At 43.3% G+C, this 72,089-nt stretch overlaps 2 protein-coding genes across 2 annotated transcripts; one reads left to right on the forward strand and one right to left on the reverse strand.

Annotated features, from left to right (window-relative positions):
• The first annotated feature begins 7,890 nt into the window (after positions 1–7,890).
• mbtd1 (mbt domain containing 1) lies at positions 7,891–40,043 on the forward strand. Its single transcript, XM_084323559.1, has 17 exons — positions 7,891–8,007; positions 12,219–12,429; positions 13,485–13,618; positions 15,206–15,320; positions 16,005–16,087; positions 16,803–16,920; positions 19,209–19,343; positions 21,377–21,465; positions 24,289–24,523; positions 27,502–27,557; positions 27,822–27,926; positions 30,099–30,246; positions 33,756–33,838; positions 34,271–34,505; positions 35,239–35,310; positions 36,297–36,452; positions 39,910–40,043. Exons 1-17 carry the CDS (start codon positions 7,987–7,989, stop codon positions 40,026–40,028), a joined length of 2,115 nt encoding a protein of 704 aa, XP_084179685.1. The 5' UTR covers positions 7,891–7,986; the 3' UTR covers positions 40,029–40,043.
• A 9,225-nt stretch (positions 40,044–49,268) lies between these two features.
• On the reverse strand, positions 49,269–60,142 carry nme2a (NME/NM23 nucleoside diphosphate kinase 2a). The gene is made up of 5 exons (XM_084323558.1): positions 60,050–60,142; positions 57,937–58,066; positions 52,751–52,852; positions 52,295–52,407; positions 49,269–49,707 (listed from the first exon to the last, which is right to left on the reverse strand). Exons 2-5 carry the CDS (start codon positions 58,060–58,062, stop codon positions 49,590–49,592), a joined length of 459 nt encoding a protein of 152 aa, XP_084179684.1. The 5' UTR covers positions 58,063–58,066; positions 60,050–60,142; the 3' UTR covers positions 49,269–49,589.
• Between the last annotated feature and the right edge of the window lie 11,947 nt (positions 60,143–72,089).

Below are 72,089 nucleotides of genomic sequence, written 5' to 3' on the forward strand. Positions count from 1 at the left end.
TGATTGAATTGATTGATTGATTGATTGATTGAAAAGTTTATTAACAGATTGCAGAATGGGTACAGTACAGTACAGCTCAATACATACAATTGTTAAGGGGATGCAGACCAGAGAAAGACTTTCGTCTTGTTTACATCAGGGTCCCCCATTTTCAATTCATCATAACATATATGACATACAGATAGACAGTACTGCTACATCTATACATTTATGACATATCAGATTTGCAAATACAGTACTGTTTGTGATACAAAAGTGTCCAGGAAAAGAGTGTATATACATTTGGCGTAGAAACTGTACATTGGAGGAGGTTGGGTGGGTGGGGTGGGGTTGGGTCGGTTGGGTTGGGTGAGGGCTGTACATTGGAGGTGGGGGGGGGGGGGGGGGGTTGGGTAGGGGACACACACACATTTTACACTGTACATTGGAATACTGACAAAGCCTTACTTGGTCATTTACTGTACAACTAGGTTAGGACATTTGTAGGGGCCAGTTTCGAATTGCAGTCTCACGTAGGTGTTTTTTGAGAGTGTTTTTGAAAGTGGGTAGTGAGACACGTCTTATTTAAACAAGTCAAGAAGAAAAAAAAGAAAAAATACATAGTAACACAGTAAGTCAAGAAAAAACAAGAATACCATAAGCTCAAAATAAATGCATGCATGCAACACTCCCAGACATACCCCACGCGAAGGTAAGGAAAAACTCACTAAAACCTAACCATAGGAAAAAATGCTCCACAGGCAATGTGGAGGAGAGAAACCTTAGAAGGGCCAATTCAAGGGGGGATCTCCCTTCTTAGATGTCGGTGATATTAGTGTTGCATGTTGCATTAAAAAGAGGCGAACAGCTGGTAAGCATGCACCCATGTGTGTAGTGAAACACGGATGAGTGCATGCGATAGCAACTGAACATTTTGAAAAATGTAATATAGAGCTGATAGTGATAACAACTGAACATTTGATAAGATTAAAGATAGAGCTGATAGCGGCTCCAGTCGAGGCAGCAGGGGTGCATCCTCCCGGGACGTTCCACACTCCGGCCACCACTCCGAGACAGCTGAAGGTGGCCGCATCCCCCCGGCCATCACGGGACGTCGAACACTCTGGCCACCACCACGAGACAGCCGGAGACAGGGGGGCACGCAGGGGTCGCATCCTGGGTGGGCGTCATCACGGGACGTCCAGCACTCAAGTCATCACTCCGGCCGGCGATAGGGAGACGGGGGCACGCAGAGGGGGATCGCATCCTGGGTGGGTGTGGGTGGGTGTCACTCCAGGACAGCCACCCACAGGGAGACGGGAAAGGCGTTAGACTGCATGCGTGATTGTGATGGTGATGGGCAAACATAGCAATAGATACATGTGGTAGCATTATATGAATTAAGCATATTTTGTGAATACAATAGAACAGTCAGTTTTGAGGAGTTGCCTCCTTGTAGGTGAGTGACACTGCTGGCCCGATGAGACTGACGGTGCAGCATGTCGGGGACAGAGAGTACAGATATGAGAGCCCTTCTGTATGTTTTGAGGGGGTTGCTAACAGTGCTGACAGTGCTGGCTTGGAAAAACCCGCCCGCTCAGCATGTCAACAAATTAAACTTTTTTTTTTTTTTTTTTTTACTTGGGATTTTAAAATCAGCTAAAAGCAGACCATCTGGGCCTCTCTCTCTCACAGACCATCTGGGCCTCTCTCTCTCACGGACCATCTGGGCCTCTCTCTCTCACGGACCATCTGGGCCTCTCTCTCTCACGGACCATCTGGGCCTCTCTCTCTCACGGACCATCTGGGCCTCTCTCTCACGGACCATCTGGGCCTCTCTCTCTCACGGACCATCTGGGCCTCTCTCTCTCACGGACCATCTGGGCCTCTCTCTCTCACGGACCATCTGGGCCTCTCTCTCACGGACCATCTGGGCCTCTCTCTCTCACGGACCATCTGGGCCTCTCTCTCTCACGGACCATCTGGGCCTCTCTCTCTCACGGACCATCTGGGCCTCTCTCTCTCACGGACCATCTGGGCCTCTCTCTCTCACGGACCATCTGGGCCTCTCTCTCTCACGGACCATCTGGGCCTCTCTCTCTCACGGACCATCTGGGCCTCTCTCTCTCACGGACCATCTGGGCCTCTCTCTCTCACGGACCATCTGGGCCTCTCTCTCTCACGGACCATCTGGGCCTCTCTCTCTCACGGACCATCTGGGCCTCTCTCACGGACCATCTGGGCCTCATGTCAAAGTCACAGAAACAAATTTAAAAATAATTTAATTGGGATTTTAAAATCAGCTAAAAGCAAGAGTATAAAAATATGTCTTGAGCTGTGCTTTAAAGCTATCCACAGAGGCTGCCTGTTTTATATGTAGTGGGAGATTATTCCATGCCGTCGGCCCATAGAAACAAAAAGCTGCTTCGCCATATTTTTTATATTTCATTGTAGGCACTTCCAGCAGGTCCGCACTAGAGGACCTGAGGGGGCGGTTTGGAACATATCTATGGAAGCAGTCGCAGAGATAAGATGGTGCCAGACCATTAACACTTTGACGACTGCCTTGGACCTCTGGTCCACAACGCATGGCACCGAAACCCGTATTTATACGTGGCCGGTCCTCAAAGTGTTAAGAGCTTTAAAAACAAGCAAAATTATTTTAAAATCAATCCTAAAGACAACCGGGTGCCAATGCAGTGAAGCTAAAACTGGAGTAATATGTTCCCTCATCTTAGTTCTAGTTAAAATTCTGGCTGCCGAATTTTGGCCAAGTTGTAATCTGTCAGTTGTTTTCTTTGGAAGGCCAGAATAAAGTGCATTACAATAATCAAGCCGAGAGAAAACAAAAGCGTGGATTAGCGTTTTTGCATCATCCAGGGACACATAGGCTCTAATTCGTGCAATATTTCTAAGATGAAAGAAGGCAATCTTCGTGCGTTCAGGTTACCCAGTCTACTTTTTATCAGTTCTCTCTGCTCACTAGACCCCACTATGAGAACTTCTGTCTCATCCTCATTTAGCTTGAGAAAATTCTCACTCATCCAGCCTTTTATGCTGGACAAACGGGTCAACAGCGGGTCTAGAGCACAGGGCTCGTCTGGAGCTACGGAGAGGTAAAGCTGGGTCAAAGGTCAATAGTTTCACAATTAACTCAATTACTTCTTTAATAATTACCATGTCAATGGAGTTTATATCAGTTGATGTTTTGTTTTTGAATTTACTTACAATATCAATTATATCAAGTGCATTTACCCCACAGGAACATTGAACTGATATTACCATTAATAAGATTATTAAATATATCTTTTTTATCCTCGGGCACAACAATCTTGCTGGCCAAAGTAGTTCCAACACCCACAAAGTAGTCATTGAAATCTTCAACGATGCTTTTTACATTGTCCACTTTAGCATCTGAGCTATTTAGAAAATAGCTTGGAAATTCAGATTTATGTACAACTGTACAAGCAAAACTGTACATTGGAATATTGACAACCATACTAGGTAATTTACTGTACATTGGAGGGGGTTGGGTTAGGACATTTACAGGGGCCAGTTTTGAATTGCAGTCTCCCGTAGGTGTTCTTTGAGAGTGGTTTTGAAAGTGGGTAGTGATTCACATTCCTTTACAGCTGTGGGTAGGGCGTTCCACATTGATGTGGCATAATTGCGAAACGTGTTTAGTCCCTTGTTTGAGCCGAATCTGGGTCAATATTTTGACATGTACATGGGTACCTTGGTCGTATAGTGTATCTTGTAGACCAGGCCCATTGCAAGTTGCTGTACTCTGTCGTCTACTCTAAGCCATCCTAGGTTGTCAAAGTGGGCAGGGGTGAGGTGGGTGTCTTTGCCCATGTCCGGGTCTAACAGCCTGCAAACTACCTAACGCCTAGTTTATCACTGGTTAAGCTTAGGCGACTCTTTCGAAGTTGGTTAAGGTTAGAGTTTTGAACCAGGGCTGGCGTTCTATCGCCCTGCTCTAAGAAAAACTCTAACCTTAACCAACTTCGAAAGAGTGCCTAAGCTTAACCAGTGTAGAAACAGGCGTCACACGATTGGGCGCACATGTCACATGAAGTGGCCAATCGGAGAGCGTCTCCGCAAAATGCGGCTACGGAAAAAAATAACGCGCCCCTGCTAGCCCCTCCCCCCCCCCGCCGCCACTGCCTATACGGTTCCCTATGGACAGCTGTACCTTTCCCTGGTTATCTCTGGGCCAGTGTTGGATTGGCCACCGACCACATACGCCTGTGGAGCAGAGCATAAGAAGGGGATTGATTGATTGATTGATTGAAAACTTTATTAACAGATTGCAGAATGGGTACAGTACAGTACAGCTCAATACACACAATTGTTAAGGGGATGCAGACCAGAGAAAGACGTTCGTCTTGTTTACATCAGGGTCCCCCATTTTCAATTCATCAGGACATATATGACATACATGACATACAGATAGACAGTACTGCTACATCTATACATTTATGACATACCAGATTTGCAAATACAGTACTGTTTGTGATACAAAAAGAGTCTAGAAAAGAGTATATACATTTGACGTAAAAACTGTACATTGGGGGAGGTTGGGTGGGTGGGGGGGGCTGTACATTGGAGGTGGTTCGGTGGGGTGGGTGGGGAACACTGTAGAACTGTGCAAGCAAAACTGTACATTTGAATATTGACAAAACCATACTTGGTAATTTACTGTACATTGGAGGTGGTGGGGGTTTTGGGCATTTACGGTGGCCAGTTTCTAATTGCAGCCTCCCGTAGGTGCTCTTTAAGAGCGGTTTTGAATGTGGGCAGGGATTCACATTCCTTTACAGCTTTGGGTATAGCATTCCACATTGTTGTGGCATAATTGCGAAACGTGTTTAGTCCCTTGTTTGAGCCAAATCTGGGTTTAACATGATTTGTTGAGCTTCCTCTGGTGTAGTGGTTGTGGTATTCACTGACCTTTGGGAAGTATTTTGACATGTACATGGGCACCCCGGTCGTATAGTGTATCTTGTAGACCAGGCCCATTGCAAGTTGCTGTACTCTGTCGTCTACTCTAAGCCATCCTAGGTTGTCAAAGTGGGCAGGGGTGAGGTGGGTTCTGGGGTTCAGGTCAAGTAGTAGTCTGACCAGTTTGTTTTGTGATGTTTGTAATTTTGTTTTAAGCGCCTTTGAGGTGCTTTGGTACCATGAGGTGCACGCATAGTCATAGTACCCTTGAATGAGTGCTCCTGCCAGAGTCTTCAGGGTATTCTTGTTTACCAGAGAGGAGATCCGGTACAAGAATCTAGTTCGTTGGTTGACTTTTTTTTATTACATTGGATGCCATTTTGTCACAGGAAAGATTTGCCTCTAGGATGGAACCCAGGTAGGTAATTTCGTCTTTCCTTGTGACAATATTGTCACCCACTGTAACTGAGAAGCCGTCGGTCTTGCTGAGTTTGTTATTTGAACCGAAGAGAATGGACTCTGTTTTGCCCATGTGTAATGATAGTTTGTTATCAGCGAGCCATATGCAGATTTTGCCTAGTTCCGAGCTGAGGGTTTTTTCAACCTGCAACTTGTTCTTGTCAGAGACCAGCAGGGCTGAGTCGTCCGCAAACAGGAACAAGTTGCAGTCACAGGCTGACGACATGTCATTTGCATAAATTAGGAAGAGTAGCGGTCCTAGTATGCTTCCTTGTGGAACACCACAGCTCACTGTGAGGGGGGGGGGGGGGGGGGGATAGGGTACCGTTTACCTCTACCATCTGTTCTCTCCCCTCCAGGTAGGATTGCATCCAGCTCACTGATAAGCTATCAAAACCAATTGCTTTTAGCTTGTCCATCAGAATGGAGTGATTGACAGTGTCGAAGGCCTTTTGTAGGTCCAGCATGACCATGCCGCAGTATTTGTAAGAATAGTAGTAGTAGTAGTATAGTAAGAATAGTAAGAATGAATGCCGGTGGCAGGAAGTGCCACTATATATCGTTCGGGGGGGAACTACTATTCCCAACAACAGTTCTGTGTGAATTATGTACAATCATCAGCTACATCGGGCCTACTCCTACCTGGATGAGCCGGGGAGTTATGTGAGGATTATGTTTTTTGATTTTTCGAGCGCTTTTAATACTATTCAACCTCCCATACTAAAAGATAAGCTCAGGAAGATGGGGGTGGATCCCTCCTTCACTTCCTGGATCACAGATTACCTGACAGATCGACCACAGTTTGTCAGAATGGGCAACTGTGTCTCGGAGACAGTGGTCAGCAGCACTGGGGCCCCACAGGGGACTGTTCTCGCTCCGTTCTTGTTCACCCTCTACACGGCAGACTTCAATTACAACTCTGAGTCTTGCCACGTCCAAAAATATTCGGACGACACAGCGATTGTGGCGTGTGTGAGGAAGGGACAGGAGGGAGAGTACAGGGACCAGGTGGGAGCCTTCAGCGACTGGAGCGAACGGAACGGCCTTCTTCTGAACGCAAAAAAGACCAAGGAGATGGTACTGGACTTCCGCAGGTCGAAACCACCTCTGCAACCAGTCAGCATACGGGGAAACAACATTGAGACGGTGCAGACATACAAATATTTAGGAGTGCACCTAGATGATAAGCTGGCCTGGGCTGCTAATGCGGAAGCACTTTACAAGAAAGGACAGAGCAGGCTGTTCTTCCTTAGGAGGCTCAGGTCTTTTAATGTGTGTCTTTTAATGTGTGTGGGGAAATGTTGTACATGTTTTATCAGGCAGTGGTGTCAAGTGTGCTCCTCTACGCCGCTGTCTGTTGGGGTGGTAATACCACGGCCAGGGATACCAGACGGCTGGATAAGCTGGTCAAGAAGGCTGGCTCAGTGGTAGGGAGGAGACTGGACCCACTGGGGACCGTGGTGGAGAGCCGCACTCAGAGCAAGCTGCTGGCCATCATGGGCAATACCAACCACCCTCTCCACCACACCCTGGTGGGGCAGAGAAGCAGTCGCAGCGGACGGCTCATCTCCCTGCACTCACGGACTGAGCGGCACAGGAGGTCCTTTGTCCCCACAGCCATCAGACTGTACAACAGCGTATTATAGTTACACCTGTTTTTACACCTGTTTTTACACCTGTTTTTACATCTGTTTTTACACCTGTTTTTATACACCTGCTTTTATCTAATCACGCTCCTATTTTAATTTTAATTTTAATATTGATGGGTATGATTTGATTGAATTTTATCATGTACTTATTTTAATTCATGATACAGACATAATGTGTAACTACTGTTTGGGAATGGTCAAATGTCTGTATGCTATGTGAGCTGCGAGATACCCTGAATTTCCCCAAGGGGATTAATAAAGTATCTATCTATCTATCTCTATCTATCACTACAGTATATACATTTGACGTAGAAACTGTACATTGGAGGAGTTTGGGTAGGTGGGGTGGGGGTGGGTGGGGGGGGGGGGGCTGTACATTGGAGGTTGAGGGGGGGGGGGGGTGGGTGGGGGACACTGTACATTGGAATACTGACAAAGCCATTTGTAGGGGCCAGTTTCGAATTGCAGTCTCCCGTAGGTGTTCTTTGAGAGTGTTTTTGAAAGTGGGTAGTGATTCACAGATTAAGGGGATGCAGACCAGAGAAAGACTTTCGTCTTGTTTACATCACGGTCCCCCAATTTGCAATTCATCATAAGTGTGTCCGATCAAAGGTTTATATTTAGAACAATTACACTATTGATCTTTTTATGAGAAGCAAATCCGTCTGCCTGTCAGTCAGTCAGAGAGAGCATTTAAAAAGGCCAGCCCAGTGTTTTGTTTTGCACCAACTACAGTCGACGATGACCCGCCCCCCCACGTCTCACCGACCAATCGTACGAAAGTAGGTTACGCTGGCACATGCGCAGAAGCGACGGAGTAACTGTTGATATCCTGTTGGTGGTTTTCATTTTTGTACACTTTGGTGATTTTGAAGCCCTGCTTCGGGGCCATAATTCATATCTAATTCACATCAGCCAGCCCAGTTCGACACACAGTCCTCTACATGAAGGGTTGATGGAGGACACACGGGACCTGGTGAGTAGAATAGAAAGAGATAAAGGCCGTGAGAAGCAGCTTTAGCTGCGGCGAGCCTTCCTCCTTTGTTGTTGTGTTTGACAGTAGCTAACGAGCTAACTAGCTTAAATAAAACATGTTATATTTAATAATAACCTCCCGGAGCTTCCAGTAAAAAGTGCTTGTTATTATCCTGTAACGTGTGGAACAAGTGTCGGCTGAGATGGTGGAGAATGTCTTGCTTTGTTAGTTTTACATCACTTGGAAACAGGAAACACAGGTTTCCGCTGTTAGCTAAGCTGCTAGCCGGGGGAGCTAACAACAAGGCCTCCCAGCTGCCTGTCTGTCTGTCCGGTGACTCTGATCGATATTAGTGATTATTGTAAGTGACTAGCTGGCTATAACCAACTCCTATCTGGTACTGATGCTTCCAGTGTTTAGTGTCTTCTTGGACGAGCTGAATATAGACTAGACTGCCTCTGGTTGTCTGTATCCAGGCTGCTCTCTGACTGACTGACTGACTGACAGACTGTATGCTTCTCATCATGAAAGAGATCAATTGTGTAATTGTTCTGAAATATAATACACCTTTGATCATCTGACACACTTATGATGACTTGAAAATGTGGGACCCTGATGTAAACAAGACGAAAGTCTTTCTCTGGTCTGCATCCCCTTAACAAGTTTGTGTGTTGAGCCGTACTGTATTATTGTACCCATTCTGCAATCTGTTAATAACATTTTCAATCAATTCAATTAACACTTTGGTGAATGCAAGAATCAAAACGCTGTCCTAATTCCAGACGGCAATCTCTGACATGCAAATATATACTGCAAATATATACTGTGTGCAGGGGGGGGGGGGGGGGGGCTCAAAGATTATTATCCCCTCTTTTAATAATTCATAAAAATACATTCATGGTATTTTATTATATTGCAATGTTTTACAAGATTATTATCCCCTCTTTTAATAATTCATAAAAATACATTCATGGTATTTTATTATATTGCAATGTTTTACAAAATAATGGGGGACCCTGATGTAAACAAGATGAAGTCTTTCTCTGGTCTGCATCCCCTTAACACATTGTTGAGCCGTACTGTATTGTACCCATTCTGCAATCTGTTAAATAAAGTTTTCAATCAATCAATCAAAGCTGTTCCTGTGAGCTCCACACAGGAGGATATAAGAGCCTCGGGGTTCAGTAAATCAATAGTAACGGTGATGATGGCGATTATTTTCTGTCATTGTTCCTCTTCCCATTAACCAGATGTGCTCTGCTCTTTTAATTAGCAGCGGGCGTTGACTGCTCTCTTATTATGCAGCTTATGCCATTGCTTTTTATTGGTACATTTATTGGTCATTTATATGGTACTACTACATTGGTACATTTATCTCGGTTACCATGATTACAATGATGAATTGAAAACGGGGGACCCTGATGTAAACAAGACGAAAGTCTTTCTCTGGTCTGCATCCCCTTAAGAATTGTGTGTATTGAGCTGTACTGTGTATTGTACCCATTCTGCAATCTGTTAATAACATTTTCAATCAATCGAGCATAGAACCATATTGGACGCCTTCACAGCTACAGTACACACGCACATACCATTTTAAGCCAAACCGTTCTACACTAGGCTATTTTCTTATAAAGACCTCTAAATTGCATACTTTTATTTCTATCATCCTCCCTGCTCTGTGCTTAATTCAATACCTAATGCTTCTATGTTTGCATATCAGTCTAATTAATTATGTTAGTTTTAGTTTACATTTGCACATCTGCTCTGACGATAATGCTCTTGTTTTATGCACATCCCTGTGTAGATTATTGGACATGTATATTTATTGTTACATAATACTGTTTACTGTCATTAGCTTGCTCAATTATATGTACACCATATGTCGCTAGAACGTTGGTAGAGGTTGTCTGTACATATCTGTCTGCTACTTATGCTCTCTCACATGTTGCTCAGTTAATTTTAGTAGCAACATGTCCTGTGTACACTATATTAGATACGTCATGTACTACGTATACTGCATTATTTTTGTATCCACTTTTTCTCCCATTTTCTATTTTTCTCCCATCCCAATTTTCATATCGTCCAATTCAACCTTCCCTGTCTCAAACGCTGTTTCTTGCCTCCCACAAGCCGGCTGCAATGTGGACTAAGTCATACATAGCACGAGTCCCCTCTGATACTCGAGGTAGCAGCCGTCGCATCTTTTCACCTGCGCAGCGCGATCTTTCAGCGTCAGGGGTCTGCGCTTTGGAGGGGCGCCGCCCTCATCGCTTCCTGATTGTACTGCGCAGGCGCACCAATCGACCTGTAGGAGTCGCTGTCCACAACGCCCGATCCCCACCCATCAGTTTCCCACCCCCTAATACTGCCAATTAGGGCTGGGCGATATAACGATAACGATAAATATCGCGATATATTTTAATAATCGATATCGAATATCGAAAAAAAAAAAAAATCGAAAAATCGTTTTTTTTTTTTTTTTTTTTTTATTTATTTTTACCTGCAACAGGGCAGTTTTAAAACAGTGGACAGACTTGTCTTTCTTGCCTGCAACTTAAAGTAATGGCTTTGCTTGTCCAAATGACAATACTGACCAAATTCAGATTTCTAAATTCAGATTTTTTAAAATACATTTTGAAACCGTCTGTACACAGTAGGCTATGTGTGCTAGCAGAACTAGACTCCAGTCACGAGTCACAGTGCACATGTGCGGTGGTTTGTCCGCCAAAAAAGCGCCAAAAGATCGAAAATAAACTAGCAGAGCCAGAACTGTTCAACTCCTCTGGAGCCACAGCCAGCAGAGAAGCCGGTTTACTTTAGCTTTTAAACCAGCTGCAGCCTGAGAACTGGAGTGTGAGGGGATGTAACACTAAAGATGGCGGCAATGACAAAGAATTGCTGCAAAATAAGCATACATCTGTTGTTAAAAAAAAAATGTTTTTTTTTTTTTTTTTTTTTTTTTTTTTATACTTATAACAATTCGATAATTATCGATATCGAGAAATAAAATAAAATTATCATATCGTTATCGCGATATGATTTCTTTCCATATCGCCCAGCCCTACTGCCAATGTGTATTAGTATGAACGACCAGCTAAACTGAAAGCAATGTGGAGCGCTGGGCTCGAACTGACGAACCCAGCGTCTCCAGCATTCGTGGTGAGCGCCTTGCCTACTGCACCACGTAGCCCCCCGCCGTATACTGCATTTTAAACCTAGTGTATAATTCTGTGCTTTTATTTCTTAACCCTTTCACTGCCACACAACAGCCGGTTAACCCTTTCACTGCAACACTACAGAAGGTTAACCCTTTACTACCGTCGGTAGTGTGATAGTAAATGGTTAACCTTCTGTGTAGTGTGGCAGTGAAAGGGTTAATCATTTATTCATTATTCGCTGTCCTTTTTAGTAGTGATGCACCGATGTGAAAATTGTGGCTGTTAACAGATATTAATATTGCTGTTCTGGCCGATACCGATATTTACCGATGTCGATATCTCTGTATAGAAAACACATTTTTATGATAATCAAATAAAGAGCTATTTTCCAAAACGCATTTAAAAAAAAAACGTTTGTAACTTATTTTCAGAAATGACTGATATGTTTTAAAGGGGAACTATCTTATAAATGGCCTCTTTCAGTGTTTAGCATTGTTTCCTAGCTATGTGGACTTATATTAATATGATCTATGTTTCTAATTCTCATATTGGCGCATTCTTCCAATTCTCCTCTCAGAATATTCACCCTCACTGAACTGAGTCATCTGAAAATGTGCTGATTTGTGATGTCAGAGAGACTCGGCTGCATGATAATGTGGCCCCATGTGGCTGCTGAGACTCACACTCCACACAGTTCCCAAAACGGCTTAAGATCTTGAGGTAGAAAAATGCTGTTTTTGAGGACTTGATTAGAAATACAAAACAATGAATTAAAAAAAATTAAAAATTACAGAGGTGTTCCATAGACTCACAGGAATTGTGTAAAAGTGCCCAAATAGTGAAAGAAATAGTCAAATAGTTCCCCATTTAACTATTTAAGGCCAAAACATGTAATTTTTTTTTATTTATTTTTTATATATCAGCCCATATCGGCCCTATCTTGATATCGGACCGACCGATGTGTAAAAAAAACTGCCATATCGTCCGATATATCGTGCATCACTACTTTTTAGTTTTGTTTTCTCATCCCCCTTTTCCTGTCTGCGTGTGTAGGCTGAACGCACCACCCCACGTTCAGAGCGCAAGCGGCGGGACTCGTTCGGGATGTTCGATGGCTACGACAGCTGCAGCGAGGAGTCCACCAGCAGCTCCAGCTCCGAGGACAGTGAGGACGAGGTGGTGCCCTCCTCCGTGCCCGCCAGCCTGCCCATCATCAAGAACAATGGACAGGTCTACACCTACCCAGACGGAAAGGCCGGGATGGGTCAGTAGTACACGGAACGTGTTTGGAATAGTGGTTGATTTGATTTGATATTTTTTATTTTCGTGTCTTACATACAGGTGTATGCCCAGCCCATATGGGCTTACAAGACACATAAATAAGTATATAATAATAATATACTTGACAAATGACATATAGACCAAGATGGCCACAAGAAAAAGAAAATACAATACAACGTAATATAACACAGGCTGTACGCAATGTATGTAAACAAAGAAACAAGAGGAATTCATGTACAATTGTCTCAAGTGCCATGCTTTCTCCAAAAATCCTGCAAAACTGAAGATGTCCTCCCAAAAAAAAAAAAAACTCAACATACAACTCTCAGACTGCCAAAACAAATCCGGATTTACAATTTGAATTTTCTTTATATTTTCTATAAAGATGGTGTTGCAAAGTTTCATGTAAAACTAATTGATATGAAATGTAGAATTAATTGCGTCATTTTTATTTTTTTGCAATAAGCACGAATGAATCAAAGCTTTAGGCTGTGTTGCATGTTGTTGTGGCCTTGTGTTCTAATGGATCCTCTGTGTGTCCTGGCTTCTGTCTTGCAGCCACCTGTGAGATGTGTGGGATGTTGTTGTGGCCTTGTGTTCTAATGGATCCTCTGTGTGTCCTGGCTTCTGTCCTGCAGCCACCTGTGAGATGTGTGGGATGTTGTTGTGGCCTTGTGTTCTAATGGATCCTCTGTGTGTCCTGGCTTCTGTCTCGCAGCCACCTGTGAGATGTGTGGGATGTTGTTGTGGCCTTGTGTTCTAATAGATCCTCTGTGTGTCCTGGCTTCTGTCCTGCAGCCACCTGTGAGATGTGTGGGATGTTGTTGTGGCCTTGTGTTCTAATAGATCCTCTGTGTGTCCTGGCTTCTGTCCTGCAGCCACCTGTGAGATGTGTGGGATGTTGTTGTGGCCTTGTGTTCTAATGGATCCTCTGTGTGTCCTGGCTTCTGTCCTGCAGCCACCTGTGAGATGTGTGGGATGTTGTTGTGGCCTTGTGTTCTAATGGATCCTCTGTGTGTCCTGGCTTCTGTCCTGCAGCCACCTGTGAGATGTGTGGGATGGTCGGAGTACGGGATGCTTTTTACTCTAAAACCAAGCGCTTCTGCAGCGTCTCCTGCTCCCGGAGCTACTCTTCAAACTCCAAGAAGGCCAGCATCCTGGCGAGACTCCAGGTAACACGGATCTGTTCTTTCTGTTTGTAATGACATTGTGTCGGCTCTCTTCATCGCGACGTCTAAAAGAAAAAGAAAACACTTGATCCTATTGCTTCAGTTTGTCCGAGGGAAGCGACAGTTGTGATTGGGGGGGGATCAAGAAAATACGGGGGGCGGGGTTTGAGATAGATCAGTTAGTTGGAGATTAGGGCTGAACGATTAATCGATTTGTGAATCGAAATCGCGATTTGGAATGATGCAAATCGCAAAAGAAAATCACTAAATACTTTTTTTTATTTTTTATATTTAATCAGGAAGTTTGGGAGAGGGAGGTAAGGGGTTTTAGATTGTGTGTTGTGAAGTTTAGACTTCAGAGAGGGAGAGTAAAGTACAGAAAAAAAGGTACCGGTGTCGATTCCCAGGTAAAAAGAAACATTTTCAGGCTCTGTGTCCCGAACAGACCCACCGCGTAGGCCAGATGCAAGCCGCATTTTACAATAAACCTCTGTGGGGCTGCTTAAATTTATTTTGTATTATAATCGCAAATTTTATCGCAAACGCAATATCTGTCACAAAAATCGCAATTAGATTATTTCCCAAAATCGTGCAGCCCTATTGGAGATGGATCAGTTGGGTACGTTGTCAGTTCATGTTGGAGCTAGAGAAAGAAACATCATGAGGGGAAAAAAATTATATATATATATATGTTGTAATAAATATAAACATTTATATTTTGTGTATCTGTAATATATGCTCGCATACAAATGTGAAATAAAAAAATAAACAAGAACAGAAGATGACAGGAGAGATGGGGAGGTTGTAAGCTGGCATATAGTTACAGTTCTTCCATAGTCCACAGTATAAATACTCATGGCACAGCGGGGTGTATTGTCTGTCAGAATGGATGAAAGCACGTACTGTGTCCCCCCCGGTGTTCCTGCATGGCCCCTGTACTGTGTCCCCCCCGGTGTTCCTGCATGGCCCCTGTGATTCAGTCAAGACGCAGGCTCGCCGCTCACTCCACTGGATCTTAGGGCTGTTTCCCCGATGCCTGTTTTTGGGGTTCCAACTTCGTCAGGGTTTTTCGAACGGACGTTCGAACCTTCTTTTTTTAAATAAAAAAATACAATTTAAAATTTAATTTTTTTAATAAATCTTATTTTTATAACACTTAAATCAAATCAAATCAAATTTATTTGTAAGGCCCGACAACACACGTTAATGTCCCCATGGGCCGGACACGTCTTCTTTAAACAAGTCAAGAAGAAACATCACAATAAGTCAAGAAACAAAACAAGAACACCATGAAGTCCAACAAATTTAGAATAAATGCAAAATAAATGAATGAATGCGAACACTCCCAGACGTACCCCACGCGAAGGTAAGGAAAAACTCACTAAAACCTAGCAATAGGAAAAAATGTGCATATGGTGTTCCGTCAGCGTTATTCCTCCGCATGACCTCAGTATCTCAAGAGTGCGTCTCATATGATTGCGTCACGTCGTAGAGGATTTACATTATGAATCGACGTGACTTGACCTTTGACTGACGACACGGATGTAAGTAACTACTATATTAACCGATGTCTGCTTTTCCTCTTGGCAGGGTAAACCCCCGACGAAAAAGGCAAAGGTTTTACAGAAACAGCCTCTCATGGCCAAGTTGGCGGCGTATGCCCAGTATCAAGCGAGTCAGCAGAACCAGGCCAAATTAAAAGCAGGTATGTTAGACACTTTATTTTTACACCTTACTTGCACCATTTTTTTTTTATTTATTTTTTTTTTTCGTTCATGTTTTTTTTATTTTATTGTTTTACATAATAGTTTTAGTTTTTTTGTTTTGCATATATATATATATATATATATATTTTTTTTATGTTTTTAAATAGTACTCATTTGAGTAGTGGAAAAGGGGTAGGATTAAATAAGTGTATACTTCTTCCTACTCCTTTTCGAACATGTAGATTGAGTTGTGTTTTGCTTTTGTTATTGTTTGTTTGTATTCATTGCATGTTCGAAATAAATATTTCAAATAAAAAAAAAATTAAGATTTAAAATCAAATCAATATTTGATCCAATTTTAGCATTTAAAAAAAGTTAGCATTTTGTACTTAATTTAGTACCTTAGTTTGTACTTTAGTTTGTATATTTTGTACAGTGTGTTTGGTCTTTATTCTTTTTACTATTTTTTTTTTTACTATATGAAGCATTCTCAGGGGGCTCATACAGAACCAAGCGTTTCACAGTGTAATGTACATGTACTCTATACGTGACGAATAAAAGTGGAACTTGAACATTATTCAGTGATGTTTTGTGAACACAGTGGTATTTAGATTTTTGAAAGCGACTTAAAAAATGTGACTTAAATTACAATGCGATTTTTTTTCGTTTGTCTCCTCACTCAGTGGTGCCGGTTGAAACCTTCGACTGGGGTCGATACATCTGTAGAAACAACACAGTCGGCGCTCCGGTCAGCTGCTTCAAGCACGTGAGTGAGAAACGCTGGCTGGGGTCAGACCAGGTCTGTCTGCCTCTCTGGTGGTCAGATGCTGTCCATCCATTATGCCAGGGGTTCCCAAACTTTTCAGGCCGGGACCCAGAAAATAAGGCGTCAGAGTGCCGCGGCCCAATGCACATCGTCAGGCTTTTTTTTTCTCCTTTTTTTTTGCCAGGCGACCGATTTTTTTAAGCCAAATATCACTTCAATCCTATTAAGTTAGTTCAAGTTAGTTATTCATTTATATGTGCTATTTATGAGAGGGCTAACTTGTTGCAAAATAATAATGATAATAATAATAGCCTCATTAAAATACTATTGTTGCTTCGGTTGTTTTCAGCGTTTTATGTGCATAATCTGTTATTTAGTTTGAAATGTTCGTTGAAATAAGTAGATTTTTCGTTTTTGTTTATTTATTAAGTTAATATAAAACCATATAGTCACATTTTAGAATACAATAGAATAGAATTTTAGAATACAACTAGAAACACTGTCCTGGCCTGCTTCTATGTTCAGTGGCCTGACAAAAAAAAAGAAAATTGGATTTATTTTTATTTTTTGGAAATCATCTCGCAGCCCTCCCGTGGCTGCTCGCGCCCCACCTTTGGGTCGCGACCCCGACTTTGGGAACCACTGCATTATGCCATTGACGGCTGAACTAGACCTTTACAGTTGACCTTTTGGGCCCCTTGTTGCCGTCCTCCAGGCCCCGATGGGGACGTGCTGGGGAGACATCGAGGAGGGGGTCCGCGTCGAGGTCCTCAACTCGGACACCAACATCTCCACCAAGGTCTACTGGATAGCGGCGATCATGAAGATAGCAGGTACAGACGCAAATATCTGTCCGTCTTGATTCCTGTCATTTGGACGTCTTCTTAGAGTGTAGATTCTATATCTGTACACATCCCTTAGATTAGATTAGATTAAAATGTATTGTCATTATACAGCACAAGTACCGTTCCAACGAGAAGAAGTTTAGCATCCAATCGGAGTGCAAATGTAGCAGTAAAGTGCAATAGTAATATACTGGTGATTATTAACTGGGTATAAAATATACAAGTTGGTACTACTGAGTGTAGTGCTAATCAGATGTATACAGAGTTGTAGTATAATATGTACAGTGATACAGGTATAAAGATAGTATGGTAGTAAACTAGCGTAACTAGTAAGAGTAGGATATGTACAGATATAGATGAAGTATCTACAGATTATGTAAAAGGACATTGGTATCAAAACTACAAGGATTACATTCCTACACAGGCCATAAAATCATTCATTCACAAATTACATTATACAAAGTTACAACCATAATCAAATAAACAACAAGGCATACCTCTCCAAGGAATGTAAACCGAGAAGGTCCTTTCTTCCGTTTAAAACACACAATCAATACATGAGGATACAAAAGGATAAAAAGTCGCGACGCACAGGAATACAAAGGCGATACAAAAAGATGCACCAAACGTTCCTGCTGCCGACTACATCACTTGACAGGCGCTTCCAACTGTACTGATTAACGGTGCGCCACTAGGGACAGATTTATGTAGGCCTACGGGTATCGAACTCGGGTAAAATCCCACACGTCATTTCAAGGCATGCTGAATATTATTTAGTAAACGGCAAAGGATATTGTCTAGACAGGTTTAATCTCAAGTGGTCCGTTACAGCACTATTACTCAGTAGTACTAATTTATATATTTTATACCCAGTTTAGTCACCTGTACATTGTATATTACTATTGCACTTTACTGCAACATTTGCACTCTGGTTGGATGCTAAACCTTAACCGATTCGCGGCCAACCACGTATTTATATACGGGTTGAGCTTGTTTTTTGTTTTTATTCCATTCTAATATCCCGGATGTTGTCACAGAGCTGTGTGTTGGCTGAAAAAGGCATATCGGGACTCCGAAAGTGCAGTACCGGCCAGATCCTGGTATCGGCGCTGTCTCGATAATGCAGTTTCCCCCTGTTGCAGACCGGGTGTCACTTTTGGTTAGCTTTTCTGTTAGCCTAAAGCTATGGCTTTACCAGATCGCCTGGAATACTTTTTGCGACGCCGAATTCGGTATGCAGTAAAGGAATATAGCATCAGCCAATGGACATATCGATCTACCAGATGGCGATCAAATAACTGGGAAATTCTTTTTGGAATCCAACCGGCCACAGGTAAGAGCGATTCGATGTAAATTTCAGTCTGATCGGGCCTTGTTCTCATAGCCATCCACCCGGTCAGCGTATGATGTTGCAATAACGAATGCCGTTATTGGTAATCAATAATCAGAAACGACTTCCCCCCCCCCCCCCCCCCCCCCCCCTTTCATGCATTCATGGTGGAACATGATACTGATCATATGCATTTAGATTTTTAACTCTAGCTTGTGTAGGGCCGAAACGCCATTGATTTAACGTTATTACCTTAGCGCCCTGTAACTAGCTTTGCAGGAATTACCCCAGATCATTGACAATGACAATGGAGACATGGCAATAATATAAAATATAGATTTAGCTCTACAAACAACCTCACGCACAGTGAAAACTTGTAATGAAAAGCTGGCCTCATAGAGTGGGATTAGACGGGCCCCAATGGCCCCGAATGTGTTAAGAAAAAAAGGAAAAAAACATAACTGGATGTTTTTGTATACGGTAGTATAGTTAGGATAGCAGTGTGACATAGGGCAGAACTGTATATTGTATAGAAAGTGTACATAGGACTCATTGCCTTTTGTATTTGATCTTAGTATTTTTATCACGTCTATTTTATTTCTATTCTATTTTATTCTTTTCTATTATTATTATTTGTATTTTTTGCACGAACGAAGCGGGCATGGCCACCTTCATTTCACTATAATGTCTTGTGTATGTATGTGATGAATAAACCTCTTGAATCTTGAAAGCCTCTTCCTGTTGTACTGTACCCAGGCTGTATAATGTCAATAAATTAGAATCTAATCCAAGGGATATGTACAGATGATAGATATATTATCTAAACTCGAAGAAGACCTCCAACAATATACATGCATATTATACACAATGAATTAGAATAGAATCTGAATCTTATCTAGTACACGTTGTCGTGTGTGTGATTGAACGCTCTGTGTTCGCTCCGCAGGGTTCAAGGCTCTCTTGCGGTACGAGGGCTTCGACAGCGACAGCAGCAAGGACTTCTGGTGTAACCTGTGTGTCCCGGAGGTCCACCCCGTGGGCTGGTGTGCCACCAGCGGGAAGCCTCTGGTGCCTCCAAGAAGTGAGGAGCGCTCTTAGGGCTTGTGTCCATAGCGGACGTTTTTTTTCAAGGCGGACCGCTTTGAAAAAAAGGGGAAAAAAAGCTCAGAGCGTTTTCCTGGGTCTCGCGACTGCCGCGGCTCCGCCCCTTCCTCGATGTTGATTACCTTGATGAGCGCGCTCCTTTCCAAAAGTTGAACTCGTTTTTAAACTTTATGTGCTGGGAGCGCTCCGCCCAAAAACGCTGCCGCCGAGAGCTCATAAACGCGAGGCGCGGCGCTGGGAAGAGGAGCGCGCCTGTCGCGCCTGTAGCATAGAAATGAATGACGGGAAGGAGCTGACGACTCATAAAACGTCCGCTATGGACACAAGCCCTTAATCAACCAGTAACATGGAGGGGGAGTGATGTATATCCTGGTTATTATGGTGTAAATCCTCCAACCGCTGCACAATACGCTTTGATTGATTGAACAGATTGCAGAATGGGTACAATAATACAGGACGGCTCAATACACACAATTGTTAAGGGGATGCAGACCAGAGAAAGACTTTCGTCTTGTTTACATCAGGGTCCCCCATTTTCAATTCATCATAACATTTATGACACACACGACATGCAAATATACAGTACTGTTTATTTACAGACAGAGTTTCAAAAAGAGAATATATACATTTGAGGGGGAGGAAACTGTACATTGGGGGGGGGGGGGGGGGGTTTGGACATTTACCGGGGCCAGTTTCGAATTGCGGCCTCCCGTAGGTGCTTTTTTAGAGCCGTTTTGAAGGAGGGTAGGGAATCACATTATTATTTTACGGCTGTGGGTAGGGCGTTCCACATTGATGTGGCATAATTGCAAAACGTGTTTTAGTCCCTTGTTTGAGCCGAATCTGGGCGGTAACGATGTAACTGGAGCGTATTCCCGCTCCTCCCAGGCAGCATGTCCAAAGTGTCCTTGAGCAAGACACTTAACCCCTAGCTGCTCCCGATGAGCAGGTCGGCACCTTGCGTGGTCGCCTCCGCCGTCGGTGTGTGAGTGTGTGAGTGAACGGGTCAAATGTGAGGAACAAATTGTAAAGCGCTTTGGATAAAAGCTGCTATATAAATGCACCATTTGCCACTTCTTTTTACCATTTACAATAACCATGATATTGCATGACTTTGAGCATGTTATTGCTTTTATACAAGATTGTTGACGTTTTGTGGGTTTTGATCATTCTATTTTGTAGCTAGCTAACAAAAAAAAGTGCAGCAGTTACAATTAGGTTTAGGTACCGTTCACATTTGAACCAATACCGGTACCAGTTCCTCGGATTCGGTATCGGTACCCAACGGTACCTTTTCTTCCGGTACATAAAAAATAAAGGCCATACCTCATCTGACCATCCTCTGTAAATATGATCAAACTCCTCTGACTTCGTCTGGTCTTTACAAGAGACGGGACAGTAATATATATATATATTTGTGGAAAAGGCTCCCTCTTGTCTAGTATACTGGGGCGACAGTGGCTCGGGAGGTAGAGCAGTCGTCTGGCAATCCGGAGGTTCCCGATTCGATTCCCGCTCCTCCCGGGCAGCGTGTCGATGTGTCCTTGAGCAAGACACTTAACCCCCTAACTGCTCCCGATGAGCAGGTCGGCACCTTGCGTGGTCGCCTCCGCCGTCGCTGTGTGAATGTGTGAGTGAATGGGTAAGATGTGAGGAACAAATTGTAAAGCGCTTTGGATAGATTTACCATTTAGTATATTACACTCTTATACTAAACATGTTGATCTACTGTGAATTGGTACTCTGTAGTACTGATGTAATTCAATCTGTACCCTTAAAAGTACAGAGTTTGGTACCCAACCCTAGTTACAATTCAACAGATGGTCTAGTGAACGAATGGGATGCTAACAAGTCCGGTCACATGTTCCTGTATCATGGTTTTAAGCACTGGTGAAATAATGGCCATTGTCCACAGCATACAACAGGCCTTAAGAAGCCATGGAGTGTGAAGCACTGAGCTGTGGCAGTAAAGGGCTAATTGCAGCGGTGGTTCTGTGTTCTCCCTTCTAGCGATACAACACAAGTACTCTAACTGGAAAGCCTTTCTCGTGAAGCGCCTCACTGGAGCTAAAACACTGCCACCTGACTTCACTACCAAGGTGAGATCATTTGATAATTTCCCTATTTTGATGTTTACCTTTTGTCTTTTTTTAAAAAAGTATTTGGGTTTTAATTTCCTTAACTTGCCTACTATGGTAGAACATTCATGTTTTTAACAGACATTAGCTCTCTGTGTGTTTTGGTGACACAATGCTGTCTCAGGTCGCTTTCAGTTTGGTGGACTCGTGCGATTTGGGGGGTGAAGTTGCAACATTGTTGCATTCTTCATTTGGTTCGGTTTGCTTTCACACGTCAATTTGTCAAGTGCACCAAACGTTCTGAACAATGTCACGCGGTCGAAAAGGGCGCTCGTCTAGTGGATATATAGAATCCCCAAAACGGGCTTCGGGGACAGCTCTACAGCGCGCACACACACACACCACATTATTCTGCGAAGCAGCCCAGCGCACACACACACACACACCACATTATTCTGCGAAGCAGCCCAGCGCACACACACACCACATTATTCTGCGAAGCAGCCCAGCACACACACACACACACCACATTATTCTGCGAAGCAGCCCAGCCCAGCACACACACACACACCACATTATTTTGCGAAGCAGCCCAGCCCAGCACACACACACACACCACATTATTCTGCGAAGCAGCCCAGCCCAGCACACACACACACACACCACATTATTCTGCGAAGCAGCCCAGCCCAGCACACACACACACACACCACATTATTCTGCGAAGCAGCCCAGCCCAGCACACACACACACCACATTATTCTGCGAAGCAGCCCAGCCCAGCGCACACACACACACACACACACCACATTATTCTGCGAAGCAGCCCAGCCCAGCGCACACACACACACACCACATTATTCCCCAGAGCAGCCCAGCCCAGCGCACACACATTATTCTCATATATTGCTGAAATGCTGACGCAGTTTTTTTTTACTTTGATGTGACATTGGTCGATTGTTCGATTGAAGCTCATTGCCATCATTCTCTCGCTAAACAACTTGTACACCTTGTTGTGTTTGTGAGTGGCCACAAGCAGCTGTTTAATGAGCTCGTCTGACCATATCTCTATCGGGGCTTTTACCTCCTCATTCACCCACGTCTGTCCACGACACATGTTCCACGCGTGCTTGTTTTGCAGTGCGCGCTGCGGTGTTTGTTTTGTTTCCTTCTACTCAAGATGCACAGTTTATCGGGTCACTTCCTAATATTTGGTCTTGCGTTTGGTCCGATGAGCATTCACACCACAAAAGGACGCACCAGGGTTCACTTGGAAGCGAACCGAGACCTACGTTTTCAGGCGGACCAGAGTTTGCTTTTTTGGTCCGCACCAGAGTTTGAATGAGCTTTCACACCACCCCCAAACCAAGCGGACTATCCGAGGAAACGAACTCTGATGCGTTTTTTAAAGCAGACCAAACGGCTCTGGTGTGAATGCGACCTCGGATATCCATTGCGATGTGACACGCTAGCTTCCTGTTTATATCTAGCAGACTGTAAATAAAATGGTTACACATGTTCTCTCAAAATCAACTACTTATCAGAAGGATATCACTTACATTAGCTCAGTTATACACTCTTGACGGCCCAGCACTAGTACGATCAACCTCCATAGTTTGCAGGGAAGGACAGATCTACGCAGAGATATTTAATCTCCAGCCTGCCATTCTGGATAAAAGCTGTTTGGAATCTGGCTTTCGAGCGCATCCACGTTGAATTCAAAGGGGTTGAGTTTTCGCCAGGGCTGTCTTAAATACTTAGAAGCTTCGTTCGATGGGCATGGGATTGGAATATGAAAATAAAATTTGAATATATATATAAATACATTTATTATTTATTTTGTGTGTGTGCAAAATCAACTCTGCGTCTCTTTGTTAACTACAACAAGCAATGCCGTTTGTTATTTAAGACGAGGTCGGACTCGGCACCGACAGATTTGTGTTCATTGTGCTGCTTTTATAAATAAAGCCTCAAATGACGGCTTACAATATTTCATGAAAGCAAAGTGTTTAGTTTGTCTAAGATTTAAAAAGGTTTAAACTTTACAGCACTGACAAAGTTGAACAAAGTGCTGTACAAGTCCCACAACATACCGGTAATTAAAAAAAAAAAAAATTATAATAATAATAATTTATTATTATTTTTTATCTCTAAGCTTCGAATTAAAACCGAATCTCGGCCCCCGAAGCTTCGAATTTCAAAAAAAAATCGAAGGTCAGCCCTAGTTTACGCGCATGGAGTCCTCAGACCCCTGGCGGCTTGGGAGCAGCAGGTCTCTGTAGGGCCGCTGTCCCCCAGTAGAGAGAGGGTACAGAACCCAACCTTAAAGCCACGTCCTCCTCCCTGTTCCAGGGTCTCTGTAGGGGCCGCTGTCCCCCAGTAGAGAGAGGGTACAGAACCCAACCTTAAGGCCACGTCCTCCTCCCTGTTCCAGGGTCTCTGTAGGGGCCGCTGTCCCCCAGTAGAGAGAGGGTACAGAACCCAACCTTAAAGCCACGTCCTCCTCCCTGTTCCAGGGTCTCTGTAGGGGCCGCTGTCCCCCAGTAGAGAGAGGGTACAGAACCCAACCTTAAGGCCACGTCCTCCTCCCTGTTCCAGGGTCTCTGTAGGGGCCGCTGTCCCCCAGTAGAGAGAGGGTACAGAACCCAACCTTAAAGCCACGTCCTCCTCCCTGTTCCAGGGTCTCTGTAGGGGCCGCTGTCCCCCAGTAGAGAGAGGGTACAGAACCCAACCTTAAGGCCACGTCCTCCTCCCTGTTCCAGGGTCTCTGTAGGGGCCGCTGTCCCCCAGTAGAGAGAGGGTACAGAACCCAACCTTAAAGGCCATGGTCCTCCCTGTTCCCAGGTGACCGAGAACCTGCAGTTTCCCTTTAAGAAGCTGATGCGCGTGGAGGTGGTGGACAAGAACCACCTGTGCCGGACGCGGGTGGCCCTGGTGGAGCTGGTGACGGGCGGGCGCCTCCGGCTGGTCTACGAGGAGAGCCAGGACGGCTCGGACGACTTCTGGTGCCACATGTACAGCCCGCTCATCCACAACATCGGCTGGTCCCGCAGCATCGGACACCGCTTCAAGAGATCCGGTAGGTGGTCCCGGGCCGGCCGGCGCCGTGGCGTGGCGTGGGGGAACGAGGTGGTGTTTTGGTGATCGCCGCCGCGTTTCATCTGCTGCAGCTCTGATGGTGACGTTTCTTTTGTGTGTTTATTACTGTGATTCACGAGGACGGTTGTTGGGAATGTTTTTAAACCTAAACGTCTGCATCGTCCCGCGAGTTCGTCTCCTGGGCCACTTGAAAGTATATGCAAATAATTAACATTATATTATTCAGTGAGGTAGTCTTGTATTTAGCGTAACATTTCCACATTCTTGACATGCGACGGCTTCAGATTTTATTTGCCATATTATGCAACGAGTCCAATGGGATTCCTACACTCCGTTTGCTCCACGGCATAAAGTAATAAAAAGCTACAATTAACAGAATAAAAAACAATCTGTTTATATTAGGGATGTCAAAATGAATGCTTTAACTTTGGAGATTAATTTAAATTATTTAAAGCGTTAAAATAAATGTATCTAGATTAATCTATGGAGTGAAAAATCTTCAACGTTGTGAACTTTCAGCAGTATATTTGCTTGTTCTTTTTTTCCATCGACTCATGCACCTTTTTGAAAATCATCTGACATGACGATGGAACACATTTTTGTTGTTAATATGATTTATATTACTATTAAAATAGTATTTGAATCTAAATATACTTTCTTTGTGTTGATTTTATATTAATTCCATGATTTTACTCAAGTAAATATCTGTTACAAGCTTTGGTCTTAAGTCGAAAAATGCAATTTTTTATCTAGATTAATTACAGAAAATTGTGAGATTAATTAGTTACTTTTTTTTAATCTATTGACGGCACTAATTTATATACAATATAAATCTGCGGTATGTGCAATAACACAAGTACAAGTAAATAAAAATAAGTACACATTAGACAAGTTAACAACTAAATAAAATAAATAAGTAAAATGCACAGAAGAACATACAATTATTGATGCAGTAAAAATATAAAAACAAATCCAGTTTAACCCAACGAGTCATTGTCATCCTATAAAAACATGAACCAAAAGCAAACTCTCTATAAGCGTCCAATCAACACAACTAAACAAACAAAGAAAATGAAACAACCTAGTCATCAAACTTAATAACTGCATCTTCAGTCTCTTGTTGAACAATATTTCCTTTTTTTCTTTGCGGATATCAAGAGGTAAATGATTCCAAACAACGGCTCTATAAAGCACTGTTCTTTAACACTTTGAGTGCCGACGACGTGTTATGTCGGTATTTCATGCCCTCCGTTGAGTGCAGACGACGCAATTTTTTTTTTTCTTTTTTTTCTTAGCGATCTGAATTCATATTTCATCAACCGAGTCTCCCGTTGGTACAGCAGCCCCTCTAGGAGCTCCGATGGGAAAATACCGCCCCCTATCGTCTATCCCTGTGTAACGGCAGGCCATTCGATTATACTGGTGGATGTGTGGTGGATGTGTGGGGGGGGGAGCCTACTGGTTCCACTATGCTGGCGAGCCGTCTGATCAAGAGGGAAGTGATCGCGAGATGGAAATATATATGGAATATATATTTACAGCAGCCAATAATCAATCAATAAACGTGATCGATATTTGGAATGGCGATCAGGAATTGGAATAATCTTTTTGGAGAACATCTGATCTAAGGTAAGGAATCTATGTTACCAGTCTTGGGGTAATCGGAGCTGTTTTGACCTATATCTCAGTGTGTCCCGTATGTGTGTGTGTGTGATGTTGAGGAAATGAGGTCATCGATTTCTCAGCTCGCTTCTATAGCGTGCATAAGTACACATATACTATCGATAATCTAGCGTTTATTTGAAAACGATTCATAAATAGGCCGACAAATGACAACGTGTCTAGTGTATTCGAGAATATTCCAATAAATGCCGTTTATGAGGGAATCTTTATATTTTCCGGAAATTTGAGAAAACGATAGCTTTTCGAAATGCTATAAAAAGGATATGAACCGATTTAAAAAATAAAATAAAAATCCGTTTCGACAATGTTGACTACAAACAAGTAATTGATAAGCGACGGGCAGATTAGACACATAGCCATAAATTATGCGTTTTTAACGCTAACATTGAAGTGGATGGCGGCATTCAAGGGGGTAAAAAGGAAAACACGGCCGGCATTGAAAGTGTTAAAGCTGGTTAGCCGTAAGAGTCTCGGGTATCAAATTAGTCCCCAAATAATTGTGCCGCTGCTACTGAGCATGGCATTAGCTACGGATAACTCTATTACTCCCCAATAATGTCCCCTCAGAGCGCACTTGGGTAATCCCCGGAGCGAACACAATCCTGTAAGAGCCTGTTGTGAGCTCGGCGTGTTGTCTGAGGTGGCTTCATTACCCCGGCCCTCTCGTTTGGACGCAGGCGTTTAAGCAACAATTTTGCTCTGTGCTGGTCCAGGGTAATTCAGATATAAATTCACTGAGCTGAATTCTCCTAGGAATACAGTTGTAATGCAGAAAGCTTTGTTAGCATTCGCTTCAGACTCTTTAAGAGTACCGGAGAATAAGTCTGGTGATTTCTCTCTATTGTTATAGTTTGATAGACTGTTAGATTAGATTAAAATGTATCGTCATTCATTATACAGCACAAGTACAGTACAACGGAAATAAGTTTGGCATCCAACCAGAGTGCAAATGTAGCAGGAAAGTGCAACCGCAATATACAATGGTACAGGTGGTTAAACTGGGTATAACATATACAAATTAGTATAATGTTACTTATTAAGTCCTCACAATCCTTTGTGTTGTGTTCACTTCAGCACCATGCAACGATGCAGATGTCTCATAAGGCTTGCTCGTGTCATCGGGCTGTAATACACCATTTGACGTTGAAAAGAGTACATGGGGCAAGATACCAGCAAATGTGTCACTGTTTGAATACTCATGAAGCGGACTTTTATTATATGTATGTATTGTTGAAAATCCTGGACCATCAGCATGAAAAAATTATGGTTTTTCAGATGTGTCAAAGAAAATCGATGGTCAAGTTGATGCCCCCGCACAACTGTTCCAGAAGGTGATACTATATATATACACACACACACACACACACACACACTTATTATTGTCATTGATCATTATCTTTTACATTTGCAAATGTCTTTCCTTCCTCGTCATCAATTATAAATAAGTCTCACTCTCTCCTCCTCTCCTTTTATATAACGTCACTAACCAACTCTTATTGTCAAAATGAAATGTTGTTCTCCTCGCGTTGGCCTTCTTCTCCCAGCCCGGTGGTGTAACGCGTTGCCTTCACTGTGTGCTGTGTGTCGGTGTGCAGGTGAGGGACGTGGACCAGAGCGGCGACTGGTTCAAGGATGGGATGAAGATGGAGGCCATTGACCCTCTCAACCTCTCCGCTATATGTATAGGCACTGTAAGAAAGGTGAGCCTGGTTCTTCTTTCTTAACTTTCTCAAGTTCCCCCGGCTGTTTTGAGAGAGCTAGTTTCTGCTCTGTACCTGGTGCTAACTGAAGCTAGTTTCTGCTCTGTGTACCTGGTACTAACTAACTGAAGCTAGTTTCTGCTCTGTGTACCTGGTGCTAACTGAAGCTAGTTTCTGCTCTGTGTACCTAGTACTAACTGAAGCTAGTTTCTGCTCTGTGTAGGTACTAACTGAAGCTAGTTTCTGCTCTGTGTACCTGGTACTAACTGAAGCTAGTTTCTGCTCTGTGTACCTGCCTGGTGCTAACTGAAGCTAGTTTCTGCTCTGTGTACCTGGTACTAACTGAAGCTAGTTCCTGCTCTGTGTACCTGGTACTAACTGAAGCTAGTTTCTGCTCTGTGTACCTGGTACTAACTGAAGCTAGTTCCTGCTCTGTGTACCTGGTACTAACTGAAGCTAGTTTCGGCTCTGTGTACCTGGTGCTAACTGAAGCTCGTTTCTGCTCTGTGTACCTGGTACTAACTGAAGCTAGTTTCTGCTCTGTGTACCTGGTGCTAACTGAAGCTAGTTTCTGCTCTGTGTAGGTGCTAACTGAAGCTAGTTTCTGCTCTGTGTAGGTACTAACTGAAGCTAGTTTCTGCTCTGTGTACCTGGTGCTAACTGAAGCTAGTTTCTGCTCTGTGTAGGTACTAACTGAAGCTAGTTTCTGCTCTGTGTACCTGGTGCTAACTGAAGCTAGTTTCTGCTCTGTGTACCTGGTACTAACTAAAGCTAGTTTCTGCTCTGTGTACCTGGTACTAACTGAAGCTAGTTTCTGCTCTGTAGAGGTACTAACTGAAGCTAGTTTCTGCTCTGTGTACCTGGTACTAACTAAAGCTAGTTTCTGCTCTGTGTACCTGGTACTAACTGAAGCTAGTTTCTGCTCTGTGTAGGTACTAACTGAAGCTAGTTTCTGCTCTGTGTACCTGGTGCTAACTGAAGCTAGTTTCTGCTCTGTGTACCTGGTACTAACTGAAGCTAGTTTCTGCTCTGTAGAGGTACTAACTGAAGCTAGTTTCTGCTCTGTGTACCTGGTACTAACTGAAGCTAGTTTCTGCTCTGTAGAGGTACTAACTGAAGCTAGTTTCTGCTCTGTGTACCTGGTACTAACTGAAGCTAGTTTCTGCTCTGTGTACCTGGTGCTAACTGAAGCTAGTTTCTGCTCTGTGTACCTGGTGCTAACTGAAGCTAGTTTCTGCTCTGTGTACCTGGTACTAACTGAAGCTAGTTTCTGCTCTGTAGAGGTGCTAACTGAAGCTAGTTTCTGCTCTGTGTACCTGGTACTAACTGAAGCTAGTTTCTGCTCTGTGTACCTGGTACTAACTGAAGCTAGTTTCTGCTCTGTGTACCTGGTGCTAACTGAAGCTAGTTTCTGCTCTTTAGAGGTACTAACTGAAGCTAGTTTCTGCTCTGTGTACCTGGTGCTAACTGAAGCTAGTTTCTGCTCTGTGTACCTGGTGCTAACTGAAGCTAGTTCCTGCTCTGTGTAGGTACTAACTGAAGCTAGTTCCTGCTCTGTGTACCTGGTGCTAACTGAAGCTAGTTTCTGCTCTGTGTACCTGGTGCTAACTGAAGCTAGTTTCTGCTCTGTGTACCTGGTGCTAACTGAAGCTAGTTTCTGCTCTGTGTACCTGGTGCTAACTGAAGCTAGTTTCTGCTCTGTGTACCTGTAACTAACTGAAGCTAGTTTCTGCTCTGTGTACCTGGTGCTAACTGAAGCTAGTTTCTGCTCTGTGTACCTGGTACTAACTGAAGCTAGTTTCTGCTCTGTGTACCTGGTGCTAACTGAAGCTAGTTTCTGCTCTGTGTACCTGCCTGGTGCTAACTGAAGCTAGTTTCTGCTCTGTGTACCTGGTACTAACTGAAGCTAGTTTCTGCTCTGTGTAGGTACTAACTGAAGCTAGTTTCTGCTCTGTGTACCTGGTGCTAACTGAAGCTAGTTTCTGCTCTGTGTACCTGGTGCTAAGTACTGAAGCTAGTTTCTGCTCTGTGTACCTGGTACTAACTGAAGCTAGTTTCTGCTCTGTGTACCTGGTACTAACTGAAGCTAGTTTCTGCTCTGTGTAGGTACTAACTGAAGCTAGTTTCTGCTCTGTGTAGGTACTAACTGAAGCTAGTTTCTGCTCTGTGTAGGTGTTGGCAGACGGGTACCTCATGATCGGGATCGATGGTTCGGAGGCGGTGGACGGCTCAGACTGGTTCTGTTACCACAGCACTTCCCCCTCCATCTTCCCCGCTGGCTTCTGTGAAATCAACGAAATTGAACTAACGCCCCCCAGAGGTACGAACAAGTTGTCTCACACACACACACACACACACACACACACACACACACACACACACACACACACACACACACACACACACACACACACACACACACACACACACACACTTATCTGCGCCAATTTTCAACTGGAACAACTTGATGCCTCTTTACCAGGGATGCTCGGGGGAAGGGTCAAAGGCCAAAGCATAACATGGGTGGAGGGGTGAAGAATATGTCTGGAATTTTACAAATTAAAAAAGTCTCATGTGTTTGGACCTTTTTAATAATCAAATGATCTAAAAGAAATCAAGCCTGAAATAGAAATAAATTGCACCAAATGGACTTGACCCTACTCTGGACGCCATGTGAGCGGTGGGCCTGCGACGGGCCGCCCTGCTGCTCTGTAACCACTGGGGTTCTTCTCAAACCTGTCCTCCGCCAGCGGAGCCGTCTGCTCCAACCTTTGGGGAGTTTTTTTTTTTTTTTTTTTTTTTTTTTTTATAAATCTTTTTCCCCCTCTTTCCGATTTTTCTCCCATCCCACCCTTCCTGGTTGTTGCGCACCCCTCCCTACTGTTGGTCCGGGAGACCGGAGACTGTCGCATGCTTTCCTCCGACGCATGTGCAGCCTGGGGCAGGCCAGCCTGGCCGCGCAGATTCTCACCGGAGAGAGTGTAGCGTGTGGGAGGCCGCACTACCTCTCCCTTAGATCCTACCCTCGCTGAGCAGGCACCCCGACCGGACTGTAGGGGTCGCTGTCGTCCACAACGCCCAGGACCCACCCACCCGCCAGCTTTCCCACCCTCTAATACTGCCAATTGTATTAGTGTGAGCGGCCAGCCAAGCTGGTGACAACCCCGGAGCTGTGAGCTGGATTCGAACAGGCGAATCCACCGTCTCCGGCGTTGGTGACGAACGCAATCTCCGCTACGCCACTTGACCGCCCCGGGGAGGAGGTTTTAACACTATGATCGCCGGGGACGAGTTTAGACGTCATTCCTAGCCATGCTCATTCTGCCGAAGACGCCGTAACTCGTCTTTGATGTCAATATTTCAAAAATCTGTCATCGAAATCATATTTCCTTTCCCGAGCCCTGAGATGTACTGGTGAGCTCCACTCAACTGTCTAACGGTTCGAGAGCGCCATCTGGTGGCCGATCGGCCAAGAGGGAGGGGCGCGCCAAACAGGAAGTGCCCATCCATATGTGCTCCGGGCACTCGCGATCGGTAGCCGGACTCCATCTCAACACACTGGATGATCAATCGCTCGCCCTAACTCAATAAACAACGTTATTTGGACGTATATAGTATTATACAACCTGGAAATGGTTCATCAGGATCAACATCCCATAATCGAAAACGGTCTACTCCACGCTGATCGTCCAACGGCGCGAGGAACATACGGTAAGATTCAGCGTTATTTTCTAACTTATTCCATATAAACTGCTATGATGAACATATGACCCACTCTGGATGAATCATCAACGCTGCCCACGGAATTATAAACGATCCCCCGCCCATCCGGTCATCATCAGATCATACGTAGATCATTCTAGAAGTACGTCCAGTTGAAATCTTTCATCTCGCGCCGATCGCTACCAAACTGTATTTGTATTCATCATCAATATAATGCATTTAGGGCTATAAATCACGTTCTGAAGAAAGCTGCAGAAAACGATAAAAACATACTTATACTTTAGACCATATTTTAGTATGAATATGTGAATGAAAAAGTTTCACGTTGCTACACCCTGAACAATACATATAGGACATTGAATGGGCCATAATAATGGCAATGTAGCAATAGAATTAAAAAAGTTATAGCCCTGCAAAGAAGGGGAACTTCTCCATAGACAAATAGAGCTGGCGAGGGATGGTAAATTATGAATTTAACCCATGGCGATTAAAGTGTTAATAAGGAAGTAAACTGAAACATGGCCAAACTCAAGTTTCAAGTTTTGTTTTATTCGTCACGTATAAAGTACATGTACCTTACAGTGAAATGCTTGGTTCTGTACGAGAATGTGCTTCATGCAGTAAAAAGAAAGTTAAAAGAATTAAGTCCAATCACTACAAAATATACAATATACAAACTAAAGTGCAACCTAAAGTACAAAATGCAAACAATGAGGTACAGAATTTTTTATTTTATTTTTTTATACATATTAGCTCACGGATACTAAATAGTTCTTAAGTAGGTAACTGGACTGCATTGATTCATATACAGTAGCTCTTTTATAGTCTTCTGAGCACTGCTTCACATTCACTCACACGCACCACCACCATGCAATGGTTCAGTGTCTCGCTACCAGGGAGGAGTCGGGATCGAACCAGGGGGAACCTTCAGATTACCAGACGACTGCTCTTATTAATAATCTGCCGTGTCCCGTGTGGTTTGTTCACAAGATAACGCGCGACTTAAGGGGCCATTCAGCACCCGACACTTTTCTCTTTTGTTTCCATCCTGACCTGTAGTTTGAAAGCCAGTGCTCCTTTTTAAGTCTAGTAGCTAATATTACGCTCCATAGCTAGGAGTAGCCCCACGCGTGGGACCCATGGAAGATATGCGACCCCCCCCCCACAGACCCGCGTGGTGAAGCTCACGTTATGTGAACACAGCGGGGCTCGCAACTCACTTTTGATGCTCCAATGTGTGTTTTTTTTCTTTTTTTTGTGTTTTTTCAGTGGCTAGGACCTGGACCGGGTCCAAACAAAGTACTTTACACACTGTTGCCTATCTGTAGATGCAATGAATCGTGTCTAATACTGTGTTTAATATATATAGATTTCTCTAAAAATCTTTTCTAAAAAAAATTTAAAAGATAAATTGTTACAAAATCATGTCTAAAAATGTATAAGAACATCAGGCAAGTCTTGGTACCGCCCCCTGATCACCTGGTGGGGCTGATAGCTAATTTATTAATTTCCAGTAGAAAAAAGATGCAATTCCCTGTTTTGTGTTCATACTTAAACGACCGGACGGGTGGAAACATTGTATCTGCTGCTATTTTGTCACAATTAAAACAACCTTGGAGCATCAAACGTGAGTTGCGAGCCCCGCTTTGTTTCACGTACTACTGTTTTTACAGTTTGGCTCAGCACCAAGCAACGGAGGATGTGCGTTATTTATTTGTTCTGAAGCTCACGTATGTCCCCATGGGTAGTAGGGTTGGGCACCGAGAACCGGTTCTAATAGGAACCGGTTCCTAACTTCCGGTTCTGAAAAAAAAAAAATCTCCTGCGAAATAAGCTGTGACCTGTTTTGACCTACTGCGCCTCAAAGAATCGGAATCGAGAATCGTTTAGAACGGGAATCGAAAAAGGGAGAATCGGAACCGGAATCGTTTCAAATCCAAATGATGCCCAGCCCTTTACCCATGGGTCTGCCCGCCGTGTGGCGCTCCGCTCGGAGACGCTGTATGTCCGGTGTTGGTTGGTTGGTGCCTCTCCTTCTCTCTCTTGTCTGTGGCTCGCTCTCCTCCCAGAGGGCCTGCGTTGACCTTGTCTCACTCTGTTCCACAGGGTACACCAAGCTGCCATTTAAATGGTTCGACTACCTCAGAGAGACGGGTTCAATAGCCGCCCCTGTCAAGCTCTTCAACAAGGTGGGCTTTATTATTCATGGATCTCAACCATATTTCTGTTTTTTTTTTGTTTTTTTTGTTTTACTATATATACACTGTACATACATACATACATACATACATACATACATACATATATATATATAAATAAATTGGATAATATATATCTCTATATATATATTATCCGATCACAACCATTTTGTGAGTACATTTTGTTTTCTTTTGCTATCGTTTGTCACAAAACACTAAGGCTAAGAGCTATTTCTTGCAGCTTTTCTCTCTCATTCTTCTATGATAATGTAAAAAAAAAATTGATTCAGTTGAATGTTAAACGGTAACCGTTATGGCTTAAGTAAGTTATTCTTGATAAGAGCCTCTTGTTAAATGAGATGAGATGAAATACCATTGCGATGTGTAAAACTCTGTGCGTCGCTCCCCCCCCCCCCCCCCCAGGACGTGCCCAACCACGGCTTCCGTAAGGGCATGAAGCTGGAGGCCGTGGACCTGATGGAGCCGCGGCTGGTGTGCGTCGCCACGGTGACCCGCACCCTCCACCGGCTGCTGAGGATCCACTTCGACGGCTGGGAGGACGAGTACGACCAGTGGGTGGACTGCGAGTCGCCGGACCTCTACCCCGTGGGCTGGTGTCAGCTGACCGGGTACCAGCTGCAGCCGCCGGCGGCCCAGAGTGAGTGAGCGTGGACACGCACAGACACACACACACAGAGACACACACACACACACACAGAGACACACACACGCACAGACACAGACACACACACACAGACACAGACACACACACACAGAGACACACAGACACACACACACAGAGACACACACAGAGACACACACAGAGACACACACAGACACACACACACAGGTGCCCATGAGAAGGTAATGTGGTTCTGATTGAGACGGGCTGTTTTTGAGTGGGACTTGACGTTATACTTTACACACAACTATGATGGCAATCGATGCCCCCCGTTAATGTCGGCCTCCATCGCTGAGCAGGCAATTTTGTGTGGTTGGAGTTATTTTTTAAATCGGTGATCATATTTTATCGCATTTATTTATGCAGGATGAGTCCACTTTACAGTGATCGAGAAGAATGGACTGTGGATATAGAAATGTGAGAACTTGGTTGAGGTGTTTGGCACACAGCCGTATAGAACATCTACTAGACACACAGCTTTACGGAACATCTAGACACACAGCTGTACAGAACATCCACCAGACACTTGAGGTTTCCTTCACTTCATGGGATCTCGAACATGTTTGGTACACAGTGCCACTGTTAATTAACTTTGGCGGGTTCGTCAGGGAAAAAAACGACACGTTTGCCAAGTAGAAGACGTGTTTCTGCTTCCCGAAGCGAGAGGTGAAAATGTGACACGTCTCTTGTCTTCACGCCGTTATCTCAGGCAGCAGAGAGCTGCCGCCATCTGCGCCCAAGCAGAAGAAGAAGGCTCAACAGTACAAAGGTCAAAAGAAAAGTGAGTGTGAGCTGTGCTCAGTGCCTATAGAGCTGAAATGGAAATGATCATCCATGCTTTTATTTCATCACGCCTGGACTATTGCAATTCAATTTTTACCTGTCTGGATAAATCTGTGCTAAACCGCTTGCAAATCATTCAAAATGCAGCGGCAAGGCTTTTAACTGGGACAAGTAGGCGTGCCCACATCACCCCTATTTTATCCACTCTACATTGGCTCCCCATTAATTATCGTGTCCATTTGAAAATTCTTGTTTTAACTTTTAAAGCCCTCCAAGGTAGATCCCCTGTGTACATTTTTTATTTACTGCGCCCCTACTCCCCCAGTCGTGCACTTAGGTCCTCCCACCAACATCTCCTGGTTGTCCCACGGACCCGGTTAATAACAAAAGGTGACCGGTCCTTCCAATTTATGGCCCCTCCCCTTTGGAACACCCCCCCCCCTTTCTATGTGTTCACTTGACTCCCTATCCACTTTTAAGGAACAGTTGAAAACGTTTTTATTCAGACAGGCTTTTAAATAATTCCTGGTTGTATACATTGTTTATTTATTTATAATTGTTGTTTTGTTTTTATGTTTTTAGTTGCACTCATATTTAGTTATTTAATTGTAACTATGCCTATGCTTACGATGTGTCAGAATTGTTTTATGTGTAGTGTGTTCATCTCTATGTTGCTATGTTTTACTTCTGTGAAGCACTTTGTGATTTTATCTGAGAAAGGTGCTATACAAATAAAGTTTACTTACTTACTTACTATAGCTGAGCTGTTAATGGTTAATGGTACATTTACTTGCGTATGTCTGGAAGTCTGGCTTACAATGACATGAGTGACAATGGCACAACATTTATTAATAAACTATTAACCTAAATTCTCACCTTTTTAACCTTTCTTCCTCTACGCAATCTAACCTTTCAAACAAGTAGGGTTTGAACTGAACTGAATCCCTGGTAGCTTAACCCCCGAGTCTGGCTTGGTGTTTTTAGAGAGGAAGATTCCGGTTGGTCGACGGCCCTTCAGTCAGCCAGGCAGGAGGCGGAGCTTCTCGGGGGACGAAGAGCAGAGTCCGCCCCCTTACCCCACCCAGGGCCCCACTCGGCCCCGGCCTCGCACCCACCTCCACCATACCCACAAACAACCAGGTAAAAACGGCACATGAGCGATAACCAGCAATGCACGGAGACCTCCACACAAGCAGGGGGCGCTAACACAGACGGCAGTCTTTCTGGGTCAGTCTAGTGCAGGGGTCGCCTGAATACTTTAGACAACAAATGTTTGTTTCCGTGTCTCTGATTGGCCAGGTCATGTGACATGTACGCCCAATCGTGGGACCGCAAGTTTCTACACTGGTTAAGCTTTAGGCGCTCTTTCGAAGTTGGTTAAGGTTAGAGTTTGTCTTGGAGCATGGCGATAGAACGCCTGCCCTGATTCCAAACTCTAACCTTAACCTACTGCGAAAGAGTCGCCTAAGTTTACCAGTGATAAACTAGGCGTTAGGTAGTTTGCAGGCTGTTAGACCCGGAAATAGGCGCCGAACTTGCCGTCCCACGATTGGTGCACATGTCACATGACCTGGCCAATCAGAGCGCAAAACTCGAACGCGGAAACAAACATTTGTTGTCAAGTATAGACGCGCAGGGGTCGGCAACCTGCGGCTCCGGAGCCGCATGCGGCTCTTTAGCCAATCAGCTGCAGCTCCCTGGCCCCCAATTTTTTACTTTTTTTTTTCTCTTATTTTGGACATCGATGTCATACTGTGACACTGAAATGAAAAAAATATTTAATCAACAAACATATTTCATCAACTAAAATATACAGTACGTCACACCCCGCGCCTCTCCCTGCCGTCTGCAAGTGACTAATCGTGAGTTTCCGACCCCCCAGTAAGCTAACCATGGATAAATCCAAAAAAAGGAAAGTCTGAGGAAAATAGAGGGTTTAATTCAGCGTGGACAGATTAATTTGCTTTCACGACTAACAATGCATGCTTACCTGTATGCCTGATATGTGGTGTGAAATTTGCGAACAATGACAAATTAACTTTTTTATTTTATAGATTTTCCACAAATAAGGGAAGGACTCAAATATAGCTGCATAGTTCAGGGTTTTATTTCAAAGTAGGTCTACAGATGCCAGTGTTTTTTCTCCTTTTCTGTGTTTTATTTCAAAGTAGGTCTACACATGGTAGTCTTTTTTTCAAAGTAGACTACTTTTTATTTTGTTATGTTTCTTCTTGACTTGTTTAAAGAAGACGTGTCCGGCCCATGGGGACATTAACGTGTGTTGTCGGGCCTTACAAATAAATTTGATTTCTTTTATAAATGTTCCACAAATAAGGGAAGGACTCAAATATACCTGAATAGTTCAGGGTTTTATTTCAAAGTCGGTCTACAGACACCAGTGTTTTGTCTCCTCTTCTGTGTTTTATTTAAAAATAGGTTTACACAGCCAGTCTTTTTTCTCCTCTTCATAAGAGTTTGAGGTTTTCCTTTTGTTATAACGGGTAAAAACAGCAATAAAAAGTCAACATTAATGTCAGACATCAAGTCTGACATTAATGCAACAAACTGTGTGCTATAAGTATAAAGTATAATAAATCACTTTGGGTATGCAATTGTCAGGCGTTTTATGCTAAATGTGGGGTATGCTTGTGGATAACTATATATAAAATGTTATACACTGTTATCTTCATTTTAAGGGTAAATAGGTTGTGCGGCTCCCTGAGCATTTTATTTTGTGGGAGGGGAAAAGTGGCTCTTTTGATAGTAAAGGTTGCTGACCCCTGGTCTAGGGCCTGGAGCTGGATGCTGCTACTGATGATATAGCATGTTTGTTAAAAAGACCGGTCTTATCTTATATGCGTGTTCTGTCATTTCATTGTTTTTGTAGTTTAGCTTTTTTTGTGTGCTGTCAGGCGATTAAAAAAAATGAATCTAATTAATTACAGGATTTGTAATTAATTAATCTAATTAATCGCATAACCATTTTATGCCTGATATTCTATAATCATATTTTAAATTGCATGTGTCCGGATGGCAGAATTCAGTACTGTATCTACAAATTTGTATTTGTTCCATTTTGTTCCATTTAAAGCCAACGTAATGTAATGCCTGTGATGCTGCATGTGGAGATATTTTTATATATTTAATATTTAATTTAGTTAATGACTGGATACAAGGATATTAAGTAAATGCCTGTTGTTTAGTGCATGGTCGTAACTTTCTCTCTCTTTGTTTTCTCTCTGTTCTCTCTGTCTTTCTGTTCTATCTCTTTGTCTTTCTGTTCTCTCTCTCTCTTTTTGTCTTTCTGTTCTGTGTCTATCTCTCTTTTTGTCTTCCTGTTCTCGCTGTGTCTATCTCTTTTTGTCTTCCTGTTCTCTCTGTCTCTATCTCTTTTTGTCTTCCTGTTCTCTCTGTCTCTATCTCTTTGTCTTTCTGTTCTCTCTCTCTCTTTTTGTCTTTCTGTTCTGTGTCTATCTCTCTTTTTGTCTTCCTGTTCTCGCTGTGTCTATCTCTTTTTGTCTTCCTGTTCTCTCTGTCTCTATCTCTTTGTCTTTCTGTTCTCTCTCTCTCTTTTTGTCTTTCTGTTCTGTGTCTATCTCTCTTTTTGTCTTCCTGTTCTCGCTGTGTCTATCTCTTTTTGTCTTCCTGTTCTCTGTCTCTATCTCTTTTTGTCTTTCTGTTCTCTCTCTGTCTATCTCTTGGTCTTTCTGTTCTCTCTGTGTCTCTTATCTCTTTTTGTCTTCCTGTTCTCTCTGTCTCTATCTCTTTTTGTATTTCTGTTCTCTCTCTGTCTATCTCTTGGTATTTCTGTTCTCTCTGTGTCTCTGTCTCTCTTTTTGTCTTTCTGTTCTCTGTCTCTATCTCTTGGTCTTTCTGTTCTCTCTCTGTCTCTCTCTTTTTGTCTTTCTGTTCTCTCTGTCTATCTCTTTTTGTCTTTCTGTTCTCTGTGTCTATCTCTTTTTGTCTTTCTGTTCTCTGTGTCTCTATCTCTATTTTTGTCTTTCTGTTCTGTCTCTATCTCTATTTTTGTCTTTCTGGTTTTTGTCTCTCTTTCTCTTTTTGTCTTTATGGTCTTTCTCTCTCTCTCTCTCTCTCTCTCTCTCTCTGGTATCTGTCTCTCTGTCTGTCTCTCTGGTATCTGTCTCTCTGTCTGTCTCTCTGGTCTCTCCATCTCTCTGGTCTCTCTCTATCCCTCTCTCTGTCTTTCTGGTATCTGTCTCTCTCTCTGTCCCTCTGGTATCTCTCTCTGTCTCTGGTATCTCTCTCTCTGTCTCTCTGGTCTCTGTCTCTCTGGTCTCTGTCTCTCTCGCTCTCTCTCTCCCCCCCCGCTCTCTCTCTTTCTCTCTCTCTCTCTCCCCCCCGCTCTCTCTCCCCCCTCTCTCTCCCCCCCCTCTCTCTCCCCCCCCCCTCTCTCTCTCCCCCCCCTCTCTCTCTCCCCCCCCCGCTCTCTCTCTCCCCCCCCTCTCTCCCCCTCTCTCTCTCTCTCCCCCCGCTCTCTCTCCCCCCCGCTCTCTCTCCCCCCCTCTCTATCCCCCCCCCCGCTCTCTCTCTTCCCCTCTCTCTCCCCCCCCCTCCCCCTCTCTCTCCCCCCTCTCAGAGTCTCTGCTGCGGTTGAAGCAGGAGGCGGTGGAGGTGGATGAGTTCACCTTCTCTCAGGGCGTCTCCGACCAGGAGAGCAACGGCTCCGGCAGCTACTACATCAAACAGGAGCCCTGAAGCCCAGAGGAGGAGAGACCGCCGGGGGGGGGGGGGGGGGGGGGCGACGCGGGACGACGACACACCTCTGGAGGAAACCCACCCGTCCGGTGGAGGATCAGGACGGGGGGGGGGGGACCGGCAGCCCAAAACTCTCAAACCTCAAACCTCCACTCGCAGAACCAACGCGCCGTACTTTAGTTTGTCTCCCCCTGGTGGCCCCTGTGTCGCACTCACACTTAAATCACTCACACCAGTCTGACTGAGGGGCTGCTTTTCTACCTCCCTACAAACACACCAGGGGATTGGAGGGGGGGGGGGGGGGGGCTACTGATGTCTGGGCATTCATTTTTACACACGCATATATATATATATATATAAATATATATATACACCAACCTTGGATGATTCCAAAACAGGCCGTCTCTTCTCCAAAAAGAGAGGATACAAAGATATCCACCAGACGAGGGACGTTTTGATGACGTCTGGAGGTCTTATCCACAAACACCCCTCTATTCCCTCGACCACCACATCTGTCTGTCTGTCTCTCTGGCTCCCACCCTGTCTGTCTCTCTGGCTCCCACCCTGTCTGTCTCTCTGGCTCCCACCCTGTCTCTCTGGCTCCCACCCTCCCACCCTCCCACCCTCCCACCCTCCCACCCTGCCACCCTGCCACCCTGCCACCCTGCCACGGCCGACACTCTCTCCACACCGAACTCTGGGCCAGAGACCACCTGTAGAAACTGTGACAGAACATTGATTGAGCCCGGCCTCGTGTTCTTCAGGTCTGAGAGACGTTTCCACGGAGCCTGCGGAGCAAAGAGAGGGTGGAGAGAGAGCGAGAGAGAGAGAGAGGGAGTATTCTGTATATTTTGATTTATATTTTGCTTTGAACAATTCTGCCAGGTGGACTTTGATTTGTTAATAGTACTTGAATTCTCTTCTTTTTTTTTATGTCGTTAAGTGTTGATTTTTAGTAGTGTATTTTTGAGAGTTCTGTCTTAAAAACGATGATGCATATTGTTTTGGTGGCTGGATGGGGTATATAGGGTGTGTTGTTGAATAAGAGTGATTATATTCATATAGTATAATTATGAGACCTATTCATATACATCTACAATATATAGATATTAAAAGATTGTGATTTGAAGAGCGTGGGCTTTGAGGAGCACAGTGCTGGTCCACGCTATTGTCACCCGTTGCCATTACGTTGTTGATGACGACCTCAAATTAAATTATAATATTAAGTTGGAACTATTCTACAGATACAGCATCCGGATTGGAATTGCTGCGAGACAAAGGAATATATAATTTAAATGTAAATATTATTTAAACTAGTTGCGGCTGGGTGGCGCAGCGGACTAAGCGCTCCTCACCAACGCGAGAGACACTGGTATCGAATCCGGCTGTCAGCGTTGCCTCCGGCTTGGGCCGGCCGTCATACTGGCTCGATTGGCAGAGTCAGCGGGAGGGAAGTCGATGGGTGGTAATCTGGTCCTTGTAAACGGCGACTCCTACAGGTCGGTCAGGGCGCCTGCACAGCAAGGACAGGCGATGTCGAGGGTAGTGTGAGCCTCGCACACGTTACACCTCACCAATGAGCGTCCGCGCTGGCAGGTGAAAAGAAGTGGCTGGCTGACTCGGCATGTATCGGAGGGGACATGCAATAGTATCTATCAACCCTCCCTAGACCGACCAGTGGGGGGCACATGCGAGCAACGACCAGAAAGGGGAGGGGGGAATTGACATGACGACTAAATTGGGATGGGAGAAAAAACACAGAAAAACAGGAGGAGAAAAAGTGGATAAAAAAAAATAAAGAATATTATTTAAACTAATAAAACGGCACAAATGGTCGGGGCATCGCTGATGCCCAATATTACTTTGTTTGTATGAGGAAAGCAATAGTTGTGATTTGGAGGATCAAGAAAAGGGGGCGGGATTTGAGACGGGTCATTCCTCAGTCACGGGTCGTAATGTGGAGTTATCTTTCGGACATTATCGTTGCCTTTATTATGTTCCTCGTCTGGAGTTATTGAGCAACGCGTTTAAACGGTCACTCAGCCTCACACTTATTCTCTTTTCGTTGAGTTCCATCTTCCAAATTCTGCTTGTCCATCTCCTGGTGGGGAAATGACCCAGGAGGCTTGGTGAATAGGCCAACTATTATTAAGACGTTATTAATAAGCACTTATTCGATATCTCCGAATTTGGACATCTGGAGAATCATCATCGCACCGAACCAAACATCCCCATGTTGTCCTGCGCTTTAGAATCAGCTGTTGTGTTGCTATGGAGGAACTTGGTGCCTAGCAACGCCTGTTAACCCTTTCACTGTGACAATACAGAAGGTTAGCCCTTTACTATCACACAACCGACGGCGATGCTCCATCATTAGCTCCGCGGATGCGGAGTAATTGTAAAGGGTTAATCTTCTGTCGTGTGGCAGTGAAAGGGTTAAAACCAAGATAGCGCATATGTTTTTTTTTTTTTTCCCCCCATGCTGTTGGACACATCTCTCCCAGTATTGTGAAAAACAGAATGACATTTGCTGCCGTGAGGAATGAGGTCTTGTTCTGATTTCACTTTCTTCTTGAAGAAATAACGGGGCGACAAAAGCGCAAAAGGGTGACAGTAATGCCGACCAGCAGCTGCATGTTGTATAAATCAGAAACCTTACTGGTATGATAGGACACATTCAGACATGGTATTTGATAATAATTCTGCACACTATTATAACCTATATAGTTTGAGGCAGTTCGTTAGCCTTGCCTAGTTCGCAAGCGTTTTTTTTTCTTGGACATTGCGGATGCGTTGAGTAAGACACTGTCACAGATTGCACTGCAGTAATCAGCCGGGTTGAATCGAGTCAGATTTGGCCCGTTGAGATCATCTTGTCCTTCGTGTCTGTGGGTGTCGGGATGTTGTGGACAGTGTTTTATTCTGGGACCATTATTCTGCCCTCGACGGGACCCGTTTGATGCTATTTACATTCAGCATTCATCGTTTTACCTTCTGTTGTTCATAGATGGAGGGAAAACGAGATACATTTGGGCAATAGATCTATTTATCCTTTATCCACCATTTGTATTTTTTCTTTTTTATATTGTGAAAAGTAACCGTTTTGTCAAAATGTATGCTTTGGGGGGGCACTACACAAAAATAATGGAGATTTTATTTTTTGCCACATAACCTGTCACACTCGAACAACACGTTAATCAGTTTTGCACACATTCATTTATAGTTTGACAATTATTGAGTGAATGAGTTTGAACGTGGCCACCAGTGATGTCATCGGAGACGTCACATCCTTGTGTCGTGTTAATTACAGCTCCATGAAATGACAAGGTGGCGGTCGCTATAAACCCAGGTGTTTCTAGTGTAGTATTAATAGCAATACCTTGTCTTATAGGGACAGCTACTGTACCGTATCATTTCATCTAGCTGTAATTAACACAAAACAAGGATTCACTGTCCCTGCTGACATCAGCGGTGGCCACATTTAAACTCATTTACTCTCAATGTCAAACTAAATGAACGTCTGCACAACTGTTTTGGATACGTGTGAGATTATGTGCAAAAATATAGATATGCATAGTTCTTTTGGTAAAGTTCCCCTTTAAGTCAAATATCAAAGCTGATTTCTGAAATATCAAATCGGTGTAGTTAATTAATTTAGATACTGTGTCACACCTTCCATTACCATTAGTGTGATCGGTTGGATTTTTACATTTTGTTTCCCCCCTACACACCTAAGCAGCTATTGACCATATTCACCCGGGTGACCATTTTGCTCTTATGTGCCATGCTCCGGTTGGGATTCCGGAATCCCAACCTGAGCATTGACATGAGAGCAAAACGGTCACCCGTGTGGATATGGTCGATTGTGATAATATATATGGAAAAGGTCCTTCCGAATATGGCGATTCCCTCGAGCCCCACCCCCTCGGGACGACACCCGGCCGCCTGAATACTTTAGACAACAAATGTTTGTTTCCGCGTCTCTGATTGGCCAGGTCATGTGACATGTGCGCCAATCGTGGGACTGCAAGTTTCTACACCGGTTAAGCTTAGGCGCTCTTTCGAAGTTGGTTAAGGTTAGAGTTTGTCTTAGAGCATGACGATAGAACGCCTGCCCTGATTCCAAACTCTAACCTTAACCTACTGCGCAAGAGTCGCCTAAGCTTAACCAGTGATAAACTAGGCGTTAGGTAGTTTGCAGGCTGATAGACCCGGAAATAGGCGCCGACCTTGCCGTCCCACGATTGGCGCACATGTCACATGACCTGGCCAATCGGAGCGCAAAACTCGAAAGTATTCACGCCGCCCCCGGCCCCTAGAGATACTTTTCCACTTTCACCGAATAAATCGGGAATATTTTATAATCCTGCAATCCAGCGGCGTGATCTCAAACGTGGCGTAGAAAGGAGCGAACGGATGCGTGTGATACATTACATTAAGATGATATGCAAAAGCGTTTATTATTATTACCGTGTTTTATCCTTTTTCGGGTAGTTCTCTTGTCGGAGCCATATGGACGCAAACTGGTCAATTTTCCAACTGAGCCTCAGAATAATGTTTTTATTGTTGATAAAGTAAATACAGACGAAGCACTGCTTTTACAATTGGACCATATCTGCACGGTGGCCATTTTGCTCCTATGTCTTTTCTTTTTTATTTCTTTTTTTTTAGAACACGCCAACATTTTGGGAAATTAGCTTACCGCCTTCTCCAGAGAGAGACGAGAAGATAGATACCAGTTTTCTCTGTGCGTTCAGTAGAAAGTAGGCTAACGTGCAGCCAGATAGCCTTCTACTGAACGCACAGAGAGGAAACTGGTATCTATCTTCTTGTCTCTCTGGAGAAGACGGTAAGCTAATTTCCCAAAATGTTGGCGTGTTCCTTTAAAGGAATCCCAACCTGAGCTTGACATAAGAGCGAAATGGCCGCGGTGTGAATACGGCCAATAGTCTTTTACGGTAGCACTCATGCAGACAACACACTCTCAAAAAGTGGCATATAACATATATACCAGATACTTTCTATATCATAATTTCATGTTTTTTTTTGTTTCATGGCTATGACTGAACTGAGCTAAAAGCCCGGATTAGTCGGTAATTCTCTCAACTCCATGCTTGTGTGAGTGAGTGAGTGAGTGAGTGAGTGCGTGTGTGTGTGGAATAACCAGGCGTCTGTTATTCCTTTTTTATTTTGTTTTAGATTTCACAGCTATGTATGTTCTACCTCTTGATGCTTTTTAGAGAAGATGGGAAATAGGCTATGTCAGCATAATAGCATATGCAAATGAGAAGAAGGAAAAAAAATAAACAGAATTTAAAACACGATCCACTTGAAGACTAGACACCAAACACGGAAGAATCTTTTCACAGCACATTCGAGTTGTCCTCCGATTTGAACGATATGCAATAATAGTTACAATATCATTTTGCTATGTTGAATTAAACTTCTAACACCCTCTTGATTTCTTAAGATCACAACATTAAATATAATTTACATAATTAACAACATTTTATCTTGTAACTGATTTTGTGAGGTCGGGGGGTTTGTATACAGTATACTAGATGTTTACTGTACGTGTCTGTATACTATATTGAACTGCAGAATAGATTTGAACTGCTCAGTGATGGCGAATCACTCATCATTTCTCTTGATACCAGTAAGGTTCACAGTTAAAAATTCTCAGGAAGCGTTTTTTCTCATGGTTGTTAAGGGTTGCATAGTGCGTTTTCTAGTTGGAATCTAATTGGATATTGTTATGGACAGCAAGATTGAAGAAAGATTGTTATACACGCGCATCCATACAAAACAAAAAAAAAGGTCTTATCTTGCTCACCATTCTGTGTTTTTGTTCATGTCTTGCTGTTTTTTCTCCCACTGTTCAAATTGTTTCGTGTGAAATTCTGTTTTGTTTTATTGATTGATGTGTTAACCCTTTGCATTCTGGTGTTCAAGGTCATGTTCAGTGAAGCTCTTGTTTTGTCCTTTTTTTTGTAGATTTCTTTTTCACATTATTTCCAACGGGATGTACGTGTAATTGATATTAGGGGGTGCACGATTCTATCTCAAAATCTATTCTCGATTCAATACATGAATCTAGATTGCTTTTCCCATTTGACTGCGGTAGAAAAACATCACACAGAATCAAATATAAACCTTCAGTAAGATTTATTTGCCTGTTTAGTCAACTCAATTACTGGCAGTCTTCTGCAATAACAAAGTATGGCTAACATTTTTCATTTTTTTTGGAATTTGTGAATTCCTTTTGAATCTAGAGATAGAATCACGATTCTTATCTGAATCGATTTTTCTTCTCACACCCCTAATTGACATACTTTCTCTTAAGTTTCCACTTTACTTTGTCTTCTGATTAGATTGGATGTAAAACTTAACTAAACTAAAAGGCGATGGTTACAAGACCAAATGAGCAATAAAATAGTGTCTCACAATCATTAAGCGGAAACTTTTCAAGTTCAGGTTAGAATTTGAATTCACTTGTAGGAGTCATTTCCCTATGATGCGGGAGGACAGAATCGAGCATAAAACAATGGTCACAATCTTAATTTACTGACCAAACTGCGTAACACCTTAGTAAAAAATAAAAAAGACTGTTTTACAGACTAACGTTGCTGCTACCCTCCTCCGAATAACCCCAAATAATCAAATGCACAATCAACAGTTTAGATTTTCTGTTTGAGAGAACATGGCTTATTTTTTTTGTAAACAAAGCCTCTCGTTTTTCCTAGTAAGTATATAAAATAAATATCCCCCGTTTCACCGATACCTAATCTAAAAGGAACATCTTTCAACGTCACCCCCAAGTAGTTCTCATTGTCCACCACAAGTCTTGTGAGTGACCCCTGACCTATGACCCGTCGTACTGCTTAGGTCTCGTGCAGGGCATCAGAACGGCTTGGGGTGCGATGTGCTTATTTGGATCCGGGTGCAGTGATCGACCCAATAATGCATGTAGAGAGAAAAAAAAGAAAAGGAAAAAAAAGCATTGTACCGATATTGTGCTGGGCTGGTTTTTGTTGTAATCGTCGGTTGTTCTCTTCGGTCCATCTCTCGATTGGCTCCCGACACTCGGATCGAAAAGGGTTTGAATTAGCATCAGTGACGACGTCACACAGACTATCGAATCCCTTTCAGATCCGAGCTGTGATAATTAAGGGGTTAATTGGAGATGGGTCTTTGTCTCTCCTTGGATACTAACACGGGTCTTTTTGTATGTGATAGCCCCAATTATATTCAAACATAATATCGTGGTGCTATATATTTGATAAAAATTACTATTATCGTATTGGGAATATTATCGTGAGAAACTAATTGTGAATTGAGAGGGTTAAGTTATGGTTCGAAATTTATTTTTGGATACAAATACACACAAAAAAAGGTATATGTTAAGAATAGCTATAAATCTATTGGAATTATAAACACTGACCCCTTGAGGTACATATTAGATTGCAGTAAGGTTTGTACATCTTTTTGATAAGTGTCTATACACGTTTCCTTTCATATGGTAAATTTGTGCTGTGATTAAGCTTTGATAGACTTTCTTGAATTTGTAAATAAAAACCAAAATGTTTGGAACATAATATTAGTTGTAATGGATCGCTTCTTTGTTTACAAGCATTGCAAACTGTTTCCGCATGGCTGTGAAAGGTTATCTGGTGATGATTTTTGTAAGAAACTTAACTTTTACACTGAATAAAATGCTTACGACTTGGAAACGGCCTCATTTTTAAATCCTCATGTTTTTCGGCACCGTGCAAAAAAGGAGTTAGCAAAACCGGTTGGGCAGTCCATTCATTTGCATTTATAAATTAAAATCTGTATGACTAGGTTGTGTGAACTAGAGCGGTTCCCAAACTTTTTTGGCCGTGCACCCCCTGTCACCTCCCGACCTAGCTGACGCACCCCCCAATGGGTTTCAGTTAGAAAAAAATGTTGCTGGTCTCCGTGCACAGATGAAGCACACCTGTGTCAGACACGCCAGAGACATTGTTTATTATTAAAACGTATGTTTTTTATTAAAACGTTTCTTGAATTTCATGATTTACAGTGAAAATCCCCATTTGAAATAATGTATATTAGTTATATTTATTAGTAAAATAACACCATAGCACCGCCATTAGCCTTTTCATGTCACGCACCACAGTTTGGGAACCACAATACTCAAAGTACTATTGCGTTATGAATCTGCACGTAACTTTGCCATCTTCAGATATTTAGGCTTTAAGCGATCTGAAAGCAGTGTCCTTTGTTATGAAATACTACATTACAATGATGGTTAAATTTTGTATACCCCGTTAATCTCTTAATACTTAAGTACCGTTTTGGGAGATTTGTACTTTACTCAAGTATTATTAGGTTTGTATACTTGTACTCAAATTAAAGTTTTACTCCCTACATTTAAAATTACAGACCTACAAAGTACAAATCTCACAGGTCCAACCATTTTAATTAGTACATTTGTTTCTCTGGCCGAACTAACGTTATTAATCCTGCGGCCGCACTTTAAAAACAGCCAATCAAATCCCCATCAATGGAAAATTAACCCGCCCATAGGTCCTTGTGCAAGACTAGAAAGCAGGGATCTTTGATTAAACACCCGCTATCAGAATAGTGACAAGCTACAGAAGATGGCCACAAACAATAGTACGAGTTAACAGAATATTTCATTTCCCGGGAATAAATTAAGTTTACTTTAGTACATTTAAAAAACTTTACTCGTGTTTTTAGCCAGATACTGACTTTGAGACGATACCCATACTTCTCACTCAAGTATAAATTCTGGGTACTTAACCAGTGCATTTATACATGCCATTTGCTCTTCTAAACCCATATATACATGTCTACCCAGCCCCTAATCTATAAAGTGTATTCTAGTCATGTATCCAGTCTTCTGCCAAGGGCAAGTTTGTCCTTGAATCACTGATCCGAGTATAGCTCCAAACCCATCATGTGAGAAATGGCTTCTTTCTACCATTAAGCGGACGGTTCACACACCCATGAGCAAGGAGATCTAGTTAATCTGAGATTATGGGACCAAAATAATCCTGTGTAATGGGTCAAAGAGCCAGGCCTGGGCAAGGTAGTCATCCAGCACTCTGATCTGGAATGAAAGTGGGGCTGTAGTGATGCATTAACCAGAGGGGAAACCGTATTCAGAAGTAGCATAGGAAGTGTGAACTGGTATTATTTTCATGTGAGAGGAAAAAAAGGAACCTTCATAGAAAATGGGATTGTGTTCATTTTATTGGAAAGTCAATCTCCATTTAACAAAAACTTTGCCAGTCAAAAGACAACTAACTGCAACATTCATGGAATGGAAAGGGAATGGTTATGGTGTACAATATCGGAATTGAGGAATGGGACGAGGAATACGCAGGAGATGATGGACCCAACGGGGCACAGCACGATCAGGCAACGGCAGAGATGAGGAACGCAGGACGTCAAGACGACACTTCCTCCAGTTCCGCCCCCGAGAGCAGAACCTCGGAAGGTCAAGTGGGACTCGTCGTGAAGTGCTCGAGGTATAAGACGCCAGGAGGTTTGTTTTTAGCCATAGATCCAGCTTTCGTCGCAGCTGGCGTAGCTGCTCAGCTCCTCGGGCTTAAACCACAGAGCGATCTCGTTCTTGGCACTCTCCACGCTGTCACTGCCGTGGATGATATTCCTGCACACACACAAAATGGGTACTCATTTAATAAGAAGCTTCTATCCCAAGGCCATCAGGCTGCTCAACAAACAATAAACACTATGCAACAACCATCAAATGCACACACGCACACTCACTTTAAACAAACACACTGCAGCACCCACTCTCCACACTACACTGATGACTAAACCACAAGATTATTAAACGCAGCATGTTTTGCATTAAAAACACATGCCTAGTTCCCTAGACACAATAGTCCCCTTTACGGTAGGGGTGGACGGTATAAAAAAAATACACCGGTATGGATTTGCCCTACGGTATGGATTTTGACTATACCTTGTGACCCCGGTAGACTAGAGTAGCAATGATGTTACTCGACGATTCACTCGACGTTTGCAGTGGTTGTTGTTGTTGCAGTGTTTAATTTTACAGAGTTTTTCTCCACTTGCTCACGGACCTTGCCATAGTTTTGGCATTTCAATTTGGCCAAGGAGGCTGAGAGGAACGCAGCAACGGGCTAACGTTAGCCGCTAACTAACTAACACCAGTACCATTAGTGAGGAAAGGGGGGGTTATATTGACGAGGCTTGACAACAGAGGTTCAAAGAACTTCACATTTATTGTCTATTCGTTTCTTTATATCACTTTATCCATCGGGCTGCTTCCGTTTCCAACTCTTGTGCGTCGACAATGACATCCTGGTGTGACATCAACTACGGCAATTTAGGACACTCAAACCGATTACATCACGCTCTCCACGTTGTCAAACACGTACACTAAAGTTAAGTTATGGAGTTGTGTTGTGTTTGAGGGAAAGAAACCTCCTGTAGCTTTTATTTTCACTTTGTGCCGCTTGATTTTATTGTATTTCATGAAAAAGGTGTTTTTCAGAAGTAACTTTTGCATTTTTTATTGCAGTTTTGCACAATGTTCTTAAAATACCTCTGTACTATGTGAAATATGTCCTAGTACTACAAGAGTACAGTAATAGCTGCCATACTAGTGTTTTACCCCCTTCAGAAGCATTTATATAGAAACGTTTAAGATAAATGAATATACCGTTAGTCTATGCTTCAAATTATACCGTGATATACATTTTAGACCATACCGTCCAGCCCTACTTCATGGTGGCCATCGCCGGGTGAAACACGGGTGTAATTAACATTAATTATGGTTCCATTTAGGTGCATCAGCCATTCCAGTGAGACTGCGTGCACACGTACATTAAAAACACCTATGCCCCGTCCTAATCCCCCCCGGAGACAGGAGGGCTGAGGGGCAGACAATAGGCCCCGTCACAGCTGCCATTTTGACCAGTAAACACAGGCGTAATTAACATTAATTATGGTCCCCTTCAGGCGCGCGTCAACAGCGACTCCAGTGCACAATAGCAAAGACTGTAGACGAGAATGAAGAACTCGTTCAAAGCGGCGCCACTGGGGTGAACATAAACCAGAAAAAGGATCCGTTCAGAAAGGAGATGGCACAACTGGGGAGTCATTTCCTGCATTTTATCACGTGATCTCCACAAGGCGTGGCATTGGCTGGCTTACTGGCCCACCTTAGGAGACCAGCGATCTCCATGAACTAATTGGGGATAGCATCAGCGTCGAGGTCCCCCCCCCCCCAGTGGTGTCTCTTTGAGCGCTCTTTTCCCATCTACAGTCTGGTATCGTGCTCGCCGTCTCACCGGAATAGTGGCGACACACCTAAAGGGAATGACCCAATTAATGACTAATTACACCCGTGTTCACCCTGGGCCTATAGAGACCACCAGGTCCTGGTGGGATTAGATCACAGGCCGTCAGCAGATCAGCACAGCAGTACAGTGCGACCGTAAGTGTGTTATTGCAGTTAAGTTTATTTTTTTTATCCACTTTTTCTCCCATCCTAATTTCGTATTTCCAATTCTTCGCTCCCCCGTCTTGAACGTTGCTAGACTATGCCTCCCACTGGTTGGCTGTAGTGAGGATAGAAGCCTTGCATCACGTGTCCCCTCCGGTACACGGAGGCAGCCTGTCGCATCTTTTCACCTGCACAGCTCGAACTCTGTGGCGAGGAGTAACGCGTGGGAGGCTCACGCTGCCCCCGATACTCACCGTTTCCGTCGCACCGGCGTCACCAAACCGACAGAGTCGCCGTCCACAACGTCCAATCCCCACCCACCGGCTTTCCCACCCTCTAACACTTGCCAATTGTGTTAGTATGACGGCCGGCCAAGCCGGTAGCAACGCAGAGAGCTGGGCTCGATACCAGCATCTCCTGCGTTAGTGGCGAGCGCCTTGCCCACTGCGCCAGTCAGCCGCCTGCACAAACGCTTATTTATGATAGAAGTGCATCTGTGACAAGGTGTCGCTAGATTACGAGTCAATTTAGAAATCGCTCTGATCAATGTAACGCGTCGATATTAGGAATGACGACAAGTGCATCACAAAAAAGTTCCCAGAGAACGCATCACTGATGATACAAAGTCTGAACCAACTGCAGACGCATCACAGAAGCAACGAGACGTCCGGCCAGTGTCCACCGCGTAGTAGAGGCTGACAGCGGTGGCATTGTGCCTCGACGTGCCAAATGGACATGGCAGCGTGCCAGCGGCGCTCACCTGCCAACTTGGATGCACAAGTCTCCTCGGATGGTGCCGGGCTTGGAGTCAGCGGGGTTGGTCTCGCCGAGCATCACTCTGCCGGTCTTCACTGCATTCAGACCCTCCCAGACCTGGAGAGAAGGGGGGGGGGGGGGGGGGGGGGATAAAATGAGAATATGAAGTCGTCTGTACACAGAATCTTCTCGGTAGGTGCAACAGCAGGTACACTGTTCAGACTTGGAAGGAAAGCAACAGTGGCAGGCTTGAGATAATTAACTTTCCAATATATAAAAAACACTTTGGCTTGAGATAATTAACTTTCCAATATATAAAAACACTCGTTTTTCATCCCCAATTCCCATTTCTTACTTTTTGCCCCAAGTGCCCATTAATTTCCCACGCCGAGTTGGATAAACTCCGACCAAATGCACTGGCAAAAAAATAAATGCCATTGTTTCACATCGTGTGTCTCACCATGGCGACGACTGGGCCGGAGTGCATGTAGCTGACGAGGCCGGCGAAGAACGGTCTGTCCTTCAGGTCGATGTAGTGCTGCGTCAGGAGCTCCTCAGACGCCTGCGGAGGTCAAACACAAGGTCAACATCGGCATGCTCCAGGTGTAGTTACACTTTAAAGGATCAATAGGCAGCCGCCAGTTTTTGGCACCATTTTAGATTTCGTATTATATCTCAACAGGAGCTAAAACACACAGCTGCCTGCTAGCTACCTGGCAGGAGCTAAAACACACAGCTGCCTGCTAGCTACCCGTCAGGAGCTAAAACACAGCTGCTTGCTAGGAGCTAAAACACAGCTGCCTGCTAGCTACCCATCAGGAGCTAAAACACAGCTGCCTGCTAGGAGCTAAAACACACAGCTGCCTGGTAGGAGCTAAAACACAGCAGCCTGCTAGGAGCTAAAACACACAGCTACCTGGTAGGAGCTAAAATACAGCTGCCTGCTAGCTACCTGGTAGGAGCTAAAATACAGCTGCCTGCTAGCTACCTGGTAAGAGCTAAAATACAGCTGCCTGCTAGCTACCTGGTAAGAGCTAAAATACACACAGCTGCCTGCTAGCTACCTGGCAGGAGCTAAAACACACAGCTGCCTGCTAGCTACCTGGTAGGAGCTAAAACACACAGCTGCCTGCTAGGAGCTAAAACACAGCTGCCTGCTAGCTACCTGGCAGGAGCTAAAACACACAGCTGCCTGCTAGCTACCTGTCAGGAGCTAAAACACACAGCTGCCTGCTAGCTACCTGGTAGGAGCTAAAACACACAGCTGCCTGCTAGCTACCCGTCAGGAGCTAAAACACACAGCTGCCTGCTAGGACCTTAAACAGCTTCCTGCTAGCTACCTGGTAGGAGCTAAAATACACAGCTGCCTGCTAGCTACCTGGTAGGAGCTAAAATACACAGCTGCCTGCTAGCTACCTGGTAGGAGCTAAAACACAGCTGCCTGCTAGCTACCTGGCAGGAGCTAAAACACACAGCGGCCTGCTAGGACCTTAACCCTTTTAGGTTGCGGGGCTTGTTTGGACCCGTGGGCGGAGAACAAAGGGATTTAGAATGACTCATAAATGCTCTGGAAGTCGCGCTTTTCAGAAATCTGTAAAAATAGAAAAATGACAATTTCGAGTGCTTTGAGATTTACTATACATGTCTCCTTACTTGCTAAACATAATACGCTTTGTAAATACATTTAATTCTTGCTAGATGTTATGCTTGTAATTATCTGCGTTTGCCAGAGAACTACAGCGCGTCACGAAACGCACACAAACACAAGAGAAGCGTGTGCGCTGTGAATAGGTGTTACCCCGCGCAGAGGTGAGAGGTATCAGAGACTCGCTACCCCCCATCCAAATTCTAAACAACAGATCGGCATCGGCTTTTCATAATATGTATGAAATATCTCTTGCAATAATATCCACGGGACACTGAGCTGCTTCGCAGAATAATGTGGTGTGTGTGTATGTGTGTGTGCGCTGAGACGCAGCGTCAAGACGAAACTTGTCGAGTCTGCTTCTATGTATGTCTGCTTCTTCTGCTTCGACAGTCCTGTATACCCACGTCGCGCTAAAACATTAACTAAGTATGGCAGAGTGCGTGTGTGTATATGATCAGCCACTGGCTACTGTGTGACGAGTTTGGTGTTTTGGCCACCCGCGCTGTAGTAAACACGGTGCTTTAGTTGACAGCACGCTTTGTGAAGGAAAGATGACGTCGCCTCTCTCTCTCTGTCTGTCTGTGAACCCAGGTTGCTTTCTAACCTATATATATCTCTCTCCCTCTCTCTCTCTATATCTCCCCATCTCCCTCTCTTTATCTTTATCTTTATTACGGATCCCCATTAGTCATCACCGCAGCAACAACTAGTCTTCCTGGGGTCCACACACAACAAAAACAGTACATACATAACATTATAGTAGCATACATTTAAAAATATATTCCAATATTCCTACATATAAAAATATAAAAATATTTCCAAATAGCATTACAGTACACAAACAGAGTATCAGATCACAGAAAATACAATAAAAGGGATTAAACTCTCAGACAGTCATTTCTTTACAGTGTAAACTACAGTATCTGTGTTTTTCTTTAATGTAAACTAATTTCTTTTTCTCTCAATGCTCTTTTCAAATTATTTTTAAAACTTATCTTACTGGTTATCTGAGTAAGATGTACTGGCAGTTTATTCCAATATGACATGGCTCTATATAACAGTTCTTTGCTGCATTGGTTTTTGGTAGTAGCAGTGTGAACGTTTCCCTACAGGCATGCCTAGTATTATACTTATGTCGATCATGTGTACATGTTAGCTGTGAATACAAACAGATAGGTTCTCTTGAGATATATATATTCCTCATGAACAAGATCAGGCTGCAATCCAGTCTGTCTTCCACCTTCAACCACAACAGCTTGGTATGCATCCCCTCCACACTGTTTCTCATTGAGCAGTTCAGGGCCAGACGGGCCGCTCTGTTCTGAGTGAGCTGGATCTTATTGAGCTCTTGTCTTGAGGCATTAGACCAGACAGCTGGACAGTAGTCAAGGTGAGAAAGAACTAATGACTGTATCACTTGCTTCAATATCAGATCGGCTAGAAAATACCTACACCTTCTGATAATTGAAATACCTCTGCTCATTTTGGCAACCACATTGTTGGTGTGAGTTGACCATGAGAGTGTTCCATCAAGTGTGACACCCAACAGCTTTGCCTCTCTAACTTGCTCAATAGCTGTTCCGTCTAAAGATATACTTAGCTTCACGTCTTTTCTTATAGTATGCTTGGATCCCAATATTAGGCTCTTGGTTTTTGAGATGTTTAACTTCAGCCTGTTTTCAGACACCCAAGTGGACACTAAGTTCAAATCTCTCTCCATCTCTCCTCTGTATCTCCCTCTCTGAGACTACTCCCGGTCTGAGACTACTTCTGTGTGTGTGTGTAACCAAATGCATACCTACATGTATGACCTATATCTATCTAATACTTTTGGATATGAGCATTCTTTTCAATAAGTATGGAAGCCTGAACACAGAATGACACCAGTATCACTGACTACCACGGCAAGCCTATAGAAAATGATTCTATTTAATAATAATAATTATTATTATTATTATAAATGTCTCTCTCTCTGTTTCTTTCTTTCTATCTCTCTCTCTTTCTATTATATTACTATTATATATCTATCTAAATATCTAAACCTCTGTCTATCTAGTGTGTGTATATGCATGGCATCAAATCAAAGTGTGTGTTGCCTGTATTGATCAGTCACACTATACCCCCATTCAGCTGTAATTGTTCCCTGCTGGGCCTTTGTTTCATGGTGTGAATTAGTCATTGAAATTAACATTGACATCACATTGAATTCTGGGAAGGAGTGTAGTTCCCTTATCATTAGCTGAATTCACTGAATTCCCTTCAGAGGCTCCTGCTGCAAATTGGTAATGACTGTACCAGAATGTTTGATAGGACATTGATTGAAAACGATCGTCTCAAATTTGACAATTGATGGCTTATTTTGAAGGTATGAATCTGTAATTTTATATTATGTAACAAAAAAAGGGGGAAATTCTCAGGAGGAGCTATTTAGGTTAGACTTCTAAGGGTTAAACACAGCTTCCTGCTAGCTACCTGGTAGGAGCTAAAACACACAGCTGCCTGCTAGCTACCTGGCAGGAGCTAAAACACACAGCTGCCTGCTAGCTACCTGGTAGGAGCTAAAACACACAGCTGCCTGCTAGCTACCTGGTAGGAGCTAAAACCCACAGCTGCCTGCTAGCTACCTGGTAGGAGCTAAAACACACAGCTGCCTGCTAGCTACATGGTAGGAGCTAAAACACACAGCTGCCTGCTAGCTACCTGGTAGGAGCTAAAACACACAGCTGCCTGCTAGCTACCTGGTAGGAGCTAAAACACACAGCTGCCTGCTAGCTACCTGGTAGGAGCTAAAACACACACAGCTGCCTGCTAGCTATGTGGCAGGGTGTGGCTTTGGAGGCATTCGGTTTAATTTGGTTCAAGGAATTTGGTTCCTTTTAATTCGGTTCAAGGATTTGACGTTTTGCCCAAAATGAACAGCCGCCTATTGCTCCCTTAACAGTCAGTCATGTGCACATATTCATGCTCCAAGTGTACTTTAACTGCTAAAGAGTATGAACTAAGTGACTAAGTGTAGTTTAACGGTTAGTCATATCTTCTGTGCTGGGTTGGCAGTACATGCAAGAAGAGGCACAGAATCAAGGCAGACCCGAGTATGGTTGACATGTTATCCAGTTTCATAAAATATAAAAAAAAAGGTCTCATGTTTTGGGGACACAGGGGAGGTGGGTGTCCTAGGATTGGTGGTGGGTTGAGGATAGTCGAGCTGGGGCACTTTTTTCGAAAAATGTGCAGGTTTTACACTATTCTACCATGGGATAGAAGGAATCATTTCTCACTTTACACATACTACAGAAATAGCAACCAGCTAGCCATGTATAGACATTTTGACCGGCTGAAACGTGCATACATACATCAGTTATGATTTTATGCCATTTAAAACCCCATGGTTGTGTAGAAGTCAGTTTAAAAAGACTGAATACAGCCCACACCGTAAATGGTGACTAGTGAGCCTCTGTAGGCGTGCAGGAAGATTTGCCCCGACCACAGACCTGTGTGTGGAGGTGACAACAAGGACACCCAACACTCACGCTAATCAGTGTTGCTGCAGTCAAGAATAGCTACACAAGCTAATCTGGTCCCCACTTAAGATCTTCAGGATACGGCTAGGATGTGTGCACCAAAATGAATACATTTTATGAGTGTTATTAAAAAAAGGTGGGGAAACTGCCTGCTTTGGACTTCAGGGTAAATATGACCCAATTTAAGAATTCCTACATGCACGACTTTATACCCGATCTATATCGCAAGTAAAGTCGTACTTTTCTAGTTTCTGGCTTTGGGAGAGCATAGCTTTGTTTACAAAATTGATTGAACTTCCCCCTGGCCAATGGCCATGGAAACAACATGTAGGAATTATTGATAGGATTGGATGGTATTCCTCTTTAACCAATAGACAATTATTCATTGCAGCAACTAGTGCGACAGGTCCTGCATTATTAATTAGTGTAGGCAGGGGCTATGGCATAAAATAGATTGCATCGAGAGCCGAAACTTACGTGCGTCATTTTCATGGCCACGAGTTTGAATCCCTTCGTCTCAAACCGCTTGATGATCTCTCCAACAAGCCTTCTGTGGACTCCATCGGGCTTGATGGCAATGAAGGTACGTTCCTCGTTAGACATGATCCTGGGGGGAAAACAGCGGGATGGTTAAGCGAAAGAAAAAAAAACGAATACAACCAAGAACTTTCCCAAGAAAAATCCACTCACGGTCGTGCAGCACACGGTACTACTGGAGGGCCGGACGCCGCCGACCCCATCCCTGACGATGACTTACGAACACCCGGTACCACCCGCCATGATCACCTTCAACATCCACTGAGCTGGTGTGTGAGTTTACTAACGCCACCCTGAGTCATGACCCCTGACCCCTCCTGGTGTAAATCACTCCAAGCTCGTCATTTACCCAACTCACAGGAACGCTCTTTACGCTTCTTTGGGCGTGGGCTAGTTGCGCATGTCATCTTCCCACCGCGGCTACAGGCTGCAAGCAACCGCCACAAAGTCCAATACAACACAAGCTGATGGAGATGTACATGTTTTAATTGATCATGCTCCTTACTTGCCTAATAATTGTTATTGATTGTATGCTGTGATTTTATATGCCCCCTTTTGCTAAACTATATTGTGTACACACCCGATGACGTGACTAAAATGCAGGAAACCTCAGTTGCCTTTAACCCTTTCACTGCAACAACACACAGCAGGTTAACCCTTTACCATCACGACAGAAGGTTAACCCTTTACCATCACACGACAGAAGGTTAACCTTTCACTGCCACACGACAGAAGGTTAACCCTTTACAATCACACGACAGAAGGTTAACCCTTTACTATCACACAACAGGTTAACCTTTCACTGCCACACGACAGAAGGTTAGCACTTTACTATCACATAACAGAAGGTTAACCTTTCACTGCCACACGACAAAAGGTTAACTTTACTATCACACGACAGAAGGTTAACCCTGGCCTTCACTACCACACGACAGAAGGTTAACCCTTCACTATCACACGACAGAAGGTTAACCCTTCACTATCACACGAACCCTTTCACTATCACACGACAGGTTAACCCTTTCACTGCCACACGACAGAAGGTTAACCCTTTCACTGCCACTCGACAGAAGGTTAACCCTTTCACTGCCACACGACAGAAGGTTAACCCTTTAGTACTATCACACAACCGACGGTAAAGGCTTATAACCTTCTGTCGTGCGACAGTGAAAGGGTTAAGAGTTTAAATAAAAGGTTTGAAATTAAACAATCGGTTGAACTTCCATTTTACTCATAGCGCCAACGACAGCCGGTAAAGTACCACGCGCCACGCCTCAAATGTTCTAACCAACAACTACCACTTATGACGTCAAACGAGGCTCGCGGGGTCGCGGCGTTATATCAACGGCAAAGAACAGTTCTTATCAGGACATTTACAGAGTGAAAAAATTGCACAATAGCTGACATATTGCAAAGAAATTCTGGAGAAGTTTTTATGTTTATTTTATTTTCTGATAACAGGTTTATTTGCTAGGATTTTAGAACATCCAGATCCACACACTCCCTCGTCAGTAGGTGGCGGTAATGCTCATGGAAAGTGATGCCAACCGCCAATACAATAGAAAGAGGCGCCGCGCGGCATCCGCTCTACTTCCGCATCGCTACAGAGCCGGTAAGCGAACGCGGAAGCAAACATGGGTTGGGATAAGAATTTAGGCAGCCGGCAACCGGAGCGCGTGCTCCTCTTTTGTTCCGATGAGACACAAAGAAAAAGGCGAGACACTGAAGAAGTTGGTAAAAAAAAGTATATGCCTAAATGCATAGTCAAGTGTGTGCTATACGTTTCACAAAGTACTTTCGATATATTATTATTATTAGTTTCCGTTCTATCCAGACAGCTAACGGCAGTCGTCATACGGAGTGCCGCTGCTTTGCTTTCTCGAGGCCGGTAGTGGAGAGTCATCACTGCTACATCATCCACAGATTCCACACAGATATGATTAACAAGTGCACGTCGAGGTGCGCGATTCAACGGCACCAAATATGATGATAAATAAATATTATAAATGAATTTACCGTAAATGAGAGAGAGAGAGTATTTCCATTGCTTTACCTTGATTGATGGTGAAGTTAGTCCGGTGGTGTTGCAGTGACCGATGCTAACTAACGCTCTGCTGACGTGGTGAGAACGAGAAGACCAGCTGGCTGCGCGCGGCTCGCCTTTATACTCGGGGGGCGGGACTAAGGTCTTGGCACCTAAAGTAGAATTATATCATCACAGACATCATGAGTGACATTTAGAGTGACGAATCCTTTACTTGATACGTTTGATCAAATTAATGTACATCTAAAATGACACTGCTAGGAATTGTCAATAATAACCAAGGTACAAAATAAAAAGCTAAAGTGTTTGCATGAAAAAGTCACAAAGTGTTCCTTTATTCTAATCCCCTTGGGGGAAAAACTGCCACGTGTGAATGAATGAATGAAAACTTTATTAACAGATTGCAGAATTGGTACAATACAGTACGGCTCAATACACACAATTGTTAAGGGGATGCAGACCAGAGAAATACTTTCGTCTTGTTTACATCAGGGTCCCCCATTTTCAATTGAATGAATGAATGAATGAAAACTTTATTTAACAGATTGCAGAATGGGTACAATACAGTACGGCTCAATACATACAATTGTTAAGGGGATGCAGACCTGAGAAAGACGTTTGTCTTGTTTCCATCAGGGTCCCCCATTTTCAATTCATATAGACATTTATGACATACATAACATACATGACATTTATGGCATAGGGACATATAGGTATTTCGTACTGATACATTTGTGACATAGGCGGTATTCCAATATACAGTACTGTTACCCCTAGATCCTGACAGAGTATATACATATGATGGGGAGGGGACTGTACATTAGGAGGGGGTGGGTGGGTGGGAGGGGAATATACATACGGCGGGGAGGGAATATATACATGCGGTGGGGAGGAGACTGTCTATTAGGAGGTGGTGGGGGTTTTGGGCATTTACGGTGGCCAGTTTCGAATTGCAGCCTCCCGTAGGTGCTCTTTAAGGGCGGTTTTGAATGTGGGCAGGGATTCACATTCCTTTACAGCTTTGGGTAGGGCGTTCCACATTGTTGTGGCATAATTGCGAAACGTGTTTAGTCCCTTGTTTGAGCCGAATCTGGGTTTAACATGATTTGTTGAGCTTCCTCTGGTGTAGTGGTTGTGGTATTCACTGACCTTTGGGAAGTATTTTGACATGTACATGGGCACCCCGGTCGTATAGTGTATCTTGTAGACCAGGCCCATTGCAAGTTGCTGTACTCTGTCGTCTACTCTAAGCCATCCTAGGTTGGCAAAGTGGGCAGGGGTGAGGTGGGTTCTGGGGTTCAGGTCAAGTAGTAGTCTGACCAGTTTGTTTTGTGATGTTTGTAATTTTGTTTTAAGCGCCTTTGAGGTGCTTTGGTACCATGAGGTGCACGCATAGTCATAGTACCCTTGAATGAGTGCTCCTGCCAGAGTCCTCAGGGTATTCTTGTTTACCAGAGAGGAGATCCGGTACAAGAATCTAGTTCGTTGGTTGACTTTTTTTATTACATTGGATGCCATTTTGTCACAGGAAAGATTTGCCTCTAGGATGGAACCCAGGTAGGTAATTTCGTCTTTCCTTGTGACAATATTGTCACCCACTGTAACTGAGAAGCCGTCGGTCTTGCTGAGTTTGTTATTTGAACCGAAGAGAATGGACTCTGTTTTGCCCATGTGTAATGATAGTTTGTTATCAGCGAGCCATATGCAGATTTTGCCTAGTTCCGTGCTGAGGGTTTTTTCAACCTGCAATTTGTTCTTGTCAGAGACCAGCAGGGCTGAGTCGTCCGCAAACAGGAACAAGTTGCAGTCACAGGCTGACGACATGTCATTTGCATAAATTAGGAAGAGTAGCGGTCCTAGTATGCTTCCTTGTGGAACACCACAGCTCACTGTGAGGGGGGGGGATAGAGTACCGTTTACCTCTACCATCTGTTCTCTCCCCTCCAGGTAGGATTGCATCCAGCTCACTGATAGGCTATCAAAACCAATTGCTTTTAGCTTGTCCATTAGAATGGAGTGATTGACAGTGTCGAAGGCCTTTTGTAGGTCCAGCATGACCATGCCGCAGTATTTGCCAGCGTCCACCTCTTGTTTGATGTGGTCGTTCAAATAGAGGAGGCATGTGTCAGTGGAGTGGGACGTTCTGAAGCCAGATTGGAATTCGTAGATTAGGTTTTTTTCCGCCAGGTACTTTTCGACCTGTTCGTAGACTATTTTCTCCATGACTTTCGAGATGGAGGTAAGAATAGAAACAGGGCGGTAGTTGCCTGGGTCTAATTTGCTGCCCTTTTTGTGTAGAGGGGTCACTCTCGCAATTTTGAAGTCCTTGGGGACGTGCCCCTGTTTTATAGAGAGGTTTATTATGTGTGTGATGACTGGGGTGATGGCGGCTGCTGCGTCTCTGAGGAATTTGGAGGGGATGTTGTCATGGCCAGTGGCCTTGTTAGGTTGGAGGGCGCTCAATTTTTTGAGTACCTCATCGGTTGTTACCATTTCAAGTTTGAAGTCGTCTTTGTGGACCCCTAGGTTTTTGTAGTATGCTACTATGTGTTCTACCCCATAATGCCCTGAGTGGGAGGGTAGTTTGTTTACCAGTGTTGTGGCTATGTTTGTGAAGAAGATGTTTAAGTAATTGGCTACATCCAGCTTGTCTGTGATGAGCGTGTTGTCCGTCTTTATGTTTATGTTTGAGAATCTGGTTTTAAGTTTTTTACTGCAGCCTAGTTGATTATTGAGTAATTTCCAAAGTTCGCGGGGTTTGTTTTTGTTTTCCTCAGTTTTGTCGTTGATGAAATTTCTTTTTGCGGTTCTGATCATGGTGTTTACGTCATTTCTTAGTCTGTTTCTTTGGATTTTTAGTTCAACCACGTGGGCTTGGAGTTCACTGTTTGAGCTTTTGGAAAGCTTTGTCTGACTTTTATGAATTCATAGTGACATTTATGACATTACATACACAACATACATGACATCATGACATTTATGACATAGGGACATACATGACATACAGGTATATAGTACTGTTACATTTGTGACATATACGATATGCAAATATACAGTATGTCAAAGTCAAATACCTTCATTGTCAATTTTCTATTGTGCAACTTAAATACAGACAGTTGAAATTAAGTTTCCTTCATTTCCAAGGTGTATATAAAAAGATATAGACATAGACAATGTAAACAACAAAAGAAAAATGTAAGACACACAATATACAAACACACAATATACAGGACTGCAAGATACTGCTGGATGCTAAGACTGCCAAGTCATTCCACAAAACAAGTCAGTCTTTTACCCCCCCCCCCCCCTTGGATAATGGTGCATCAGTAGGAATATATTTTTTTAATAATAACCAGGTTAACCAGTTGCCATAGGGATTAATTGAAAGGCAAAATGCCAATGCCATAAAGTGATCCACAGATCAATGGGGATACAAACCATGTTTCTAGAAAACAACACCTGTGTCCTTATTGTCCCTATATAGTTTACTGTGAATATGAAGCTATTCAGGAGGTGCTACATGGGATTATTTTTCGTTTTTATTTATTTACTTTTTAGAAAAATAATTTTTTAAATTTTTTTACATTTGTCAGTTTGTGACAAATCAGATGAACTTCTTAAAATTGGTGGGGCGGAGTATCCCTTTAACGAATGGCGTAGCCTATAACCTCACAGCCTGTTGGTCAAGATAACATTATTCATCTCCCACACTGCTATTATTACCATTATATGGTATTAGGTAATGCGGTGAGCCTGTCTATCAGGATGCTAAGTCTTAATACATCATGAGGTCTGGCAGACCATGTAAACTACACACACACACACACACACGCACGCACGCACACACACACACACACACACACACACACACACACACACACACACACACACACACACACACACACACACACACACGCACACTAGTGTAAGTGTGACTGACTCCCACCTAAACGGATGACGTAATATCACACTATACTGCACCTGTGTGTATACTGTATACTGTTAGTATATATAGATTCTAGTGTCCATTGTAACCATATTTATTGTAATGCATAATATAACTGATAGGGCATACAGACCCTCACCTGCACCTTGATTACATACTTGCTCATAATGCGTATACTCATGCAGAGTTCATTATATTGTTATATTGTTTACACTGCCTATTTAAACTTTTCTACTGTACTATAATTGTATGTCTTCTACTATATTACCATGTACCTGTACCCCCCCCCCCCCTAGCCCCTCCCCCATGCTGCTATGATGCCTGAATAATCAATAAAGGAATATCTTATCTTATCTTACCTTAAATTAAAACGACTGCTAATACTGTTGTACATGGTACTGGATGTATTAGAGTGACTGTATAGGACTGTCTGTGTGCACTGTCTGTGATTGATTGATTGAATTGATTGATTGAAAACTTTATTAACAGATTGCAGAATGGGTACAATACAGTACGGCTCAATACACACAATTGTTAAGGGGATGCAGACCAGAGAAAGACGTTCGTCTTGTTTACATCAGGGTCCCCCATTTTCAATTCATGTGCGCTGTATGTCAAGTTGCCCCATTGTCACTTTAGTTTCAAGTTTCTAGTTTCTTTAAGTTTCTTTAATAGTTGTCATACAGAAGTACAGAATACTTTTATACAAAATCCTTCTTACTGTTACGCTCCAGAGACTGTGCAAGACAAGATAAGTATGAAATAAAATAACATAGTATAGCATGTAAATTAGAAGTAAAAAAAAACGAGGTCACAGTGTTCAGTATAGACATATGTACAATGTTCGATGCAGAATAGACGTAACTGAGTTACCACGTGGGTTTGTGAAATCCGTGAGTTGTTGAATGTTCCGTACACCGTCATCATTGCCTGGTCAAATTCCTGTGCATTTATTTTCAGATTCTGATGTCTTCTATGAGTGCATCCATTCCTGGCCCCTAACAACCCCATTTCCCCAGCCTTCCCCCACAGCCTACACCATCCTAACATCCTCGCCAGAGGGAAGGTCTTTGTGTCCGTCAGGCTATTTTGGATCGTGCGTCAATACAGCATTATGGTTGAGTGAGCAGCGCAAATGGGAAGGCTATACATGTATTGGGTCTGACTGATCTTGAATGTGTGTGACCAAGTATAAATGATTGTCATGCTGTCTGATACAGTATATGGGGTACTGGATTTGTATTTCTTATATTCTTCTTTCTACGCTATTATAGGGGTGGTATAAAAAATATATTATTTTATTTGTATGTATGGTTGAAACATGCAAATGTTCAAATGCACACACACTAATAAGCATTGGAGGCTTTTAACCAGGGCCGGACTGGGTAAATCATTCAGGCCAGGAAATATAGTGTGAAATATAGCCCCAGTCAGGCCACTTTTTAAGCAAGGGGGTCTGGGGGTCCCCCACCAGGACGTTTTTTTTTGTTACAAAGACTTAATTTCCTGCATTCTGGTGCAGGAATTTTTGAATTTGTACGCTTTAAAAAATGCCAGTGTGTGTGATGGCATCACACGTGTTGTAAAGAAAACACACAAAAAGTGAAATATTTGCAATATATCAAATGCAAAGTAGATTTTTACATTTACATTTACATTTAGTCATTTAGCTGACGCTTTTATCCAAAGCGACTTACAAGTTCTGTGCGACAAGACAGCAAGAAGGGTATAACTCTATCAGCTGAGTAACAATGTTCATCAAAGTGTTGCGTGTTACAGTGTAGGTTAGTTTATTAGGACAAGTGCATGACATTAAGGTTAGTCGGGGTTAGATTTTTTTTTTATTTTTTTTTTTTTATATTTTTTTTTTATCATTATTTTTCTGGGGGGGGGGGGGGTTATTACAGTCTAGCATGTGTCAATGATTAGCAACACTACTGGTTTTGATGGATTTTTACTTTTTTCTTTGTGTGTGTGAGCGAGAGAGAGAGAGAGAGAGTTAGTTCTCCAACTTGTGTGAGTTTAGATTCTGTCGCAGTGATCTCCTGGTTGTTCCCCACCTAGGTTATCTCACTATCACGCCGCCGCAACTAGAAACACTGGCCTGGCCTGCTTCTAAGTTCAGTGGGCTGACTGCATACAATTAATTTTTTATTTTTTATTTTTATCAAATCAATAATTTCTGGAAATCATCTCGCGACCCCTCTACTTTGGGAGTCGTCTCCCTGTCCTCTAGTCGTCTGCCGGTCATCATTGTTATTATTATTTTCTTTTATTATCTTTTATTTGTCTTTTTAACCTAAGTGTCCTTGGGTTTCATGAAAGGCGCTATATAAAACCCAGCTATTATTATTATTGTTATTATTATTATTATTATTATTATTATTATTATTATTATTATTATTATTATTATTATTATTATTATTATTATTATTATTATTATTATTATTATTATTATTATTATTATTATTATTATTATTATTATTATTATTATTATTATTATTATTATTATTATAATAATAATTATTATTATTATTATTATTATTATTATTATTATTATTATTATTATTATTATTATTATTATTATTATTATTATTATTATTATTATTATTATTATTATTATTATTATTATTATTATTATTATTATTATTATTATTATTATTATTATTATTATTATTATTATTATTATTATTATTATTATTATTATTATTATTATTATTCAAGTTCAAGTTCAAGTTCTCAAGTTCTTTCAAGTTCAAGTTCTTTAATAGTTGTCATACAGAAGTACAGAATACTTTCATACAAAATGCTTCTTACTGTTACGCTCCAGAGACTGTGCTAGACAAGATAGTATCAAATCAAATAACATAATAACATAATATAGCATGAATTTAGAAGAAGAATGAGGTCACAGTTGTTCGGTATAGACATATGTACAATGTTCTGAGTTACCATATAATATACAATACACAATACTATGCAGTGTACTAATGTACAGTACTATCTAGTGCAAAGCAGAAATGGGATGAGGTACAATTTTAGGTACAATTTACAGTAAGGTGTACGAGTTGTAGTGCAATCCTTCATCCATAAATATAAAGTGTGGGGAGTGGGTGCTACAGTGTGTTTGTTTAAAGTGGGTGTGTGCTATAAAGTGTGTGTAGTGGGTGCTACAGTGTGTTTGTTTAAAGTGAGTGTGTGCGTGTGGATGTGTGTGCTATGTGTGTTTGGTGGTTGTTGTTGTGTAGTGTTCATTCATTGTTCGTTTAGCAGCCTGATGGCCTGGGGATAGAAGCTACTTCTGAGTCTTTCTGTGCTCGCCTTGAGACTCCTGTGTCGCTTGCCTGACGGCAGCAGTTCAAAGAGGCAGTTGTTCGGGTGGCTCGAGTCCTTAATAATTCTCTTAGCCTTCCCCTTGCAACGCTTGTTGTAAATGTTCTGGAGGGTGGGGAGCCCCCCTCCAATTGTGCGTTCGGCTGAACGTGTCACTCTTTGTAGTCTGCTTTGGTCTTTTGCAGTGCTATTCCCAAACCAGGAGGTGATGTTGCCGGTCAAGATGCTCTCTATTGTACATGAGTAGAAGTTCTTAAGGATCTTCTGGCTAACTTGGAACTTCCTTAGGCGCCTGAGGAAGTAGAGGCGTTGTCGTGCCTTCTTCACCACACTGTTAATGTGTATGGTCCATTTCAAGTCCTCGGATATGTGGGCTCCGAGGTACTTGAAGCTGTTGACTCTCTCAACCGGTGCCCCGTCGATGCTGAGGGGGCTGTAGTCCTTGACCCCCGACCTCCTGAAGTCCACAATCATCTCCTTTGTTTGCTGACGTTCAGGGAGAGGCTGTTTTCCTGGCACCATCCCGCCAGGACCTTGACCTCTTCCAGGTAGGCCCTCTCGTCGTTGGCAGAGATCAGGCCCACCACCACTGTGTCGTCAGCAAATTTGACGATTGTATTGCTACTCCGCTGAGCCACACAGTCGTGTGTGTACAGGGAGTAGAGGAGGGACTCAGAACACAGCCCTGGGGGGCCCCTATGTTGAGGGTGATGGATGAGGAGGTGCAGTTGCCTGCTCTCACCACCTGGGGTCTGCCAGTCAGGAAGTCCAAGACCCACTGGCAGAGGTCATAGCCCAAGCCCAGGTCCCTGAGCTTGGCTATGAGTATGGAGGGGACTATGGTATTGAATGCCGAGCTGTAGTCGATGAATAGCATTCTCACATAGTTCCCCTGCCTCTTGTCCAGGTGTGAAGCTGCTGTGTGCAGCACATGGGATATGGCGTCCTCCGTGGACCTGTTGGGGCGGTATGCAAATTGCTATTATTATTATTATTATTATTATTATTATTATTATTATTATTATTGTTTTACTGTGTCCTGTTTTTTGCATGGGTAATTATTTCCCTTATATGTTTTTATTTATTTGGGGTGATCGCTGCAATCGCGTTTCCATGCGTTTCCATAAAGTCTTGTCTTGGCTTGTTTTGTCTTTTCTTAATTAAACCTCATTATCCAACCTAAGCATAAGTGAGCACTAACAACAAGTCCTGACAAGTATGCACTCACACTAATGAGTTGGCACTGGGCACACACCTGGGCACACACTTGGCCTGCTTTGATTTCATTTAATCAGCATTAACAACAGCGTTTAATGTGTGTTGACTCTTAAGAGGAATTAAAGATACAGATAGTAGTAGTAGTAGTAGTTAGTAGTAGGAATTAAAGATACAGATACCCCGCCATCACACTGTGTGCAGCTTGTGCCATTTAATCCACAGCGAGTCACAAAGTCACTGCATATTAGATTGCATAACATTTTAATGGAAATAACCCGATGCCGGCTTATAGATATGAAGACTCTTATCACAGCAGGCTCTTACATAAAGCACTAGAAGTCCCTCTCTGCTCACTTCATTCAATGAAAATTAATGGAGTTTTCCCCCCCCCAGAGTCTGGTGGTGTGCGAAAATGTGAAAATATTAGGTGTGTCGCTTCAAACCAGATCTCCCTCTGAGATTGAATCTGCTCTGAAACCGTTACGTCTTTTCACCCCTGGCTCCTTGGCTATCTGCCAGTGTTTTTTAATGAACGCTGCATGGGACCATAAGTGAGCAAAGAGGCTCCTCTGAGATAAAGTGTGCCTTTTTCCGCAGGCAGACTTGACCATTATGCAAGGCAGGCCTTCCCAGACTGACTGCGGTATCCGTGGCAGCGGCTGTGATCATTAGACAGGTATAAGGGGGAAGAGTAGAAACACGAAGCTCTCGCTTCTGATGGATAAAGGACGACTTAAAGTGAGACTCCCTCACACGGATGTACTGTCACACGCACACACACACGCACGCACACACACACGCACACACACACACGAGCACGCACACACACACACACGCACGCACACACACACACAGGTGAGTGTAAGGAAGCACACACATACACTTCACACACACACTTTATTCACGTCTTGATTGATTGATAACTTTATTAACAGGTTGCAGATGGGTACAATACAGTACGGCTCAATACACACAATTGTTAAGGGGATGCAGACCAGAGAAAGACTTTCGTCTTGTTTACATCAGGGTCCAACCATTTTCAATTCATCGTAACATATAATGACATACAGATAGACAGTACTGTTACATCCAGACATTTATGACATACAAGATATACAAATATACAGTACTGTTTAAGAGACAGAGTTTCTAAAAGAGAGCATATACATTTGAGGGGAAAAACTGTACATTGGAGGGGGGGGGGGGGTTGGATGTTTACAGGGTCCAGTTTCTAATCGCAGCCTCCCGTAGGTGCTCTTGAAGTGGTGGTTGAAGGTGGTTTTGAAGGTGGGTAGGGATTCACATTATTTTACGGCTGCTGTGGGTAGGGCGTTCCACATTGGCATAATTGCGAAACGTGTTTAGTCCCTTGTTTGAGCCAAATCTGGGGTAACATGAAAGACTACAGTCCCTGAACCATGCACAAATAAATCTCACACCCTCCTGTTTTCCTTCAAATTCCTCATTTCTATGATTTATTATTTTCTTCTCTCCTCTCCCTTACCCCCTCTCTTCCCTAACCTCTCCTCTCCCTCCTCTGCTCTTTTCTCGCTCTCTCTACTCTCCCCCTCTGTCCTGTTCTCTCTCTCTCTCTCTCTCTCTCTCTCTCTCTTACTCTACTCTCCCCCTCTGTCCTGTTCTCTCTCTCTCTCTACTCTACTCTCCCCCTCTGTCCTGTTCTCTCTCTCTCTCTCTCTCTCTCTCTCTCTCTCTCTCTCTCTCTCTCTCTCTCTCTCTCTCTCTCTTTCTTTCTCCCCTCCTCTCCCCTTCTGTCCTGTTCTACCCCCCCTCTCCCTCTCTCTCTCTCTCTCTCTCTCTCTCTCTCTCTCTCTCTCTCTCTCTCTCTCTCTCTCTCTCTCTCTTTCTCTCTCTCTCTCTCTCTCCTCTCTCTCTCTCTCTCTCTCTCTCTCTCTCTCTCTCTCTCTCTCTCCCTCTCTCTCTCTTTCTTTCTCCCCTCCTCTCCCCTTCTGTCCTGTTCTACCCCCCTCTCCCTCTCTCTCTCTCTATCTCTCTCTCTCTCTCTCTCTCTCTCTCTCTCTCTCTCTCTCTTTCTCTCTCTCTCTCTCTCCCTCCCTCTGGCCTCTCCTCTCCCAGACTCACTATGCAGAATAACAACCAGAGTGCCGTCAGTCCGTCTACTCAGTCAAACCCCTTCCTCTCCTCATCACCCTCCGTGCAGTTGGATGCTCCAAGCTAACGGACAGCTAATCCCTGGGTCTAATCTCCCAGCTCTTCCAGACCTATTTTTACTAAAGCTGAAGCAGGATTAAACAGGGCCTTTTCCCAGCGTGTCTGTGCTGTTATTCAGGAGGTGGACTCTGTGTTGTTCAAGTTTCAAGTTCAAGTTTCATTATTAGTTGTCATACAGAAATACAGGATACTTTTGTATGAAATGCTTCTTTCTGTTTTGCTCCTGAGAGTGTGCTAGGTAAAAATAGATCATTATAAAAGAAGTATAATAAGTAGGGATGTCCGATATTATCGGCCTACCGATATTATCGGCCGATATCGGCATTAAAATGTGATATCGGAAAATATCGGTATCGGTTTTCAATATTTTTTTAATTTTTTTTGTATTTTATTTTTTTATTATTTTTTAAACAAACATATAAACAAACATGACAACACACGATAAGATATACAAGCATTAATTGTCAGGGCACATCCAATGAGATCACATTTTAGTTAGTTGTCTTACATAAGATATACCCCTAATACCTGTTATCTAAAAAAACCTACACACATATGCTCAGCTCGAACCCCCCCCTCCCGGACCCCACCTTGAGAAGTACCTCCACTATCCCTCGCACCTAACCAGACACTACCATTATAAGCTAGCTTTTATTCTCTCCACCACTTCTAACCACATTGACATTTTGGATTCATTGAGACCCAGAATTCTTGCTGTAGATATTTCATGGTAAATTACATCGAGATATGTAAGAAACCAAACTTTACGGCACATTTTTTCCGGTTGAAACCAGCGTGATGCGATCAGCTTTTTGGCTACTGTGATACCCGATAAAACCAATCTCTTTAGCTGTGGATTCACTGCAAACTCAAAAACATCATTCAATAATAATACCGAGGGGTGTACAGGTATATTCCAAGATACGAGTTTTGATATTTGTTGGGTCACATCTTTCCAGAATGCCTTAACTGGTGAGCAGTCCCAATACATGTGCATAAATGTCCCTTTGTCCCCATTTGCACATTGGGTGCATTTGGAATCTTGTTTAAGCCCCATTCGGCACAGTCTTATAGGAGTCAAGTATGTCCTGTGAATATAGTTAAGATTGATTTGTTGATGATCCGGGTTCCTTGATGTAAGTCGGACATTTGCCCAGGCTCCTTGCCAATCAAAGTCATTTTCCAGGTCTGGTATATCCCTCCTCCAGACAGAGTCAAGTTGGAGGGTTTCATACGAGGACGTTAGTAATTGATGATAAAATTCTGAAACAAAACCTCTCGATGTCACTCTTGCGTAGAAGAATTTGTGGTATCTGTGGTGTTCAATTGGTCTGTCTAATGGAACACCGTGAGACTTCAAAC

Source organism: Notolepis coatsorum (assembly GCF_963971535.1).
Source record: "Notolepis coatsorum genome assembly, chromosome: 10".
Taxonomy (NCBI): domain Eukaryota; kingdom Metazoa; phylum Chordata; class Actinopteri; order Aulopiformes; family Paralepididae; genus Notolepis; species Notolepis coatsorum.

Excerpts from the sequence above, each read along its gene's own strand:
- mbtd1 (XM_084323559.1), top strand. The coding sequence starts at position 7,987 with ATGGAGGACACACGGGACCTG. Across the intron at positions 16,088-16,802 it reads CGGTCAGCTGCTTCAAGCAC|GCCCCGATGGGGACGTGCTG; the intron begins GTGAGTGAGAAA and ends GCCGTCCTCCAG. Across the intron at positions 21,466-24,288 it reads CACCTGACTTCACTACCAAG|GTGACCGAGAACCTGCAGTT; the intron begins GTGAGATCATTT and ends CCCTGTTCCCAG.
- nme2a (XM_084323558.1), bottom strand. The coding sequence starts at position 58,062 with ATGTCTAACGAGGAACGTACCTTCATTGCCATCAAGCCCGATGGAGTC. Across the intron at positions 52,853-57,936 it reads TGGCCATGAAAATGACGCAC|GCGTCTGAGGAGCTCCTGAC; the intron begins GTAAGTTTCGGC and ends TGACCTCCGCAG. Across the intron at positions 49,708-52,294 it reads TTGTGCATCCAAGTTGGCAG|GAATATCATCCACGGCAGTG; the intron begins GTGAGCGCCGCT and ends GTGTGTGTGCAG.